Source organism: Hibiscus syriacus, unplaced genomic scaffold (genome assembly GCF_006381635.1).
Source record: "Hibiscus syriacus cultivar Baekdansim isolate YM2019G1 unplaced genomic scaffold, ASM638163v2 tig00110384_pilon, whole genome shotgun sequence".
Classification (NCBI taxonomy): Eukaryota; Viridiplantae; Streptophyta; class Magnoliopsida; order Malvales; family Malvaceae; genus Hibiscus; species Hibiscus syriacus.
Window position 1 is genome coordinate 7,381,618 of NW_024062715.1, and position 70,519 is coordinate 7,452,136.

General features: G+C 33.7%; 2 protein-coding genes and 1 pseudogene across 2 annotated transcripts; 2 read left to right on the forward strand and 1 right to left on the reverse strand.

The window, feature by feature from the left end:
• The first annotated feature begins 26,991 nt into the window (after positions 1-26,991).
• Positions 26,992-28,134, forward strand: LOC120122077 (annotated as a pseudogene).
• Positions 28,135-28,710: 576 nt separating this feature from the next.
• LOC120122265 lies at positions 28,711-32,282 on the forward strand. The gene is made up of 4 exons (XM_039141438.1): positions 28,711-28,797; positions 30,636-30,911; positions 31,400-32,054; positions 32,167-32,282. Exons 1-4 carry the CDS (start codon positions 28,711-28,713, stop codon positions 32,280-32,282), a joined length of 1,134 nt encoding a protein of 377 aa, XP_038997369.1.
• Positions 32,283-34,668: 2,386 nt separating this feature from the next.
• LOC120122133 (flavin-containing monooxygenase FMO GS-OX-like 9) lies at positions 34,669-38,125 on the reverse strand. The gene is given in 8 exon segments (XM_039141364.1): positions 34,669-34,758; positions 34,761-34,892; positions 35,877-36,050; positions 36,279-36,414; positions 36,883-36,965; positions 37,042-37,200; positions 37,347-37,417; positions 37,490-38,125. Coding segments are annotated over 8 exon segments (1,371 nt in total). The 5' UTR covers positions 38,046-38,125; the 3' UTR covers positions 34,669-34,698.
• Between the last annotated feature and the right edge of the window lie 32,394 nt (positions 38,126-70,519).

The following is a 70,519-nucleotide window of genomic DNA, read 5'->3' on the forward strand; positions in this document are numbered from 1 at the left end:
ATTCCTTTGATATTTTTTGAACTCACATTTACAATTTGATTCAATTGCGAACAATATTTTACAACATTTTTATATCATGTCTCTCCTAAAACAAAAAAAGGAGAAAAACATTTTCAAGCAGAACAGTCTCATATATGAAAGGTATGTAAATCCAAAGCTCGGGAAGCAAATGGGGCACGATCCATTCCAAGGACCTGATTGACAGACAAAGCACGAGACTCCATCCAGAAGATAACACATAATTCATCCATATTGCATGCATCTTAAATATACTTAGGTGCATCACATTCATCATTTTAGCATACACGTTTTTGCAGCTTTTAGAGTCAAGTTTTGACTTCAGGATGAAGGATACTCGATTCTCAATTGCCTTCAAAGAAGGATGGTGGTTGATTAACTCGGCAGTAAGAAGCTACACCTCAACCGACTTGACATCTTAGAACCAATTTCATATAGGTTCGAGAACCAGTTCAAAACAAATCCAGTTTGACACAAACTCAACCATGAGCAGTATGTTTCCAGTTAACACTTTCAAGCCAGATTTTAATTCCACGACGAAAGATATCCGGCTCACAAAATTTGGCGAAAGGGGCCATAATTCATTTAAAGGAAATTTACAGCACAACTTAAGTCAAGAAAAGTTGTCTGTCAACAAACAACTTTCCAATTTCATTTAGAGTCTATTTCAACTTCGCAGCGAAGAAAATTGGACTCCAGACAACGCAAGTTCAACTTCACGACGAAGGGACCGCTGGTCGTCAATAAACAATTTTCCACTTCTAGAGCCAATTTCAACTTCACAGCGAAGGATAGTGGACTCCAGACAACACAAGTTCAACTTCACGACGAAGGGACCGCTGGTTGTAACAAACAACTTCTCAATTTCAGAGCCAATTTCAACTTCACAACGAAGGATATTGGACTCCAGACAACGCAAGTTCAACTTCACGAAGAAGGGACCGCTGGTTGTCAATAAATAACTTCCCAATTTTAGAGCCAATTTCAACTTCACAGCGAAGGATATTGGACTCCAGACAACGCATGTTCAACTTCACGACGAAGGGACCGCTGGTTGTCAACAAATAACTTCTCAATTTCAGAGCCAATTTCAACTTCACAGCGAAGGATATTGGACTCCAGACAACGCATGTTCAACTTCACGACGAAGGGACCGCTGGTTGTCAACAAACAACTTCTCAATTTCAGAGCCAATTTCAACTTCACAACGAAAGATATTGGACTCCAGACAACGCAAGTTCAACTTCACGACGAAGGTACCGCTGGTTGTCAACAAACAACTTCTCAATTTCAGAGCCAATTTCAACTTCACAACGAAGGATATTGGACTCCAGACAACACAAGTTCAACTTCACGACGAAGGGACCGCTGGTTATCAATAAACAATTTCCCAATTTCAGAGTCAATTTCAACTTCACAGCGAAGGATATTGGACTCAAGACAATGCAAGTTCAACTTCATGACAAAGGGACCACTGGTTGTCAATAAACAACTTTCAACTTCACGACGGAGGATATTGGACTCAGAACAATGCTACTTACTTGGATTTCAACTTCACGACGAAAGATATCCAATTTTAGGCTCAAATTCACGACGAAGGGGCCACCCGCTGTTTCAACTTCACGACGAAGGGAATCGTGCACACAAGCATCATCCATCTTTAGATTGGATTTCAACTTCACGACGAAGGATATCCAACTCGAGAAGGCTATCTGCCAAAGACCCCCGAGTTCGATTACACTCAGCTTCGAGGGCACATCATTTACAACATAACTCAAGGCTAGAAGGGTTATCTGTCACCAAAAGACCTTCGATTTCGACTATGCTCAGCTCCAAGGCACATCATTTGCAGTATAGCTTAAGTCAAGAAGGGCTATCTGCCAAAGACCCCCGAGTTCGATTACACTCAGCTTCGAGGGCACATCATTTACAGCATAGCTCAAGGCTAGAAGGGTTATCTGCCAACCAAAGACCTTTGAGTTCGACTACGCTCAGCTCCAAGGTACATCATTTGCAACATAGCTCAAGGAAAGAAGGGTTATTTGCCAACCAAAGACCTTCGAGTTTGACCACGCTCAGCTCCGAGGCACATCATTTGCAGCATAGCTTAAGTCGAGAAGGGCTATCTGCCAACAAAAGACCTGACGAGTTCGATTTCATTCAGCTCGATGACAGCGATAAATTGCTTTCTGGAAGAATTTTCAAGCCGAAATCTTTAAACCGAGAAGAAGACAAAGGCCCAATTCCAGGAAGCTCAATCACATTTGAGAAAACCAGATAAAAACTAGTTGTCTTTTTTTTGTCTTTGCCCTATTCTTGTTAACACAAGAATGTGCAAAGAGGGGCAGTTGTAGACACCCGTTTTTGACCGGGTTTTATATTTATATTTTTATTATTATAATTTATTTATTATTATTATTAATATTTTTTATTTTTTTTGCAGGTCCATATTCAACCCCAACTATCCCAACAACACCACATCACCTGGTGGTTAACTTCCCACGTTCCAAAGGCTCTCTTCCACGTACAACAAATGCCGAAAAAGCAGTGCGCATTTCCCATATTTTTTTCATTTAAAATGGGGATTTGGCTACTGCACAGGGGGGAGGCAGAAACAGAGCAGGGGGACCTGCGCAAAGAAAAGGGAGGGAGAGATACCAAGTGCAGTTTCGTTGAGTGGGGGATGTGAGAGTTTTCCAAACAACCAAAAACAAAAACCCAGATAGATCTTCCTTCTTTCCCTTTACCAACAAAATCCTCAAAATTTGCCAAATTTTAACATTTACCCCCGCACTTTCTCTCCCCCTGCTTTTCACAGCTATAAAGCAATCTGCAAAGCAAAAGGAGTGGTGCGAGTGAGTATTTTCAGAGCAGAAGCCGCATCTCTCTGCTAATATCCCTTCCATGGTCGTCTCGGTTAAAATGAGACCTTCCTAAGCTCAAACTCGATAACTTTTCTGGCGTTGGGTTTGCATCAAAAAACAAGTATTTGTCCGGGAAAGTTTCCATGCAGATTAAGCTTGTAGAAGGTGACTCTGCCGGAAGAATTGATTTGACTCACTCGTGAATCGAAAACCAGAGTAAGAAATGGCGAGGAGGCGAGAACGCCGGGGGTAGTCGAGTCAGGACCGGCGCAGTGAGCGAGTTGAATCGTAATCTCAGAAAAAGAGACGCTTCGGAGCGTAAGCTCGAACGAAACCTTTGGAACCGGTCGTAACCGAACGAGGACTCATCAAGACATATATTAGTTTCCAGGATATCCTCACCGAGAATTCGAAGGTAGTTAGAAATGAATCACTAAGGAGTTATGATTATCCAATATTGGCTTACGTTACTGCATGGTAAGATCATTTCACTAAGGTAGCTGGAATTATGATAATCCAATATTTGTTTCAAGCAAAATTGTTTGCAGGAATTCGAAGGGTAAAATGAAAAACAAAAAATATATACATGGGACCCATGTTTTAATAGTCAAATCCATTTGCATGTAACCTACGTGCATTTATGTTTTTTTAATTTAATTTTATTGCTTTATTATTTTATTATTTTTTCCTTTTTTTTACTAACTTTTATTTATCTTTGTTATCTATTGTATTTATTTTGTTGTTATTATTATATAAATATTTTTTTCTTTTTTTCATATTTATTTTTTATAATCTAACATTTTTACTTTCTAGGGATGTCTTCAATCAATCAAAGGTAATTAATTAGAATCAAATTTTTAAATTTTAATTTTATTTTTTGTAATTAAAGACAACCGACAAATTAATTGGTACCGAAAGGGCGGTTCAAGGGTGCTAATCCTTCCTTGACCGTAATTGACTCCCGAATCCGACACGTTTATGGCACAACGCAGATCAGATAAGATGGTGTCCGACCCACCTAAATATTTTTAAAATGGTCGGTGGCGACTCTAACCCAATTATTCAAGTCGAAACCCAATTTCGGGGCCCAATCGAAAGACGGTTCCGACAGTAATTATTTAAAATAATATTTAATTTTGGGTTATTAAAAAATATATCTTATACATTAAAAATTAATATATTTGTCCACACTCGAGATCATAATACTATTTTTCATATTATATTATATTTTATATAAGTAAATTTGATACTTATAAAAATTATTTAAAAGTATAAGTTTGATATACTAATTATATTAATTGTATGTTAAATATAATTTTTTTCTTTAAACTTAGACAATGTAATAATTAAATATTTTTTATATTTTTTCATTGAAATATTTATAATTTAATATTAAATTTTACTTGTTAAAAAATACATATCACAATAATAATTTGGTAAAGTATGCATCCAAGTAATCTTATTTTCCTCCAACCAAACATTGTAATCTTACATTCCTGTTAAGCAAATTAAACAGGGTAATACAAAATTCCCAGAGTAATATTAAATTCCGGTAATCTTATTCCCAAAGGTAATCTTAAGGGTGCGTTTGATTCATGGAAAAAATCATTCCCCTTAGTAATGATCTTTTCCGGAATTGTATTCTCATGTTTGGTTCATGGAAAAGATCATTATCATGTAATAATTTATTATCAATAATAGCATTTTAGGGTTAAAATGGTGGAAATGTCATTACCTCTAAATTCTTAGAAAATGAATAATTCCCACCACTTATGACATAAATACCCTTGAAATAATGATTTTTTTCATATAGATCATTCTCAATTCTTATTCTTCGTGTTTTACTCAAAATTATAAACTTAATAATAATATACAAAGAGTTTAGTTTAATAAAGTATTAATAAATTTGAGTAGTTAAAATTATTTTATATTTTTAATATTTAATACATTAATTATTTTATAATTTTATGAGGTGAAAATATTATTATTGAAAAATTTTAATTATTTAAAATAATATTTAATTTTGAGTTACTAAAATAGATCTTATTCATTAAAAAATAATATATTTATCCAATTGAGATCACAATATTTTTTTTTATATTATATTATATTTTATATAAATAAATATTATACTTATGAAAATCATTTAAAATTATAAGTTTGATATATTAATTATATGTTAAATTTATTTTTTTTCTTTATACTTAGATAGTGTAATAATTAAAATATTTTTATGAGTTTTCATTCAAATATTTATAATTTAATATTAAAGTTTTACTTATATATATATATATATATGAGAATGATAATTTGGTAAAATATGCATCCAAGTAATCTTATATTTCTCCAACCAAACAATATAATCTTACATTCCTGTTAACAAAACCAAATAGGATTATATATATATATATATATGAAAATGAACATTTGGTAAAATATGCATCAAAGTTTGATATGAGTTAATTGTGCCAAACACCCCCACACTTCAGATCGTTCTAATTAGGTCCTCAAAGCATCGATATGATATCAATCAGGTCTTTCTATCAACCAAGTTCTCAACTTGGTTGTTGATCGGATATGACGTACATAGATCAAATTCACACATCTTCTTCATGGGCAGTTTGGATATGATGGTGTTAAATTTAGAAATACAAAATGTTAAAGTTCAAATTTTGATCAATATTTTTTCATTTTCTTTAACATTTAGACCCAAACTGCCCATATGGTATATGTGCAATGCACATATTTGAAAAAAAAATGATCCACTTGTTTTAAATATGCTTCACGTAAAATTCAAGCTAGCATTGATTGTTGAAACCGATAGTTAGGCCTACGGATGGACTTCATCGGTACATATTGATATTTTGAGGACTCAATTAGACATTTTGAAGTTGAAGAATTTTGAAATTGAGTCTTAGTTTGGGGACCTTCAGTGCAATTAACCCATTTAATATCAAGCCAGTATTTTTCTTTTTATTACCATTTAGAGAAAGCGTTTTCCATTTACAAGACAAAAATATAACGACTCTTTAAGTTGGGTGTGTTTTTGTAAAACACTATTCTTTTCTTTTTTTTCTTTATTGTCAGTTTCAAGATTTCGTTCTGATTAATTTAGACTATTCATGTCGCACATTTAGTGGGTAAGTATTTCAGTGAAAATTTTTTACATACATAAATATTTAAAATTAAAATCTTACTCATTAAAATATTGAATTGTTTACCCCTCTTCGTATCCCATTGATAACACTCTTCCTATCCTATCACTAGAAAACTCTCCCTATAAAATGTATCTTTACTGCATGATAAAAATAGATGTCAGATCAAAAATTAATTAGCAATGATTGTTATTTTGATAATAAATTATTTTTTGTCTGATATTTAGGTAAAGAAAGCTGGACTCTATCCTTATTCCTTACAGTCATTTTAGTTATTTCAAGAAACTTAGCAAGAATCAGGGCAATGGGGTCATATAAAAATATCCTGATGTGCCATCCAGATTCAAAAACCCAAGATTTTCAACAGCTGTATATCTTTGTGTTATTATTGCTGATGATAAAGAGATATAATAAATAGATATTATTTTATAATAATTTTTAAATATAAAAAGAATGTAGGGGTTTAAATATATTTTAAATTTTATTTTTTTAATAATTTAAAATAATTAAAAGTTAATATTTATTTAAAGTTTTTTAATCATTGAAACATTTTGATATTAAAAGTTTTGAAAAAATAATTACAAAAAAATTATTTTTTAAGATACATTGTTTTTTTATATAGAATATTAGAATTGTCAAGTACTTGTTTGTGTTTTTTTTAATAAAAAATTTTAGGTTAAGGGTGACTCCTCTAGTTCAAGATCAATGCATATGTAAGACACAATTCTGATTTATATAAGGATTTACAAATTGTCCACCAAAAGCGAAGGTGGTAGGATTCGAACTTGGCCTTAAAAGTTCAAATTCCCGAGTCTCAACTATTTATACCAACACTCGTTGGATGTCAATTACTTGTGTGATATAATAATAAAAGTATAATTTTATTCTTAACTAGATTCGAGATGAACAATTTAGGCATTATTATATTTAAAATCTCCATTAATTATTTTTTTTTGAGAAATAACCCAATGTTAGATTTGTTAGAAAAAAAAACCTCTAAACTGTCCACGTAGGATACCTTGTGTTTTGTAAAAAGAGAGGTCATATTTCTCGTTTTACGAAAAACAAATTTCATGCATTTATTATTATCTTTATCCAATATTAAATGACTTTATTTGAAAAAGTTGATGGGTCTACATAGACTGTTTAGAGTTATTTTTCTAATTAATCTGACATGAGAATTATTTCTCAAAAAGATAATTAATGAGAGTTTTTAATCAACAAATTATTTTACAATTATGTTATGAATTGATATTAAAATATAAATTTTACTTTACTTTAATTATAAGTACATAAATATAAATATAAAATGAATTAGTGGTTAAAAAAAAGTGGAAGAGAAATGTGTCAAACGTTGTGTTTTGTGGGGGCAAACAAAGAAACATTGGCACCTGATACCGATGGAACCCTATACGGCACCGTGTGATCGAGTCAAAATTTGAATGTCATCAGTTATTTACCTAATCTTATAGAACATTCAACGTTCTCTTCCATTGCCTTGAAGCAAAAGAAACCCCTAATTTACTTGGAACATCTATTCTATAAGCTTATTTGATTGAGTAAATAAGCTTCATATGCTTCTTAATTTCATCCCCTTTTCTTTTTCAAATATAGATATATAAAGTAACTAACAACCAGTTAATATAGTAAGATAAAACACTAAATCTCTTGAGCAAAGTCAGAGGTTTAAATCCCGACGTTTGTGAGTAGAGTAAATTGGGTTGGGAGGGTCACCTTTATATCTGCAGTACTCGATCTGGATTAGTCAATCAATAAATGGTTCACAATAATTTGAGAATTTGGACTTTGTCACACATTTTAATATTTAATAAGGGCAGAGTTAGAAATTTTAGGGAGGAGTTAAGGTGGAATTATAAAAACAATCAAAGTAAAAAATAATTTAGAAGGACTTTAGTTAAGTAATTAATTTTTATGTGGGCTAAAATTGTAATTTTTCATTTAAACAAATAGATTAATGGTGTTAAATTATATTTTATGTAGGTGTGTGAAGAAAATAAAATAATATTGCACGAGTAAATAAATTTATTAAAAATGGGTTTTTTAATCCAAAAATCACATTTTGTTTATAATTTTTCTATTCAGGCACCTATTCTCAAAATTTTATCGTTCTAGCACCTTTTCTGACGGAGAGAATGAGGCGCATTGCAAGGGGCGTGCCTTCCATGGGTTTTCGCTGAGCTGGCGCCACGGTGGGAAGGCGCGTTCCCGAGGATGCGCATTTGTGGGATTATTGTTGAGTTAATCGATCGATGGAAATGGTCAAGAGGGGGGTGAATTGGTAATAAAAATTTTGGTGGAAGTTTTTGCAGAAAATTGAAAATATTTGCACATCGATTTAGAGTGGTTCGACTTTCTCAACCAAAGTCTACGTCCACTACCTTAGCTATCCACACTAAGGATTTTCCAACAAATTCACTAATTTGTTCTTTCTTTTAAGGACAAAGAGTAACCTTACAACTCCCTCAAGAATTATACCCCAAATTCTTGAGCACACTCTTTTTCAAAGAGAAATACACAAATTTGCAAACTTACAAGGAAAACCTCACAAGGTAGATTGTTTGCACAATTCTAGAACAAAGAAAGAACACTCAAGGATAAATACAATAGAGAACACATGGTGTTCTTGAAAGCACAATGAATATTGAATGAAAAATAAGCTTGAAGTGCTCAAACAATGAGTTTGATGCTTTCTCTTTGATTCTCTCTCAACTCTTGATGATTGTTGTTTCTTGTTATTGATCAATGACTTCTAAGCATGTTTAAATACACCTTGAAACACTTCTGAACGTTGGAGATCATTAATGAAGTTATTGGAGCCGTTTAAGTGTAAAAACAATTAATATTTCTGCTTGGAGCGTGGGGGGAATCGGTACCCCCTCATGGGGAATCGGTTCCCTAAGTGTAAAATTCAAATATTTCGACCGTTGAACAGTGGGGGGGAATCGATACCCCCTGGGGGGAATCGGTTCCCTCCGAGCACACTGTTATTTCTCGGAGCAAAACAATTCAGAGGGAATCGGTACCCCCTTGGGGAGGAATCGGTTCCCTCCGAGCATACTGGAATTTCTCGGAGCCAAACCATTCAGGGGGAATCGGTACCCCCTTGGGGGGGAATCGGTTCCCTTTGGACAAACTGTAATTTTTGGCTTTTAAACGGTTTGAAATACTTTGTAAAATTATTTTGAAATTATTTTAAGATTAAAACTTAATTTTACACTTTAGTAAGGATTTAAAATGAACTTTGAAATACTTTGAGTAATATTTTGATATTCGATTTAATGTATCGAATATGCTTAGAAAAATCATTTTCAAAATTAAAATTCTTTTAATTTAATTTGTTATATCGAAACATCAAAATGTTTTTTATTGTGATCTTAGCAACTTAAGCTTTATATTAATAAATCAATTGACTTACGTTTTTCAAAATTCTTGTTTAAAATGTTTTTATAGGGTCTTTTTGATTTAACAAAAAGGGGGAGAAAGTGTTAAAGTAAGGGGGAGTAGTATTTTTCAAAATCAAAATTCATTTTGAAAATAGAAAATCTTAAAATGTTTTCAACATTCTCCCCCTTTTTGATATTACAAAACATTTTAAGATTTTCTATTTTCAAATTGAATTTTGATTTTGAAAAATACTACTCCCCCTTACTTTAACACTTTCTCCCCCTTTTTGTTAAATCAAAAAGGCCCTATAAAAACGTTTTAAACAAGAATTTTCAAAAACGTAAGCCAATTGATTTATTAATACAAAGCTTAAGCTGCTAAGATCACAATCAAAAGAGAGGTTAGCCATTAATTTCATAAATCAATATTCATAAATAAATATGCAATTGAAATTGGTCATATATATATAATGATTTAAAATTGATAAACATTAAACTGAAACATAAAATTCAAATCAAGTATAGGTTCAAACATTCATAAACAACCAAAGTAAAAACAATCCAAAAACATTCAAAATGTTTTAACAATAATGCAAATATCCAAGTTCAATCCAAACAAGAAAAGCAAAGATCAAAGTTCAAGCATCCGTAGGAGGATCGAGATGAGGGAAATTAGCTCGCATAGCTGCCATTTCATGAGTGATTGCATTAATACGAGCGTTGGTTGCTTCATTGTTTGCACGCATCTCCCGGAGAATTTCCAATTGTTGAGCTTCCATAGTCGAGAAATGAGATTCTATGGAAGTGAAGCGAGAATCCAAGGATGCATAACAGAAATCATATGTCTCCATAAATGATTGAAAATATGGAGGCACTTGATCTTCTTGATGAGCTTGTTCATCGTGCTGCTCGTCGGCTTCGTCAATATCTTGCATTAATTGTTCAAGCTCGGGATCGTCGTCAGCTTCTGGTGGAGCTTGTGAAGAACTAGCTCCCGGAGTATTCTCAGAAGATCGAACCCATTCACCGGTTTCTTTATTCTTTATACATCCCGCTCTCGTTAAGGAAAGAAGATTAATTTGTTTTTTGAGAGGAAAGACGACATCTAGACCAACTCTAAGCCCGACTTTAGAAAATAGATTACTCAGAATGCATCCGTAAACTAGAGATGAACAGAGTTTCTTATTAGGAACAAGATTTACGGTTTCAACAATTTCAGCAAAAATAATCTGAGGTAGGTTTATTTTAATATTGTTTTGGAAACAATGTAACCACCAAAGATCCAAGGCTCTAAGAGTTGAGTAACGACCTTCGGATGGTCGAAACCACCAAGAAATCAATAGATGAAGAAAACGATTATTAAGATCTAAGACACTCGCACTATCCCTTCTTTTATAACGAGAACCTAAAAACTATTTTTCATTTGATATACCATCATTATCTAATCCTAATTTATTGGCTATGTAAGCCGAGTCAAGATGGAAGAATTGTCCTAGGAGATAGGAACGAACTCCTATGGTTTTGGTTTGAGCTCGGTTTTTAATACAAACGACATTAGAATAGAAGATGCGAACAAGTTGATGGTAAACTATAGATTCAAGGTCCCAAAGTCTATCAACTTTCCACTCTTGTAAAAGAGGAAGATATCTAAAATTGATATCTATCATAGCTTGAAGAGATGGGATACGTTCTTCTCTAATTTTGTAAAAGTCAAAATACTGATAATACCAAAAACGATGATTTCTAGGACCAGGATGATTGAAGCACGAGTTTTGGATAGTCATATTAGGATCAACAGGATTAGGAATAGGAATTTCAGGAATAGGAGGAGGATTTGGAGGTGGATTTGGTTGTTGGTTTGAACGACTAGATGAAGACCTAGCGCGTTTAGGATTTGACATGGTTTAAGAAAATCGGAATAGAATGAATAACCTGCAATTATAAAACACATGTATGTAATGTAATCAATCCCAAAACTCAATTGAGTCCTCAATATTTCAAGGTTCTCTAAACCAATCCTAATTGGCAAAGTTTTTTGAAAAACTTATTGAAAAATAAGGTTTTGAAAATCAATATATGTATAGTTTTCATAACAACAACATAATTCAATCAAAACACAATAATTTGAAAAACAATTTTTTTTGTTTATTTCAAAGAATTTTGGAAATTTCTTGTGTTTTTGATGAAATTAGTTGTAAAATCTAGTTTCTAATCACTAAACAATCAATGCCCGATCACTATTTCAGTCTAGAACTAATTAAAACTAGTTCTATGTTCAATATTTGATAACATATAAGTTTTAGAAAAATACCTTGAAGATTTTCAAATTTTGTGAGAATGTCATGATTTTTGCACTAATTTGATGATTCCAACAGGTTTAGGAGATGATATTTGAAGTAATTCCGATAAGAAACGTTGTTTTTGAATCAAAGTGATGATTTGGGGAGAGAGAAGAGGAGAACGACGAAGAGAAGAGAGGGTTTGAGAGTAAAGAGAAAAAAAAGGTTTTCTGGTGTTTAAAACCAAAACCCGTTGGGGGTATCGATTCCCCTAAGTGGAATCGGTTCCGCTTCAAAGGGGGAATCGGTTCCCCTTCAAGGGGGTATTGATTCCCTTTGCACCAAAACTGATAAAATCTGATTTTAAACACTCAAAATGCTAAATTAATTTTCTCTAGTGGTATTGGCAACTCATATATTGAAAATTAATCATGTTCAATCAATCAAATTTATCATTAAAATTTATTTGAACATAAAGTTAATTTTCACCAAGAATCATAAACTCCCCCTAACTAAAAGTAATGAATGTAATCAAAAATGCTATTATATGCATTTTTCATTTATTCTTAAAAGTGCTAAAATTATTTTAAACACTTAGTGAAGATAGGTCAGTTAAACCTAATTCTCTCCTAAGTGTCCAAAAACGTTCCTTGTCTAAAGGTTTTGTAAAGATATCCGCTAATTGATGTAAAGTATCAACAAATTCTAGAACTACATCTTCCTTAGTGACATGGTCTCTAATGAAGTGATGTCTTATTTCAATGTGCTTAGTTCTAAAGTGTTGGATGAGATTTTTAGTGAGACAAATAACACTAGTATTGTCACACTTGATAGGAATGATACCTACTTCAATTCCATAATAAAAAAGTTGTTGTTTCATCCATAAAACTTGTGCACAACAACTACCAGCTGAAATGTATTCGGCTTCAGTGGTAGATAATACAACACAATTTTGTTTCTTTGAAAACCAAGAAATCAGCATATTTCCAAGGAATTGGCAAGTACCGGAGGTGCTTTTCCTATATAATTTGCATCCTCCATAATCCGCATCAGAAAAGGCATGCAAGCTAAAGCTAGAGTCTCTGGGATACCAAAGTCCTAAACTAGGAGTGTCCTTAAGGTATCTAAAGATTCTCTTAACAACTAGTAAATGTGATTCCTTAGGGCATGATTGAAATCTAGCACATAAGCAAACACTAAACATAATGTCTGGTCGTAGTTAGATAAAGTAAAGATCCAATCATTGACCTATATAATTTAACATCTACACATTTACCTCTTTCATCTAAGTCAAGCTTTGTTGAAGAGCTCATTGGAGTGTCATGAGGCTTGCCATTTTCCAGTCCAAATTTCTTGAGCATATCTTTGACGTACTTAGCTTGATTGATGAAGATGCCATCTTTTCTTTGCTTGATTTGGAGTCCCAAGAAAAATGAGAGCTCCCACATCATGCTCATTTCGAATTCGCTTTGCATTAGCTTAGAAAATTCTTGGCAAAGAACATCATTAGTAGAACCAAATATTATATCATCAACATAAATTTGAACTACTAATAAATCTTTACCTTTATGCTTTAAAAACAATGTAGTGTCAACATTTTAATTGCTTCCATCCTAGCTACGGGAGCGTATGTTTCATCATAGTTTATGCCCTCTTCTAGAGTATATCCTTGAGCAACAAGTCTAGCCTTGTTTCTCACTATATTACCACTCTCATCAAGCTTATTCCTAAATACCCATCTAGTACCTACAGTAGATTTATTACTAGGCCTTTCAACTAATGTCCATACTTTACTTCTCTCAAATTGATTTAACTCTTCTTGCATAGCCATAATCCAATGTTCATCATTTAATGCTTCTTTAATATTCTTAGGCTCTATGCATGAGATAAATGCAACATAATTACAAATATTTCTAAGAGAAGATCGAGTTGTTACCCCTTTGGATGGATCACCTGTAATCTCACCATCCTTGACATAGTTGTACTCTCTTGGATAAGATACTTCCCTTTCTTCAATGGTTGGATTTTCGAGAGGATCACGAGTTTCCTCATATTTCGTTTCTTTCTTTGATGATGATTCTCCAACGTCATGTCTAACGTCATTTGCTTGTACAATACTTACATCATCATTAACACAAGAATCCTTCCTCGGAAGGAGATTATCATCGAAAACAACATGTATAGACTCTTCTACAACTAAAGTTCTTTTATTAAATACTCAATAAGGTTTAGAATTTAAGGAATAACCCAGAAAAATTCCTTCATCACTTAATTTGCCAAGATTGTCTTTAGCATTGTTTAAAACAAAACATTTACATCCAAAAGGATGAAAATAACTAATGTTAGGGTTTTTTTTTAAAAAGTTCATATGGAGTTTTCTTCAAAATAGGCCTAATCATTACTTGATTAATAACATAACAAGCGATATTTGTGGCTTCCGCCCAAAAATATTTTGGCAAATTGTTTTCACAAAGCATGGTTCTAGCCATTTCTTCTAAAGTTCGATTTTTCCTATCAACAACTCCATTTTGTTGAGGGGTTCTAGGAGCTAAAAAATTATGGCTAATACTATTAGAATTACAAAACTCAGTAAATCCAAGATTTTCAAATTCAGTTCCATGATCACTCCTAACACTAGTTATAGAGTAACCTTTTTCGTTTTGAATTACTTTTGAAAAACGTGATGAATTTTTCTAATGCTTCATCTTTAGTACTTAAGAATAGAACCCAAGTATATCTAGAATAGTTATCTACCAAAACAAATGCATATTGTTTTCCACCCAAGCTAGTAGATCTAGATGGCCCAAAAAGATCTAAATGGATCAATTGTAATACTCTACTAGATGATACGCCATTAATGGATTTAAAAGAAATTCGCCTTTGTTTTCCTTTAGCACAAGCATCACAAATTTTATCATTATCAAATTTTAGCTTTGGCAACCCTCTAACTAAATCTCCTTGAATCAATCGTTGTAAAACACTCATACTAGCATGTCCTAGTCTCCTATGCCATAACCAACTATCATGCTCATCCTTAGCAACTAGGCATAAATTAGTCATATTGATAGAATCTAAATGCACCATGTAAATGTTTCCTATTCTATGACTAATAAGCATAATCAAAGTAGATGCAATGTCAATCAATTTTGCAAACACTTAATTTAAAAATAAGACATTGTATCTTTTGTCAAATTCATCTAATCGGATTATGCTTTAATCCATTCACATACAAAACATTATGCAATGTTGATTATCGAGATTAAGAGCACATGCATAAATTTTTTGAAAAATGTTATGCATTAAAACTTTATAATATTTAAAAAAAATATGCATAATCATTAAGAAAAATTTAAGGTCAAAATTTTGCAAAACCAAAGTTCCTGAAAAAATCGATATCAATTGTTAAAGAGATATCAATTACATTTTAAAAACAATTTTGACCAAAAATTAATATGATGAACTAGAGTTTATAAAACATTACCAAAAATTATTATGTTCATCATACAATATTTTTCAACATACATGAGATAAAACATAATCATTTAGAATTAAAAACCTCATGCATGCATAAACTAAATGAGCAACCAAATAAAATAAAAACATTAAGTTTAGAGGTTACCCATTCCTTTTTCATTTGTGGCTAGAGCATCTTGAATATCATCATCTTCATCACCATTGCTCCCACACACCTACAAGAGACATTTAAGTAGATTTTGGTATCCAAATTGCTTTGGATCCTTGAACATTAGTTTCAATGCCTCTTGTTCTTTTTGGAACCCATACTTGTCTAATTTTAAATTTTTTTCCTTTCTTTAAAGGACAAGTATGTTCCTTATGACCATGATAATAACAATGTGAACATATTGTCATTATTGAACTAGATGCATTATTTAAAATGATCTCTTTTTCTTTTGTTAAACATTCAAGCTTAACTTTCAAATCAAAATTTTATTTTTCAATACTTTTAAATTTCATTTTTGAAAGCTCTAAATCCTTCTTCAAGATTTCATTTTGATTTTCAAAATTCATTTTTCATTTCTAGAAGAAGTTTGTTTAATTTGACAATTTCTTTTTCAAAGTTTTCAGATTTTATTTTTGAAAGTTCTAACTCCTTTCTCAACAGTTCATTTTGATTTTCCAAGTCTGTTTTAGCTTTCAAAAGAAGATTATTTTTAGCAATAAATTTAGAAATCAATTTATTGTATTTGGAGTTCATGGTCTCAAACTCCGAAAATAATTCATCATAAGAATCTTGTAACTCATTAAAAGATTTTGAATTTAATTTATTTGAGTTAGAAGGTATCTTTGGCTCTGTGAGAGCTAATAGAGACATCACATTTATTGGTTCTTCTTCTTCCTTGTCTCCATAGATCTCCTCAAGCTTATCCCACATCTCCTTGGCACTTGAACAAGAAGAAACTCTTTTATATTCATTAGGATCAATTGCACAATATAACATGTGCATAACCTTTGTGTTTTGTTGAGCTTTCTTCCGTTCTTGATCACTCCACTTATTTGCCTTCTTCGTAGGAAAAGAATATACTTTCTCGATCATCATCCAAGATTCCATATCAAATGCTTGGATAAATATCATCATGAACTTCTTCTAACGACGATAATTTGTTCCATTGAAGTGAGGAGGCAAGTCAATTGGTCTGGATTCTTCCATGGAGAATGAACCAGAAGTGGACGCCATCTTTATCGATTTAACTCTTCCCGGATCTACTCAAGAGGTGGTTAAACCTTCAAATGAGTCAAGCTCTGATGCCAATTGTTGAGTTAATCGATCGATGGAAATAGCCAAGAGGGGGCTGAATTGTCAATAAAAATTTTGGTGGAAGCTTTTGCAGAAAATTGAAAATATTTGCACAATGATTTAGAGTGGTTCGACTTTCTCAACCAAAGTCTACGTCCACTACCTTAGTTGTCCACACTAAGGATTTTCCAACAAATTCACTAATTTGTTTTTTCTTTTAAGGACAAAGAGTAACCTTACAACTCCCTCAAGAATTATACCCAAACTTTTTGAGCACAATCTTTTTCAAAGAGAAATACACAAATTTACAAACTTACAAGGAAAACCTAACAAGGTAGATTGTTTGCACAATTCTAGAACAAAGAAAGAACACTCAAGGATAAATACAATAGAGCACAAATGGTGTTCTTGAAAGCACAATGAATATTGAATGAAAAATAGGCTTGAAGTGCTCAAACAATGAGTTTGATGCTTTCTCTTTGATTCTCTCTCAACTCTTGATGATTGTTGTTTCTTGTTATTGATCAATGGCTTCTAAGCTTGTTTAAATACACATTGAATCACTTCTGAACGTTGGGGATCATTAATGAAGTTATTGGAGCCGTTTAAGTGTGAAAACAATTAATATTTCTGCTTGGAGCGTGGGGGGAATTGGTACCCCCTCATGGGGAATCGGTTCCCTAAGTGTAAAATTCAAATATTTCGACCGTTGAACAGTGGGAGGAATCGATACCCCCTGGGGGGAATCGGTTCCCTCCAAGCACACTTTTATTTCTCGAAGCAAAACCATTCAGGGGGAATCGGTTCCCTCCGAGCATACTGGAATTTCTCGGAGCCAAACCATTCAGGGGGAATCGGTTCCCTCTGGACAAACTGTAATTTTTTGCTTTGAAACGGTTCGAAATACTTTGTAAAATTGTTTTGAAATTATTTTAAGATTAAAACTTAATTTTACACTTTAGTAAGGATTTAAAATGAACTTTGAAATACTTTGAGTAATATTTTGATATTCGATTTAATATATCGAATATGCTTAGAAAAATCATTTTCAAAATTAAAATTCTTTTAATTTAATTTGTTATATCGAAACATCAAAATGTTTTCAACAGTTATGCTGCCACGTAGGAAGGTGCGTTGCAGGGGCCGTGCCTTTCGTTTAATTTTCAAAATCCCGCACAAAAATCCTGTCTAAACCTCGTCCCCCTCCACCTATAAATACCCCCTTATCAAAGACTCAAACAACACCTAAAATCCTATCACTCTCTCAATCTTCCTATTAAATCTAGCTTTAAGTAGGTTTTGTTAGAGTTTTTTTAAGGTAAAAATCTTATTTTTTATTTTTATTTAATATTTTTTTATTTTATAATATTTTATTGTACTAATTATTTTTTATTATTTTTTACTTGTAAAATAAAAGGCGGGATGTTGTGATTGGATGTGAATTATATCTTGAGTCATTTTGTCGATACGATAACGATATTAAATTGTGTTATTTTAATTATTGTGAATATTTTATTAATTTATTTTTTTATTATCATGTTATATTTTAATTCGTAGACTATTTAATAATTAGGGGAATGATTGTATATTAGAACCGTTTATTCGTAACGTTAAATAGACATATCACTTCCTATCTGGCCGTATTTAGCTGAGACTGGATTTGGTTATATAGCGAAATATTAATGAGGTTGTAAACTTGAACCCACCCTCATTTCTGCACTAATTGAAATGTGGATACCAGAGACACACATTTCATCTTTCGTGTAGGGAGTACACTATTACGCTGAAGGATGTTCCCATGCATCTGGGGCTTCCGGTAGATGAAGATACTATTTGTGGTGTGGCATATGATAATTGACATTCGTTGTGCGAGGACTATCTTGGAGATGTCCCGCCTGGATTCAACGGTGATCGAATACCGTTATCACGGCTACAATCAAGTTTTCAACAGTTGAGTGAAAAATGTTCCGAGGATGAGGCTAAAGCATTTGCTTGGGCATATATATTACGACTCATAAGAGGGATCTTGATGCCTGAAAAATCTTGCAACCAAGTTCATTGTATGTGGTTGTGCACTCACTGATTTTCGAGTAGCCGACACATTGAATTGGGGCTCCGCAATTTTGGCATTTCTTTATAGAGAAATATGTCAGCCAACAGATTATCTGAAAACAACTATTGACAGATGTCTCATTTTTCTCCAATCATAAGCGTGATATCACATGCCCTTTTTATGTCCAATCGTGAATGAATTGTTTGTCTTCCCGTTACTGTTAAGGTAATTTCAATATTAAATTCGTATATAAATAATTTTTAAGTGTATAATGAAATATTTTTTTAACATTGAATAAGTGGTCATCAACAAGGAAAAATCATTGTGTTATACTAGATGAATTGGAAGAAATTTCCTTACTTATTGATTAAAAGGTTGCTACAGAGGTACATTTTTTTGAATAATCTGGGGTACGTACAAGGCAGTATATGTTTGAAGATAACTCTCAACCTTTCAACATTGAACGCTTACACCCTAGCATCTATGGTGATTGAATCTGGGAATAACAACAATTCATTAACCACAGAGGCCACTTGGTTTGTGCTACAGAGGTACATATTTAAATTTTAATATTTACCTTTAATCATCGTTATATAATTAGAATATTATTTTGATAAGAAATATATATATATATATATATATATATTAGTTCTAATAGGCTCCTTATTCGACTGATGAAATAAGGTTTTGCATCTCACTTCACTTGAGTGGGCTATTAGATGTAAGGATGGTGGTTGTGCCTCTTATATATTAAGCTATTTTCGAGTGGCATCCGATTGATCGTGTGCTTTATTAATTTGGTTATATACAATATATTCTTGGAGCACCTAGGGATCTATGTAACACCCTAATCCAGTCCGACCCGAAGATCCATGGATTACGATGCTACACGGAACCACCGAAATGGTCAACCCAAAAATATCTTTTTAAAATATTTGTAATCATCAAAAGAATTCATCATAAATTACAGCGGAAATCAATTCAACTTTTACAAAATATAGGAGTCCTCCAAAATACGTACATCACAACCATATGGTTTAAAATCAAAATAGAGTTATGACTCGATTATACAAGGTCCATATAGAATACATGCATCATAAATTACAGCGGAAATCAATTCAACTTTTACAAAATATAAGAGTCCTCCAAGATACGTACATCACAACCATATGGTTTAAAATCAAAATAGAGTTATGACTCGATTATACAAGGTCTATATAGAATACATGCCCTCTACAAATACTCGAGATATACTTTGCAAATCTTCTGGTCTGGAATGTACGGATGCAATAGGCTCCTCAACGATCCCCTGCTAACCTGCACACAGAAACAAATTCCATACGCTGAGCTCACAAGCTCAGTACCACGAGAATAACTATGCAATACTACATGCATTCATTACATGAACATGCTGGCATACAGAGTCATAATCATGTAAAAGTACATAACAAATATAAGATAGGTCAAGTGGTGAGGTTGAAGGAATATACGTGCATCTCAAACAACACACTAGTATATCTAGAAGTAATAGCTTTAGGGCAAGAATAAAAATTTACATGCATCAGAAGCCCTTAGTCTACCTCATACTCTTGAGAGGTTAGGGTAAAGACTGAAATTTACATGCATCAAAAACCCACACCTCGAACCTAGTCCAGCATAAGACACGATTTCAAAATTTACGTGCATCGAAATTCATACTGATACGATGCGAAATTTACATGCATAATATGCATACCATCAGACATTATCTAGATTATTTACAACAAAGGACGATATTCATAAAGCTAGAATAACTCGGGTGTCCTAGCCGTTTCCCTAGCGTCATACAAAAGCAAATCTTATGTCATCTTATCTTGCTTGATTTCTAGGTGAGAATCAAGTTAACTTATTTTTTTTCACTTGTATCAGAAACTTGTAGCTTATATGGACCTAAAACACCCAAGCCCGAACATCCAAACTGATAGAACGAAATTGCCTAAAAATCACCATAGGTATCAATATTGGGCCAGCAGTAATGATACTCACCCTTGGGTATCGATACCAAAATCATATTCGATTTTTAAAAAAGTACTTGGGTATCCATAATCATATGGGGAGTATCATTACTCACCTGAGTATCGATAACAAATTTGGCTTTGATATTTTCAAAATCACTTCGGTATCGACATTGGCCCTTTTAGTATCGAGATCGGACCTCGAGTATCGATACTCTTATGGGGAGTATCGATACATCTCTTAGAAATCATCTTGGTTTTGGCCTTTCACGAAGAATAATATCAGTATTGTTCTTCCAGTATCGATACTGACAGACCAAAGTGCTCTATTTGAGCATGAAATTCACATTCTAACTCACCCATTCACTCCCATAAAACTAGAAAATGATTTTAAAGTCTTATTTGAGGTCTTAGAGGTCAAAAGTTATAAAATTTCATGCTTACAAATAACAAATACGAATCTTGCCATAGAATTTACTCTAACATGCTTCATGAACCAAACAAACTATAAGTGCACATATAATGACCTACACATGGCATGGTCAAGTTAAAATTATGTTACCTTGAAGCTTAGTGACTGAAAACGTTCACAAATCACCCTAAGTCCAACTTTTCCTTTCCTCTATACTTTGAGCTCTCTCATTTCTCTTGCACTAATCAAACCATGGAAAATGAGTTATTAACTCATGGAAATACTTGGAATGAGGTTAGAAACGTTTCTACAACTTAAAGCTCTCCTAAAGCAGACTGAATCACAAAGTTTCCTAAACCCCACTTAAACTCAAATTTTGCTAACTCAATTAAAACTTGCAAATAGAGGCTTGGATTAAAGCTTGAGAGATGGAGGTTGTAGTTCTTACCTTAAAATTCTATAATGAAGCTTGAGTTTCTTAAAGTTCTTAGCTTTAGCTTGGCTTAGAAGAAAAAATAATGAAGAAGAAGAGATGGAGAAGACAAAGCATGGGGGTGAAAAAGAGATATGAGAAAAACCATATATGAAGTCATCACCCTTAGTGAGGAATCAACTTTGATTCAAATAAATGGTTAAGTCACCTAGTCTTTCCACTTTTGATGTATGATTAAAATATCCCCTTTTAAGCTAGTTAGGCTCATCCCAAGCCCAAATCAAATCCACTTGGGTCCAAAGTTTCATATACTAAGGCAAAGTTATTTATAAGCCCAAACGAAATAACCCGAAACTCCTAACATATATTTCGGGGCGTTACTATCTGGAAAATATGCAGAACATTCATAGACGGGGAAAAAAATATCTGAACTAGGTGATGAAGCACATCGAGTGAATAATGATGTGTGATGATCGGTATCGACACATTCCTCTTTAGGAGTACATGCATGAAACTCATTATTAGGTTACGAAAGACTATTTTCCATGTTTTAACATGAAAGGGAAGACGTTCCTACTTTTCGAGGAAGCATGAGATGGGAAAATTCATCGACGCCAAGAAAAGCGTCAATTGTCACAATATCATCATCCCCCGAATCATAGACGAAGAGCAGGCGCTTCCGACTCGTCCTCAGTTGCAGCACTGAAACCATCACATTAGCCACCATCACCACTAGTTTACATTGCCAGCCATCATTACACATGGCTACACTGCCGGTTCAAATGCCGTCGCATCACCTTCAGATGTAACCACAGTCAGTTTAGATACCGCAACCACCGATTCAGATGACACCACCACATGGTTAAGTACAAACACCTTATATTTTTATGATATCTCATGGCAGATATTATACTCCCATGCTTATAGATCCATTGTGGACTTTATATGTTTTTATCTGGCGGGTGATGCTCCACACAGACACCTCCACTTCAGTAGGGTGAGCATTTGATCGACTCGAGTCGAGTCAAAAAATTTCAAGTTATTCGAGTTGACGAGTCCTATTTTACAACTCGGACTTGATTTGAAATTTTTTCGAGTCGAGATTATAAAATTTGAGTCGAGTTGATTTTTTGAGTTTATGTTTAAATTTAATTCTAAATATTTATAATATTATAATATTTATCTGATTCTAATTTAAGTGAATTTTTATAACCATATATACAATACAAATATATTTCTTCATATTTTTTCATACGTGATATACATATATCAAACAAAGTTCAAGGACTCTACTCAAACTTGAAAATAAATCCACTAATTACTAAAAAATTAAGTTATTCGAGTTGCATTTTACAACTCGATTTGAACTTGAATTTTTTTCGAGCCGATTCGAGTTTATGAAATTGTATCTCGAAGTCAATTCGAGTCGAGTTTTTTTTAGTTGAATCTAGTAAAAAAATTCAGTTTTTTGAGTCGAGTTGAGTTTTGCTCACCCCTACACCTCAGTATAGATTGTAGACATCGATGTCGGTGTTTTCATAATTTTCACAGTTCTCTATGAGCGGTGTGATGGTTAGTCATACACCTCTAGGGTCCTTATTCTATACAGGTCTTACATCGTCATTCGTCCCTTATCAATATAATGTAGTTGGTGTTGCTGCTGCTGATGATGAGAGTGAAGAGGAAGAACAACTTATAAGAAGAAACCATCATCGAAATAGATAATCACCTCCCTGTGGAACACATTCAAAAGGAGACATCGATAGACTAGTTTAATGTGTAATATTTTTATTTAATATTTTTTAGTTTTTCATCAAATAAAATGAATTATTTTTTATATATTTTGCTTATGTAATGTTTTTATTATTTAATGTTCAATAGTTATTGCGGTGATAGAATTGTTTTAGTTGTAATGTTTGTATTTAATGGTTAAGGAAAAAGACAAAACCCAATAATTCTAGAAGACTTCCTGAGGGCCTATTGTAATATCCCAAATTTAGGACTAGTGACTAGAATATAAAAATTTAAAAGTTTGGACTAAAGTATAAAGTTGTAAAAGTTTAGGGACTAAAAATATAAAATTTTAAAAGTTATGTTTTGGGTCTGTAAATAAGTACTTTATCCCAAGACAATTATTTTAGTGGGTTTCATATTTTTGATATAGAGTTTGAATAAAAGTCTATAAAAGGATAAAATTCGATATATTATTCGGATAACCAGAAGCTTACAAAAATGTGAAAGAATGTATATTTGGGTTGGAAAAATTATATGGATATTTTTAATTAGTGAAATTTAAGTTGGATTGGTGGAATTTGGTGAAAATTTGTATTGTAAAGTGGAATAGTGCAATTTAATGACTAAATTAAATTTTTTAAAAATTAGAGTGTCAAAAAGAAAATTTTAGACATGAGATTTTTATGGTTATTTAATAATATTAAATGGAGATGAATGAGTGGCATGGATGTAATTTTGGGAATTCATTAATGTTAATTTAGACTTTTGGCCTAAAATGAATAAAAAATCATTTTTAATTGATTTTAAAAGGCTAAATTAAGAGAGGTTTTGCTTAGAATTTTCAAGAGAATTGTTCCTCTTCACCAGCAAGCTGTCGTGAGTCACCATAGCCAAGGTATGTTTGGTTTTTTTTGTTCATTTTTGGTCCAATTTAGTAAGATTTTGGGCTAAAGCGTAAAATAAGAAAATAATCCTTATTAAATTCTCTACAAATTGGTGTAATTGTTTCTTTGTTTTATGCTTTAATGGTGGAAATGGGTGAATTAGGTGAATGAAGGGGAGACTTGAATTCATTGAACTAAAGTTAGAAATGGATGTTGGTAGTGTTCTAGAATTGAAATCAAGCATGAATATTAATTAAAGACCATCAAATGAGCAATATGAAACTTTCGGCCAATGATGATGTTGTTGTGAATTTGATTTGATTTGATTTGATTTGTTTTGCTTTGAATTTGATTGGAATTGATTGGAAATGGTATGTGGATGACTAAATTGTGATTGAATCAAAATGGAGACCATTAGGAGAAATACTCCAAAGTTTCAGCTTAATGGAGAAAATTAAGGAAAAATTTTGTAAAAGATTCCTATTGGTTTAGAGTGAAGGTAAAAATGATTTGGTGTGCTTGAAAGAATGATTTGGATAAACAAGATATTGGTTAAGTTGTTAGGGGCATTTTACAAAGTTTGGAAAATTTAAAAGATTAATAAATAGGCTTTGGAAAGTTAGGGTACAATGCTGAAATTTTTGTTAGAATGCGAAATTGGGGTTAAATTGAAAAGTGGTGTAAGATTATAATGAGTGCATAGCATAAAATTGGGATGTTTCACTGTGAAGGTACTTTGAAGGTAGTACCGATACTACTTGAGTTGGAAAGGAGAAATTAGTACTTTGATTTGATTGCAATAGTAAGAATCTTTGCAAGCAATTCGAATCCCGGTATTTATTGGATTGTGTATTCGTGTAGATAACGATCGAGAGCAAAGTCCAAATAAATCAACCAAGTAATAGTTCTAGAGGAAGAGATAAGAGACTGACATTGACTAGTGAGGCCAGGTGAGTGCATATTAGTTAGTATACGAGGTTTAAGGGAAGTAAGACTTACAACGAGTATATTTTCTTTATTAGAATGCATGAACTCATGAATGTAAGTATATGTTTGATATGATGTATGTGTTATATGTTATTGCATATGATGTGATTATGATATCAATGATGTGATAATAAACTCTATGAATATATGAAAGGTGAAATAAGTTATATAATATTGACTTATGTGACCATGGGTGAAAAGGTATAAGTTATGTGATTATAAAGTATGTGAACATATGCATATGAGATAAGCCATGTGAATATGAACTAGTATGTGATTATAAGTGATACGATTATATGATCACAAGATATAAGCCACATGATATGATAAGAAGTTATGAGAATATGTGTCTATGTGATATGACTATGTGAAATAAGATAAATGATAATGCCCATGTTATGTGTCATGAGGGCTAGAGGTATAGTTGGCATGCCAAGAGTCGAGGGTCCTACGTGGTCCTTCGGGACATATATATAATCCTTTGGAACATATATGCGGTACTTTGTACACTTATTTGGTCCATTGGAATATGTATATGGTTCTTAAGGAGTGGTCCTTCGGGACATATGTGATATGTGGTCCTTCGGGACAAATCCTACGCGCCCCTAGTGGGAATTATACGAGTTGTGGTGATAGCATATGTGCACAACCTCTATGTACTCACATATTTTTAGTTCTCACATGTGTACATGAGCTAATAAAGAGATAATAACAAATATATTATATGTGATATATATGTTTTGTGATATGAAATGTGTTACAGAAACTATATGATGATGTGTATATTGTTAGGTACAAGAGCATGTGACTAAGAGATATAAATGATAATAATGCTAATAATGATAAGAATAATAATAAGGATAATGAAATGATATGGATACGCATGTATTTATGTTCTGATGCATAATATGCTTTATAATTTAATATGATTACATGAAGTGTGCATAGTAGGAAATAATAATGAGATGTTATATTTAAGTTTAATTATGCCTCACTAAGTCATCGACTTAGCGTGTGAATGTTTCACACATAGGTTTCGAGAAGATTAAGGAGCAGAGAGGAGCAAGACAGGTCAGTTTCTCCTTTCCGAATATCAGATCAAAAAAGAATTTTGAATTATATGTATTTTGTTTTATTGAAAGTAGTTGACATGTACTTAAAGATTTGGATCAAGTGGGCTCTGATAGGTTTTGTAAAATCATATGTTTTATATAATAGAATTTTTCTGTTTTATAATAAATGTCAAATGAAATTTTTAGTCACTTTGTAAAAGTAAATACTTTGAAAAGTCAATGTGACACCTCGGACTCGGATCCGGGTCAGATACGGGTTAGGGGTGTTACATTAGTGGTGCACGAGGTGGAGTGACTCGGTGCAATATGTTCTGGCAGTTTCGATTGCATATGGCACATTCACTCGTTATCTTCTCATGATAATACAATGGGCAAATATCTGAAATGAATAAAAAAATATGGATTTGAAATGATCTGATTTCGAAAAGAAAAGTACAATTTTGCAATGATGTGAATTGAAATAGAAAAGTACAGATCTAAAATGGTACAATATGTCTTAATTATAGATTTCTATAATAATTTTATAACGAGTTAACATATGATTTTATACATATTTTATTTTATTAATGTTTTTATATGATATTGTCTGTTTTATACGTTAAATATTTTATTTATTTTATTTTACTTGGTTGTCTCACTAAGTGAAAACTTAGCGTGTGAGTGTTTCACACGTAGATACAAGCTAGAAGGAAAAGTAGGGAGCACATCAACATCATTTTCGAGGAATCAATTATGCCACCAGAATCAGTAAGGACATATTGTATGTTAATTTATTGATAGTAGCATGTATATTAAAGAAGTTTCTAGCTGTTCTAATTCGAGTCTGTTTAAGATATTTTTTTGTTTAAATTATGAAGGCTTAGTTTTACAAAGGAAATTAATTATGAATATTAGCTTATTAAATCGATTTTTATGATAGAATGATAAACACGAGTCAGTTAGCGCATGTGTTTCAAGGCCATCGTCGTCATCGACGACGGAAATGGACACGTCGGGCTGGGTGTCAAGTGTAGCAAAGAAGTTGCGACGGCTATAAGAGGGGCTATAATATTGGCGAAGTTGTTTGTGATCCCTGTGAGGAGAGGTTACTGGGGTAACAAGATCGGGAAACCTCATACAGTGCCGTGTAAGGTCACCAGGAAATGCGGTTCCGTTACCGTTAGGATTGTTCCGGCTCCGAGGGGTGCGGGGATTGTGGCGGCAAGGGTGCCCAAGAAGGTGTTTCAATTTGCTGGGATTGAAGATGTCTTCACTTCTTCAGGGGTTCTACTAAAACTCTTGGTAACTTTGTCAAGGTATTGAGTTTTATTTATAATTTTAATTTTTTAACATTGTTAATGGATTCATTTAAATTTACTGGGAAATGGGTTGTTATATGTTTTGGTTCCTGGTATTTGATACTAATGCAATGCTTGAGCTATTTAGATATTCTAATGATCTGAATCACATGCTGTGAGGTTTATATTTCTGAATTAACTGGATGGATATTGTGGTTTAGGCTAGTTGGTCATTGACTATGTTGTTCGTCCCCAAAAATTTTATAATTCCGATCCCTAGCATTAAATCATGCTTCTATCTCTTGTGACATGTATAACCAACGCCCGGACTTGAGTCTGGGCACGGGTCGTGATGTATTTTGTTTCTTTTCGTGTTTCCGAAATGAGTAGTTGTTGATTTCAACATCATATTAGCTTTATGCCTGGTTTAATAATGGATCATGTGGTACTAGTTGTTCTGTTTTGATTCTTATGGAGTTGTTGAATATGTGATTCTTCTTGTTGGGTTGTTATCAATTGAATTTTTCAAGGCACCAAGTTGATTCAGTAGGCAATATGTTATTTGCTGAATGGTTATCGAGAGCTGCATGATCGATTACGGGTTGATATCTGTTGATTATTTGCAGGCCACCTTTGAGTGTCTTATGAAGACTTATGGTTTCTTGACACCCGATTTCTGGAAAGAGACTCGCTTCAAAAGGCCGCCTTTCCATGAGTACACTGATCTGTTAGGAAAGCCAGCCAAGACTCTTGTACTCGAAGATGCAGCACCTGTCGATGTATGATGGAAATCTTTCGATTTAGCTGGTAGTAAAATAAAGTTCCTTTTATGTTGAGAGGATTTTATCTTTACCTTTTTGCTTGTTTGGTTTTGTATATGAGATATTTATTAAGTAACTGCACAGCAACTGCATTTTTGTCCTGTTTTTTGGGTTTTCAAATCAAAAGATTTGTGGTTCCTTGAGGTTGAATTTTATTTTTTACTGAAGCACAAGAGAAAACGAATATTTGATGAGAGATCAGAGTCCACAATTTGGGGTTGGAATTTGAACTCTAGTACATGAATTTTGAGTGATTGCACGAACCGAACAAATCCCCCGCAAACGTATCCCACCTAATCATGAGCTCAAAATAACACTGCTAATTTGCCAGGATTTCAGCATTGTTCATAGGACTATAAGGGAGAGGAGATGGTTTATAAGATACTTGGAGTCTGATTTGGTCAAAGGTCGATAAATATATGATTTGAATGGATTCGATTTGAGCTCGAAATAGATTCGAGTTCTTAACGAGTTGAAACGAACTACTTTATATCTATGAAGGGTTAATGAAAGCTTAGAATTTCGGTGTTCGTCGACTAGTGGTCGAAACGGATTGTAAAGAGGCTATGCAGATGCTTCGGCAAGAGTTTTCGATGAATGGCTCATCCCATATGATTCCACATGTTTCATCGCAGCTGCATTGGCACTGCCAGGTGACTCTTACTCATGTTCATCGGGAGGGGAATGGTGTCGCACATCCTAACTGCTTTTCCTTCGTAGGAAAAAAAAATAAGAATGTTTGAGTTTGAATTTCAATTGAATTAAATAACTCATTTGAGAATGTTTCGAGTTTAAATTATTTTAAATTAGTCGAATTTTAATTTTTAATTTTAAATTTAAATCGAACTTAATAATTTTAATCTTTTTTAATTAAATCGAATTCAACTTTAAACTTTTCAGAGTAAAACTCTGGTGCTGGAATTTACTCATTTATAAACCTAATTATCCGTAGTCAAATTTCTTCTTAAAATAAACAAGACCTATTTCAGACTTAAATTCAAAGCATTCTCATCTTCGTCTTAAAAACATGAATATTTGTGTCAAAAAAGCTCAAACTTCTCCACAAAGAAAATCATTCAAAATTTGGAAAAATCAAGGTCGTCCAAGACCTGAGTTGCCTGTAACCGTACTGTTGCCTTTTCCTCTGATTAATTTATTTTTCTTCTTTAATCTGAAAGAAAGAAAAGCATTGTTTTCTCAACAAAATTGTAAATATCACTCTGTGGTGTTAAAACTAAAAAGAGATATGAAAGGGAGAAATAATTATGATAAAAAAATATGTTTTATTACTCTCTTGAAAACTTTGATCTCGCTTCTCTTGTAAGTTATTTCTAATTCGTTTCCGTTTGATTCTTTTTTCATAGAAAAATGGGACCTCGCAGATACCATTGTTTCCAATTTCATCCTCACAAAATACCCACTTCATCTCTTTTCATACTATGCTTTTTATTCATTTCTAAAGATGTTTTTCTTCTACTTTGCAGAAGGCTAAGTCAATGAGCTCAGGGAAAATGTTGATTTTATTTGTTTTTTGAGGTAAGATCATTAATGGCTTTCATGGGTTCTCTTCTTCTTCTTCTTCCTTTTTTTGGGGGATTTTTAATAATGTTTTAGCTGCTTATATTTGGAATTGTGTTAATGCTTTGAAGACGGATAGATTTCTGACTAAACTTTGATTTTTCTTGCACTCTTTATTTAATGTGGAAGATATAAATTAATGTAATTGCTTTCTCCTGAATTCTGGGATTAATGGTTGAGAGCTCTCTTTTATATATATATTTATTAACCATGGGGTTGAATTCACTGCTTGAATTTTGGTGGTTCTGTTGATATATTTCAGTTTTTTATTACTATTATTATTTTTTAAAACCAAGAAAAAAAATATGAATTCATTATTTTCCTGATTCTATTGATGACTGATCATAGATACATTTCACTAAATTTAACAACTTATTCAAAACTTAGTATAATTATTAGTATGAAACCTGATAATTGTTTTCACTCGGTTTTCTTCCTGTTTTGTAGAATTAAACTTGTTTTAGAGAAACATTTTGTGCTCCTGGTTTTTTCCCTGCTAAATTTATTTAGGACACCTAACCATTTGCCATATTTTGAAGATAGATATACATTGACTATACACCCATGGGGTTGTTTGTTATTTTGATTAATGTCACCTTGGGCTTGATTAAATCTTCCTCTCGTGAGGAACTTAAGTTGAATGTGATCTTAGTTTGAATTTATTTTTATTCGGATTCGGGTGTGAATGTTGGATATTAGAATGTGTCCGACACTCCAATGTTTAATTTTTTCAAAATTTTCATTCTGTTTGGGGGGTCATATCCAGATATTATGTCATAATATGTTGAACATGGAAGAGTCGAAGCAACATAGAAATTAGAGACCATTAGTTTTGAAAACATATATACTTTCCCTGACTTATGCAGGTTGCTTTTCTCATGATAAAGAGATTTCTCGGTTTGAACTATTGTAGTATCAGTCGAAATTAGTTCTTCAGCTTTTAATGGCAATGCTGCAGATGCAAGCAAACGTGCAGCACGAGAGTCCCTTCCCAGGGTGGTATACAACTTGGGACCTTAATTCGGATGCTAATGGCACTGTGAGGCACTCGGACAATGTTAATAGAATTTCGAGGATTAGGCAGTACACTGATGCTACTTTGCCACCGTCTTTGGGTTCGAATACGTTTTACAACAAGGGCTTACTAAAGCAGACAATGCTCAAGCATGAAGCAGAATTCAGGGATCAGGTATTTCTCTCAAGATAAACTTCTGATTCATCATGAACCACGTATTCTGATGTACAACCAGAGAAAAATCATGTTTTATGTGCTTAAATCGTTGCTTCGTTTCCTAAGCAATGAGTTTTGTTACTGCCTGCATTATCTATCAGTAATTAGCTGGACCTTTGAATATCTATGGAGAGTTCTGTATCTTTGGATAGATCATTTAATTGTCGTTTATACGGAGATAATTTGCAGATGATTTCATTAGTGTGTTGTTTCCACTTTGCACTCTTTACATAGGCTTAAACCATAGTATTTTATTCTTAGTTCTGGAAACTATTAGTTGTCTCCTGTGTTTTCCGGAGATATATGTCCTAGAATTGTTGTGTGTATATGAAATTTTCGAAAGCGAGAGTCTTAGACCAATGCTTATATAAGAATCATCTTAGTGATCCTTAATCTAAAACCATATTATCACATATTAATGCATCTGCAATGTTCTCTTTTTTTAGATTCGTGAACTCCACCGGCTTTACAGGAGACAGAAGGAATTAATGGATGAAATAAAAACAATTGACTTTTTTAAACAAGGTTGCAATGTCGAGATGTTCCAACTGAATCATGTTGTACGTCCGAAGTCATCTAATCATTTACGAGTGCCACAACAGACAGGCAGTGTTTTTCCTGAAATTTCAGAACCTGAAGGTAGTGTTTTTCCTTCCCATTCATATGATGGAAGTAAAGAGCAGGCAGGCCTTGATCCAACTCATAGAGAAAGTTCTTCAAAGGCCTATGTTCTCACGGAGTTGAATTGCAAAAAGCTCGGCAGAAGGTTCTTGGATCTTGAACTGCCAGCTGATGGGTACTTTGATAGTGAAGAGGATGGATTTCAAGAAGTGAAATTTGATCCCGCAGTGACTAATATACCTAGCAATGCTCTAAAGAAAATCAATGTTGGAGATAGGGGAGATAAAGAACTATCCCATAGCGTCATTGGTTGCGCCTCTGTTTTCCCTGAAGAACACTTTGTTACTAGTTCCGCTTCTTCAAAGTTAAAAGTTATGGCTGACTTAAATGTTCCCATCGAACTTGAGGAAGATATTATTCCAGAGTTCAGTTCTCGTCAAAAATTACTCCACATTGAGCACAACCATGCAGAGAGAATGTGTACCTTCTAATGATAAAGCTGGTAAGGATGCTCTATATTTTTACTAAATTATCATCTTGCATAATTTATTACTGTTGTTGATGATATTATATGGATGGCAACTATTTTCAGGGCAAGATGGAAATGATTTGAATGCTTTGCCTCAAGATCTTTATACTCGAAAACTATCAATCCAGCACACACTAACAATGAGCGAGCTCAAGATTGTGCAATACTTCATGGCTTGAATGAGACTGATGCAAAGCTATGCATCGGAAATTTCTGGCACGTAATGAGAGACGTCTCTTCTAGTTGCTATGAACCCACTTCTGTATCACCCTGGAGATTTACCTTCAAGCGGAGCCCTATTGCAGTTCAAGCACTTCCATATTTTAAGGGGAAAAGTCCTAAACCATTTATCATAAGCCCTGAACTCGATTTTGTCTCACCGAATTTCTCCACAAATGTGACTGGTTCACAAGATGCTTCTCATACACATGGTGAAAATACAGTTCAAAATCCAACCAGTTGTTCTCCTCGGATTGCTGAAATGCCTGTACCCGACAACAGATCTGGCGAAACGAGAGGCCCGTTGGTTCCAGCAGATTCTGCCGTTGGTTCCCTGTGTGTTCATGATGCTGAGTTGGAAAAAATGGAGGCAACCAACACCCTAGAGTTCGAAAGTATGCTTGGAATAGAAGGCAACAAAGTCAAAGATATAAATAGAATACCAAATATCAACATGGAATTCAATCCCATGTCTGAAAGAGAAAAAGAAGCTCAAATCGAGTCGGTGGCAGAAAGTGAAGCTTGCAGCAAGTATCAAGGTTGTAGATTAATCGACCTGAATTCTTGCTTATCAATGGATGAGTCGCTGCTAATGCCTTCACACTGCACAAAAGTAGATTCGGAGCCACCTGCAAGTCTGGAAAACAAGGAGTGTTCGTCACCTAGAGACAAATCCAATGAAAACCAGCTCGAAACAACTTTGTTATTTTCGGGACAAGAAGATAGGGATCTTCTAGCTGAACTAGCCCGAAACGCTGCAGAGGCTTTAGTTTGCATTTCATCATCTAAGATACAGACTTGTTTAGAAAACACCACCTGCCAACTGTTTCGAGCTTCTAATTCACTCTATTGGTTTGCAAGGGTGGCTTCTTCAGTGTCGGATGATCCAGGGAGTGAACTTGGAGTTAACATAGATGTCGAGGATTATGGTGATCAAGAGGAGTATCAATCAGATGGAATAGATTACTTTGAGGCCATGACATTGAACCTACCAGAGATAAACGGCGAAGATACTTGGTGTGCAAGCAATGTCCAAAAAGAACCAGAATTGAGTGCAATTCATTCCACAAACCAGTCAAACAGGGGCCGAACGAGGAGGGGAAGACGTCAGGTGGACTTTCAAAGTGAACTTCCAAGCCTTACTTGTCTCTCAAGGTACAAGAGCACCAAGGATCTTGGAGGGTTAGCGAAAGCCGGCGATGCTCATCATGAAAGTAGTTCTTCGAGAAATGTGGGTCAAAGTGGATGTAGAAAAGGCAGGAGACGGTATAATCTCCGTTCCTCCAATGCAATGGACAATACAACGAATGCATTGCTGAAGCAGCAGCCCAGTAATGGCGAATTAGGTAACCGCATCAAAGATTGATAGAATAAGGCTAGATAACGAGAAGAACTCGGGGTCCAAGATGTCAGTAGAGTAATCGTCGGCTTATATCAAGTCAAGTATAGAAACAGCAACTTCAAAGACTTTCCAGGTTAGCTAACAGTTATATTGTACAAGGAGAATTGAAGTCCATTCTGAACTATCAATGGGGTTTGGTGAATGATGGGGATGTTAATACGCTCTTTTGAACCCAAGGCTTCATTCTAAACTGAATTGAAAATCAAGCATATAGCAATTTATGATATTTTTTTCCATACCATATATTTCATACAACATTTGATAGGGGGCTAACATTATACGGGCCAGTGACGGATCTAGAAATTAAAAAAATGAGGGTCCAAAATTTTAATACCCTATTCTAAAAAGATTTGAGTATGTAAATTTTCTTTTTTTTTTCCTATTCCTATTAACAAATTAAATTTAATTTAATTTAATTTTTTTCTCAAAATAATGGGTGTGCAATGGCTCCCCAGAGAGCCATGTATATCCGCCCCTGATACGGGCTTGCAATTATCTACCCAACTAAGACCCATTTCAAATCAAGGACCAACTTGAAAATTTTCGATTGTTGGTCAAGTTTTGGGGGGAAAAACAACAAAACTTCTGAAATTTTAACGGGTAAACTATATGAATAACCACTTAATTACAGAATAGTTACTGATCCATTAATTTTTTTTTTCAATCATGTTACATAACTATCAAACTGATATCAATCAAGTTACTTACTATTAACATTTAGCAGATAAACTAATATGAGATAAACTATATGATTTACTTTTCAATGGCTCTACAATTCAAAACAAAGAAATACAAATGGATATATATATATATATATATTAAAGCAAATTACTTATTTATTAAACAAGCAAAGCCGTGTAATTAGGTTTAAAATGAAGCAAAATTGAAGGGAAAAAATTCAAACCATAAAAAAATAAAAGAAACTTTTCTTTTTTTATTTTTTATGTAAAATATTATATATATCAAAAATTGATCTAGGGTTGAGGCTGAAGTTGAGTGAAATGGGGGCTTTGAAGAGCTTCTTGAAGCAACTCTTTTCATTATCATCCCACGAATCCCTAAAACTCTCCAAATTTGTGTAGTAATTTAAAAGCGACGACATGCATAATATTTTCCTCCATTCTTCCAAATGTGGGGACTCGCTATAATCTGCATATCTATCACAATACTGCAACAAACAACCACAATTCTTAATTAATTACCTTCAATTGTTTGTTAGAATAATATAAAATAAATAAAAATCACAATCATAAATTTAACGTTCAATATTTATATTTTTTATCAACTTGAACCTTATTCTTTTTCTGACCTAAATTTGACCGTTAGAATGTGTCTTGTCATAGGGGTGTTCAAAGTTCGGTTAAAACCATTTTAACCTACTGAACCAAAGTTTTTCAGTTAATTTTAGGTTCGTCGGTTAACGATTAATGATTTTTTCAAATTTCAGTTACTGATTAACTCGCTTCCAAATCGATCGGTTAATTGAATTAACCGAAATTATTAAAAGTTTAATATATTATATATATTATTTATATATTAGAGTATTTAAACTTCGCTTTTAATCGAATTAACCGACCAAATTAACCGAATTAGACAAAAAAAATATTTAAGATATATATATATATATATATATATATGATTAATTCAGTTAACCGACCGATTAACCGAACTTTGTTCAATTCGGTTAAGGTTTAGAGAAAAAATTTCGATTAATGAAATTTTAGAAGTTCAGCCGGTTAACCGAACGACCAATTGAACACCCCTATCTGGTCATTAGAATGTAATTACATAAAAACATAATTACTATACGTGAATATAATTATAAGAATTTTAAAGTTCTGAACATGTTTGACTAATATAGTATAATTATATTATAACTCTTTATATCTTATTTGATAGCACAATTAAAGATTGTAATCACACTTGTAATTATGTTAATTCTCAGCCCTACCAAAAATTGAAGTGTGTAATTGAGATATCCAATTACATTCAATTTTATGAGGCCTATAAATTAAGATGGTTGTCAGTTGTCACAACTGAGTAGTTACACTCGAATTCAATTACATAAAAACATTTTAAACTTATTATTAATCTTTAAAAAATAAATCACCTATTTTAAATAAAAAAGTATTTAAAAAAAAAAGATGTATACCTCGAAGTCACAAATATCGTGAGTATCTGATTTGCGAATGCCGGCGAGTTCCTTCGAGCGATAAAACTCTTTGATGGAAAGGATCATGTCGTCGTATGATGGCAGCCTTCGTTTCCCACTCAGCACCTGTGCTATCCATTTTGCTTGGGATTCAAAGAATGGGAACCCTATCAACTGCACCACCCCCATATCCTTTTTTAATCTAATTAGGAGACAAATTTTAAATGGAAGTAGGGATATAATAATGGGGTTCCCCCCTCCCCAATAAATTATTTAGTAGTTTGGTAAAAGAACACAATACTTGTAGAAAACCAATGCTTAAAGGAATACCAAAATCCCATAAAAAAACAATAATAATGATGAGGGGGGGGGGGGGAAGGGTAAATAAATGAAATGAAATACCTTTCTTGGAATGCCGATAAAAGAGAGGGAAGGAGGCAGTGATGGAGGAAAAGTATGCTCAAACAGAGGCCCCACCCTATTGTCTTCTACGCCTATCTTCCCTTTGGTGTCAAGGAATGGAAATGAGTATGAATACCTACACATCATTGTACACTCCTCATATAAACCAACATATTCAATACCAAAATTATTAAAATAATATTCTTTAAAACCAATATTAAATTAAACAATAGGGGATGATTAATGGGATACACATGTGTTATGTTTATAATATCAGCTTTGATTCTTGAACAAGATCATGTGAAAGTGAAAGTAGGGTATGTCCATATATGATTTTCTTTTAACTTATCATCAATAATTATAACCCAATCAGACAAATAGGTTAACTAAAAAAAAATAGAAAATGTTTTCATTGCTTGGGTCATTTTCCTTGTTCTACTCTTTTTATGTTCTTTAATTTGGAAACTTAAAGTCACTTTGTCTGCTTCATTATTGGTCAGTTGGTACACAAAAGCTTAAGCATTCATTATACCAAATAAAATCTTGATTCAACCTCACACTATATTAAACTTTGGTCCAAATCTATTATTATTATTATCATTACCCTGTGCAATATATGATGGTGTCTGCTATGACACATGACCCATCTTCGAATCGAACCCTTCCATCTTCATGGAGAGACTCTATCTGCAAACCAATGAACTTATTCCATTAACAAACATCTCGTATCGAATATTTTATGAATTAAATTCGACGAGTATACTTGTAGGCGAAGATGCAACTTGCTATTTTTGGAAATGACTTTAGATAAACCCTCCGTAATATCCAGGGATCTGGCACTCAGGTACACTTCCTTTGCTACTTTCACGATTTCCATCGATAAATCTTGCCCGCTTTGCGAATTTCCGACGATCACCACCACCTGTCAAAATTAAGTCCAATATGTTTTAAAAATTTATTGAGCGGTTTCAATAGTAAAAGAAAGAAAGAAAAAGGATGTTGTTCTTTCATTTTAAGTTCGAACAATTAAATATGTAGATACAAAAAAAACTAAGCGTTTGAGTTTACCTCATTTGTAAACGGCTCCGGAACTCTATAAACATGGCTATGAATTTGCTTCCGTTTCCATGCATCCATTCCTACTCGTCAAATTTTAGGGTGACACGATCAATAAAATAGATAACTCGAGCCATTAAAAAGAGAGAATTTACCTTTGATGGAAGGCAACCTGGGGTGAGAGTAATGACCAGTGGCAACAACAACAGCATCAAACACTTCTTCCACAGTTTTTTCACCATTCTTCTCTTTACTTTTAACAACCCATTTTAGATCTTTCCCAAAATCACCATAATCCAACATCCCCACGTATTCAACCCTAGTGTTAAACCTTATCATCTCTTTCAACCCGAAAAATTCACAAAAATCTTTAAGGTACAACCAAAGCTCCTTGTGACCTGGAAATCTCCTGGTGTCCCTGTTCTGCTTGACCGAGAATGGGAAATCGGTGAACCCCATTATCTCCCTGGGGGAAGCAAGCCTCAGCGAATCGTACATGCTGCTATGTACATTCAGGTATTTGGTTCTCCCCAAGTGATCTTCCGCCTCCACGTCCGGCTGGTACAACCACTGGCCCCCGATGTCGTGGTTTTGTTCCAAGACGATAGCGGTGTGACCCTCTTTCCTTAGCTCCCTTGCCGCCACCAGCCCCGACGGTCCGGCACCGATCACGCACACGTCCTTCTTCGATAGCTCTCGCTCCAGAACCATGGTTTTGATAGATTATAGGGGCTTGCTTTTGGTGGGAAAGGGGAGATTGAGGCAAAGAGGTTGGAACGGGAAGAAATGTTTTTTTGTATGTGAAATGATATGGTTTCTGGTGAGTTATGTGTGAGATTTATAGTAAAAAACATGTCAAGCAAACTTACGAATAAGGACGGTAATTTCATATTCCTAGAAATAATTAATATTTTTTTAACTAAATCTTTATTTTACCTAATAAAAATGATTTATATACTTAAGTTGGGCCAGATTGAGTATAGATTTTAATCTAAAATATTAGATCGAGCTTTGAATTAGATGGACCCCTTTTAAACTTAGGTCGGGTCACGTGCGAGTAGAAAATTTAAAATTTTAAATCCTATTCAAATAGACTAAAAACTCGATCTATTATCGTCCCTACTTAGAAAACTATTTGTTAGAAATATAACTTTTTTCCAACACTATTTTCAATTTACATTAGTATAATAGTATACAAAAATATTGAGAAAAATGCGCATATATATTATGGTGAAATAGGGATGGTTTGGTATCAAGGAGACACACGTGATACGTAAAAATCATGATTTTTGGCTTTCCCTAGCTTTGAACTGAGATTTATTTTCTCTTTTATTTATTTTTTTACTATTTTTTAAAAGGCCCTATTGATGAAATTACGATTTTCGTAATTAAATAATATAAATATTTTTTAATTCATGGTTTGAGTTTTTTTTTCTTCCATTAGAAAAACAAATTTGATAAATCCATCAAGCCTGTTCAATTAAGAATAAATAATTAATTCCACTTTGAAAGGGTCTCGTTTACTGGAGGACCTTTTGGTAATTTTCTTAATTCTCAAAAGGATTTGCCACGTAGATCAACCAAGTAGGTCGGTCCAACTAACGATGTAATGGTCTACACATCAGAGTATTTATTGAATGCTATATTTTTAAACAAAATTGGGTGAAATATTTAAGCTGGCAATTTATTTTTAGTATCTAAACCAGTTTATTCATTTAAAATCTTTTATTTTATTTCTGGCTTTAAACATTAATCGTTAAAATTTTGCTCTCATAAAAATTAAAATTATTCTTAAAATAAATTTATAAAGTTTTATCTTAATTTTTTATTCAAAGTTTTGAATTAATAAATATTCGAATATGAATATAAAATATAAATACTCTCCTTTCAGAAAAAAATCAAAATATAATAATTTCATCAATAACAGAGTACTTGAATAATTGGACGGTGAAATGCCGAGTGAATAACAAGCAATGAGCTGTCACATTGATCTTCATGCATGCAAGTGGACGGTCATAAACGAACCAGATCTGAGATCCTGGATGGATCCAAATAAACATTTTTCTCATTGTTTAATTTCGAGTTATACCCTTTTTTTAATAAAAAATCTATATTTAGCTAATTTATTGCAAACTATCGTTTACAGTAACAATAAAAATTCACGGAAGAGTGCTTTCATTAAAATGAGAAGGGAAAATGGAAAAAAGGCTGTGGGATCCGTCCACCGAAAGTAGAATGACAACATTAGGCCATTAAATAAGGGATTAATACACTTTTTAGTACCTAAATTATACCTCAAAATATAATTTAATGTCTTTTTTTTTTTTGCTAACAATAAGTGTCTAATGTTTGTAATGTTACACTTTTAGGTGTCTAAACCGTAACAACTGTTAAATTTAACCGTTATCTGACACGTGTCATGCATATAAATTTTTAAAAAATTATTTTATTTAAAAGAACTTAAAATTATAATAAAAAAATAACCAAAAAACCTTAAATTTTACATCTTCCGTCGCAGATCGACCATTGTCGATCCGTGATCGTCACCTTTGACACCATCAGAATCGTCTCGTTATCGCGACTAAAACTCAATCCCCCACCAACCGTGAAACTACGTTGTTCATCGTGAAAAATGCAATGAAGGGTCACCGGATTTCTATGTTTTTTGTTGTTGGTTTTTTTCAGTGATTTCGATGGCTTCAACCTTTTGTATGTTACGAGGTCATCACTGTTGAGTTCCTTGTCTTGCTTCGAACAAAATGCGATCAGTGGCGACCCTTCGTCGTTGGTGGTGGGGGATGAGAGGGAGAGAGACGTTATGGGGCGGGGTCTATTTTTTTTAAGAAATAATATTTTTATTATTAAAAAATTAAAAAATTTAAAAATATAATGGGAGATACCTAAAAGTATAATGAATAAAATGTTAGGGACCTATTGTTAGTAAAAAAATTCTTTATGTACCAAATCGTATTTTTGACGTATGGTTTAGGCACTAAATAGTGTAATAAGCCTTACCTCAAAATACAATTTGGTGCCTAAAGGATTTTTTTTGCTATTAATAGGTGCCTAATGTTTTCAATGTTACACTTTTAGGTGCCTGAACCGTAACCGTCATTAAATTTGACCGTTATCTGACACAGGTCACACATAAAATTTCAAAATTTATTTTATTTAAAAACTAAATATTATAATTAAAAAACAAAAAACCCTTTACATCTTCCATCGTCGATCGACCACCGTCAGCCCCTGGTCGTCACCATTAAAACCAATAAAATTGTCTCGCCGCACTGACCAAAATCCAGTCCCCCATCCATCGTGAACTTGCACCGATCTCGTGAAAAATTGCCAAGAATGATCGTCAGATTTATAGGGTTTTTGTTGTTATTTTTTTTAGAGATTTTGACGGCTACAACCATTCGTATGTTTCATGGCCACCACCATTGAGTTCATCGTCCTACTCCAAACAAAACCCGACCCTTATTGACCCTTCGCTGTCGAAAGTGGGGGAAGGGAGAGAGAGGGATGACACGGGATGGGGTTTATTTTTTTAAAATTTTCTTTTTTTAAAAAAATAAAATTTTTATTATTAGAAAAATTTAAAAAAAAAACATTATGCACCTAAAAGTATAATAGAAAAAATTGTAAGCACCTAAAAGTATAACGAAGAAAACATTAGACACCTATTGTTAGCAAAAAAATTCTTTAGGCACCAATTCATATTTTGAGATATAATTTAGGTACTAAAAAGTGTATTACGCCAAAAAAAGAATTTTCTATCGGTTGGTACAATAAAATAATATATAAGAAATAAATTTTAATATATAATGAAAATTGAATTAAAAATATTATTTTATAAAAAATCATTGAAATATTAAAATTTAGATTAATTAGTTAAAAATAATAAAAAAATTTAACGGCCTATGCATTACGACCCGATCTAGCAGATTATAATAAAAATTTCCAAAACATTCTTCGATAACTTAAATTCATATTATAAATAAACATCTTTTAAAAACATAGTTAATGATAAGTTCTAATTCGAGTAATATATATAAAACTATAAATGATTGAGTAAAACCAAATCTTCCACAAGTCAGTATCAAAGCAAATCTAACATCGGTAGCAGAAGCAATGTATGTCGTAAAACGAGTATTTTCAAAATATAGGCACATGTCACCTAAAATAAATGAACCTCAGAAGATAAATACATTACAACAAAATAATATTGTACGAAATTTTCTAAAAGGGGAAAGTTTGGGGGAGTGAGCTAGGGAGTTCAATGTGTTCCAGCAGTGCAAAATAAAAACATACAGTTAAGTTTTAAAATCAATTAATTATCAAAGTTATGAAAATGATAGTATAGTTGTAGTTTAAAATACTGAACAACCCTTCAATCGTACACCATATGCATCTCCCTAGAACTGCATCCATAAGGACTTACCCTAAGCCCAAAGGGCTTAGGTGACAACCTAAGGGAGCACCTTGGGTTCACAAGGTCTTATCCTAGCCGAAGTGTATGGGCCCACTGAGGGATGTGCCCTCAGGCCCATAATGACTTACCCGAGGACACACCTTAAAGGAGTACCTTAGGGTCCATAATGTCTTACCACTGGGCTCATTGGGGCCAAGAGCCCACCCAAGGGTCGCCTTAGGTCCATAAGGAATTACTAGCTTGATCGGTGTTGAACCTATATAAGGAATTACCAACTTGATCGAAGTTGAACTTGTAGAGACTTCATATCAGATCCCATAGTACCCCAAAGAAAAATATTTTTCAAACAGTAACAAGTGGTAGCACGAAATAAGAGTTCAAACGTATATTTATTTATCAATAAAAACTGTAATCAGAGAACATGTGTCAAGCAAGCATGATTTAAAATATAGTAAGTCAAGAATCATACTTAAATAAGATAAATCATACGATAGTCAAATCAGAGAAAATAATCATGTTCACATGGTATTTCAAACAGATATTTAAAAAAATTATATGGTACACAAGAACACACCTCATAAAACAAATCAATCTGATAGATCTATCGAGCACCAGCTTCACTATGCTCTTCGATTGTACGAGGACGAGTAATCATGGGCTCGTACTGATGAGCAGATCTGGAGGAATCTAGTCGAGCATATTAAGGGTCAAGATATCAAAAAATATCTTAAATATACAATAACATAAATTAGTCCTTAACCCTTTAATTAAATTAGATACACTTAAATAAATACTTAAATTACATATGCATATTCAACTTTATGGGTCACTTCGAAGTCTTTTGGGTTTGAATTTGGCAATACATACTTCGGATTCGAACTCAGGACGTCGAAAAACATAAAATATAACTTTTCAAAAAAATTGACTTTTTGGTCAAAGTCAACGTCAAATCAAAGTCAAAGTCAACGTCAACTGGTTTGGGTTTGGGTTGACTCAATTCGATTCGAATTAACTTGGTCAAGTCAAACATACTCGGTTCGGACCGAGTTGGGCCAGTTTGGTCCACCTGGACCATTTCTAGAAGGGCCATGGTTAGAGAATGAGCCCCACATGCATGCGATAGCACGTGGCGACAACGACGAGGTCGGGAGTAGTAATCGATTACTCCAAAATCACCCAATCAACATTACCAAGCCAAATTAACGCTCAAAACAACTAAAATCGTTATAATAAAAAGTAAAAAGGTTGAAATGCTTACCCCGACGGTGGACAGACGAAACCGACAATCTCAACACGACCTACTAGTTGGGTTTTTAGCGTACAGAGGTGGAGAATTCAGTGGCGGCAACGGTGAGGCAAGAAGATGGCTAGATCAGTAACAATCAAGTGAAAATCGAGCATTTAGAGGGTTTTGGCAGTGATTCAAACATCAATTCATGCAGATTGATGATAAATTATACTACGATGGTGCTTGGGTTTTGGTCGCCGATCGACGATTGTAATCACCAATTTTCACCATATATATGTATAACAACAGTGATCAATCCCCAAATATACGGGGCATTCAATACCCCGGTCACTATACCTTCATCTCCCTACAATGAGCAAGATCTCCATGCTGCCACCAGATCCCATCTCAGCCAACAAAACCACAACAGTAAGCAAAGACAAATATCAGTAGCATTTATTTTATTTTATTTTGGAAATATGTAAAGATGGGTATAAAACCCAAAGTAAACAACAATATAAAGGGATTTCTTTTCTCTGAAAATTATCGAACAATAATAAAAAACATTTTTAATTTGTTTCTATTCTTTTTTTTAAAGCAAATATTGCATAAAGAAAAGAAAAAGAGATAGTACGAATATTTTACCTCTCTGCAGAATCACTCGCAGACCGAGGCTTCATTCGGTAAATCGTAACGGTGAGAAGAAGTACGAGGTGAAGAGAAATAACATATCTCGAAATTGGCCCAATCTAACGGTGGACGGCGGAGATCAGGGCGATGGAAGCTGAGAGGTTCTCGGCCTATCTCGTGACATTGGGGTCGTTCTCCTCGAAACCGAGCCTAGATCTAGGAACACCGCGTCGAAGGCGAGCAAACCTAAAATTTTGGGCTTGAACAGCCATCGAAGATGAAAGTGGTGCAACGACCGATGGTAGCATACGCGACGACAATGTAGCAGTCGGTGGTGGACAAGATAACCGACGGGCGACCGTAAGTTACAGAGAACGGAGAGTTTCTCTCTAAAAAAGAAGAAAAATTAGAGATAATAAAAATGATAAAGGGTCTTTATACCTAAAGTAAACGACACCGATTTGGTCCCCATGCCCGTGTGTTTTGGCTTCGATGGTCTAATCACGCGAGCAGTCCTCGCTATTTCCTCCCGTGTTCAATTTGGTCCCCAATTTCAAAATATTTCATTTATTTTTCTTTAATTTAGTGTCCTTACCTTGATACTTTCCACTTTTGTGTCTTAATAATATTTTTTAGTTTATTTGCTTTCAGGTTCTTATACTTTTGCCGTATTTTTGCATTTTAGTCCATGTTTATATACAACATTGCATGTTTAATTTTGCCTTTATTTTAATTTAGTAACTTGTTTAGTTTATTAAATTAATCATTATTTAGCCCCTAAACATTCTATAAATTTGTAACTTAATCCTTAATTTTAATTATTTTATTGCAATTTAATCCCTAAATTATTCTTTCCAATCTTAGTCCCTAAATTAATTGTATTTTCAGTTATAACCTATAGGATTAGATTTCTTACATATTAATCGCTAGACTTTATTTTACACTTTAGTCACTGATTTTTTTATTTTTATTTTATTTTGACATGCTAATTTTTATTACTTTATTTTAGTCACCTACTTGTTATGTTATTCCTTTGAAATTAGTCACTGATTTTTGTTTTGTTTCATTTTAGCCACTAATTGATTTTGTCCCTTTATTTTATTTTTGAATCTGATGTCGCAGTTTCAATTTATACATTTTGATCACTAATTATTTTTAATTTGGTACTATTTTTATTTTGTTACATTTTAGTCCTTTACTTAATATTTTAATTTCAACTTTGCATTTTTATTCACTTCAATTTAGCCCTTTGTAATCATTAATTGTTTTTTATTTTTCCTTCAATTTTAAATTCCTTTTAACTTAGTCCTTGTTAGATCATTTGTCTGTTTAAATTAAACCCGTTTTGATTTACATTTTTAATATTTTAGTCTCAATCTAGATTACTTTTATTTTAGGTTTAGTCTTAAATAGATGAATTCTTAATTTGTTCCTCACTTTTTCTTTGAGGTTCCAAATTAATTATTTCATCGCATAATTGATTAAAATTAATTAGGATTAATATTAAAGCCTCCATCTTAGGCCTAATTTCGTATTTAGTCCTTAAATTAAGAGAATTCTTAATTTGGTATTCGCTTTTGCTCGAGGTTCCACTTCAATTATTCGAATTGCAACATTGATTAAAATTAATTGAAGTTAATATTAGAGCCCAAGATTTCAATTTAGTCCCTTTTACTTAGGGAGTAATCTGAGTTGGCCCTCGCCTAAATGCTAAAGGGACCATATCGATTAACCGATTCAATAACTAGTTAAAAATCAAGTAGGATTAATATTAGAGCCTTAATAAGGGTCATTAGTATATCTCCCGCAAGTATGCTCACGGGGTGACTACTGGTGATTCCCGAAATAGGTATTTATCATTTTCAAGATCGCATCATGATTTCTAAATATCGAGCATGTCCGTTATTAGGCAAATAATTGATCTCCCACATTCATGCTAGGGGCGAATGCTATTGGCTTTAATAAACGTATATCTTTTTCAACTTTGTATCAGTAATAATTTTTAAATTAGATAAAGTTCAAACTCAAAATTTTCAATTATAAATATAGGTTAATCAACTAGGTACCAATTTTTGGGCGTTGTGGGGGTGCTAATCCTTCCCCACACGTAACTGAATCATGAACCTATTTTTTGGTTTTCGTAGACCTTAAACTTGGTATTTTGATAAAATAAAATATTTTATTAAAATCACCCCATTTTTATGGTCACGATCGCACCTTAAAATGATTGGTGATGACTCTCACATTTCAAAACCTCTTCAAAAAAACCCTAAGTCTACAAAGTTTTTTTCTCACCCGGTCGAAAAAAAGTGTCGATAACGCAGACAAATAGGGGTGGCGGCGTGCTCCAAAGTTGGTCGGACGACGAGGAATCGGTGGTGGAAGGTGATGACACTTAGGTATATAGGGGGTTTTATTGGGATTTTGGGTTTTGGGTAATAACTCAGGCCTTAAATGTTAAAATATTAAATTAAAAAGTATCATGGACAGTGCCTAGCCTGAACGACTAAGACATGGGCGACCATGTTGCTGAACAGGGGTTTAAAACCCCTTACCCACTTTCTATATTATATTTTTTTCTCTATCGACCAAAAATGTAAATTTAGGGTTAAGTCCCTAAACTTTATACATATTCTAAACTAGACTACAAGTTTCAAAACATGCAACTTGGTCCCTAAATTAATTAAATTAATTTATAATTTTTATTTTTATTTTAAAATAGGATTGTGACAATTCTCCTCCCTTTAAAAGAATTTCGTCCTCAAAATTCATTCGAGTTGAATAGAAATGAAAACTTGGTCTCTAAAGTTCATTCATAGGACAATGACTAATTACTATATTGATGATAACAAAAAACTCGTATATTCGTAATGAAACGGTGATCTCGATACCTTAAATAGAAAATCTGAGGGTCTCAAGATACGAAACTTGAGTATATAAAGGCATTTTTAGAAATGAATGGTAAGTAACAAAATAATAACAACTATACTTGCAAAAGTCTCAGGCTCAACTCGATCACCAGAACGTTCAGTAGTATAGACAAGGGTAGGTTGTCAAGCCTCAGAAGTATCTAGTCCTCTACTATGCGTTTGAGCTCTACTGTAACCCTAGAAATAGATTTGGAAGTCCTACCCTGATTGTGACTCCTAGCAGGAGTCTTAACAGAAGCCTGTGAACGTGCAAGAGTCTGAGTGAGGGTCCGATCGAGAGGCTGGATGCGGACAATTCCTCAAGAAGTGCTCGCTGGAGCCATAACGGTAACATGTACCCTTCTTCTTTATACACTCTACCCCGTGTCGATTCCCACAATGCTCGCAACTCGGTATCAAAGTGAAACCTAATGAATTGCCCTGACTAACATATGGAGGTAGAGGTGAAGCAGTCTTCGAACTGATATTACTCATTGATAGGCAGTTGTATGAGTCCTCTTATCAGGGTGTAGAAGACTCAGATTGACTGGAAGATCTCCTAGATCGCTCTCGTTCTACCATCTCTATAGGAGCAAAAGTCTCGACTTCTTCAACGTCTTTTGCTCTTCTTACTACAACATCGAACACCTCATCCTGATGAGTAAACATCTAACGACGCAGCTCATATCTGAGTCCCTAAGCAAACTTTCGGCATATATCCATCTCGGTAGGTACCAACCATAACCATACTTCATAACTTCAGAAACTCTATTTCATACTCATAAATTTTCATATCTTCCTGAACCAGGTCCTGAAACTGTTGTCACCTCTACGCAGATAACACTCTCCCAAATAATAACTCCTAAAATGCTTTCTGAAGAAATCCCAGGTCAAGTGATCGTCGAATACTACTCACCACAGATTTCTACGGTGTGGGCATTTCATTCAATATAGAGACAACTCAATACGTTGTTGCGAATCTAAACCTAACTATTCCATATGTCGTTAGGTATCACAAAGGCAGTCGGCGTCTGTCGAAGCTCCACCATTAGGGCCTCCAAAGGTCATAACTCCATTAGCAATTAGAGTGAGAGATAAGAACTTCGGGTGTAACGCACTCAACTACTCTTGATCACTAGAGAAACTGTCTACCGATCTCATCTAATACTACCCTAGCAGGTTCATTCTCATAAATGATCGTTTCTCTAATCGGAGTTATCAAACCTATACCAGGGGAAGGAGGTAGATTCATTAGGGTCTTAGGGGTAGAATTATCTACCGGAGGTGGGGGGATATATACGTATCTCGTCTATGGGGTCTGCAAATCTAGTCGCTCGACCTCACCCACGGCCAGGTCAACGACAACGTTTAGCACTCATCTTTGGTGGATCTCGAGGTTTATTATAGAAAAATAAAGCAATATTAGATTGGCACTTAGAGTCTCGCACTCAGCTAAACTCACAAAAACTTGGTGACATGACAATCGTGATTTATTTGGAAAACATTTTAAAACGTATTTTTAGTTTGGACTCATTCATAGTCTGAAGTTTAAAAACCAAAAACTCTGATACCAACTAAATATAGTCCTCTTATCCGACCTATGTATTACGACCCGATCTAGCGGATTACAATAAAAATTTCTGAAACATTCTTAGATAACTTAAATCCATATTATAAATAATCATCTTTTAAAAACATAATTATTAATGATAAGTTTTAATTCGAGTAATATATATATAAAATCATAAATGACTGAGTAAAACCAAATCTTTCACAATTCAGTATCAAAGCAAATCTAACATCGATAGCAGAAGCAACATATGTTGTAAAACGAGTATTTTCAAAATATAGACACATATCACCCAAAATAAATGCAACTCGGAAGATAATACATTACAACAAAATAATATTGTAAGAATGTGTCGATCCTCTAAGTGCCAGGTCTAGGTCACCTATCAAATAGTATTTGAAAGGGAAAAGTTTAAGGGAGTGACTACGGAGCTCATTGTGTTCCAGCAGTGCAAATATAAACTACATTAGTTCAAATCAGTTCATTATGAAAGTTATGAAAACGATAGTAGAGTTGTAGTTTAAAATACATGATACCCTTCACCATATACCATATGCAGCTCCCCAGAACTGCATCCATAAGGACTTAACCTAGGCCAAAAGGGCGTAGGTGCCAACCTAAGGGAACACCTTGGGCCCACAAGGCCTTATCCTAGCCGAAGCATAGGTGCCCACCCGAGGGCTGTGCCCTCAGGCCCATAAGGACTTACCCAATGCACATAGTAGAGGAGCCACCCTAAAAGAGTACCTTAGGGTCCATAAGGTCTTACCACTGGGCGTATTGGGCCTAAGAGCCCACCTAAGGGTCGTCTTAGGTCCATAAGGAATTACCAGCTTGATCGGTGGTGAACCTATATAAGGAATTATTAGCTTGATCAAAGTTGAACCTGCAGAGACTTCATACCAGATCATAGAGTACCCTGAAGAAAAATATTTTTCAAACAGTCTCCAGTGGTAGCATGAAATCAGAGTTAGACATATATTTATTTATCAGTAAAACTGTAACCAGAACATGTGTCAAGCAACATGATTTAAATTATTAGCTTGATCAAAGTTGAACCTGCAGAGACTTCATACCAGATCATAGAGTACCCTGAAGAAAAATATTTTTCAAACAGTATCCAGTGGTAGCATGAAATCAGAGTTTAGACATATATTTATTTATCAGTAAAAACTGTAACCAGAGAACATGTGTCAAGCAAACATGATTTAAAATACAGTAAGTCAGGAATCATACTTAAATCAGATAAATCATACGGTAGTTAATTCAGAGCAAGCAATTGATTTCAAATTAGAGAAAATAATCATGTGCACATGGTATTTCAAATAGATATTTAAAATAATTATATGGCACACAAGGAACACACCTCGTAAAATGAACCAGCTGGTAGATCTATCGAGCACCAACTTCACTATGGGCTCGCACTGACGGACATATCAGGAGGAATCAGGTCGAGCAGATGAAAGGTCAAGAGATCCAAGAATACCTTAAATATACAATAACTTAAATTAGTCCTTAACCCTTCAATTAAATTAGATACATTTAAATAATACTTAAATTACATACATATATCCAGGTTTATGGGTCAATTCGGAGGTTTTCAGGTTTGAATTTGGAAAAATATACTTTGGATTCAGACTCAGGATGTCGAAAAACATAAAATATAACTCAGGTAGATTTGGGTTAACTCAGGCCGGTTCGAGTTGACTCGGTCGGATCAAACAGACCCAGTTTAGACCATGTTGGATCGGTTCGGTCCACCTGGAATGTTTCTAGAAAGGCCATGGCTGGAGGAGAAGCCCCACGCGCACACGACGGCACGTGGCGATGTGGTTGGGGCTGCAGCCGATCACTCCAAAAATCACGCAATCAACATTACCAACCCAAATCAACGCTCAAAACAACTAAAATCATCATAATAAAAAAGGCCAAAACGCTTACCCGACGTGGACGGACGAAACCGGTGACGTTGATGCGACCCACCGATTGGGTTTGAGCGCACGAAGGTGGATAATTTAGTGGCGGCAACGGTGAGGCAAGAAGACGACTAGATCGACTGTAATCAAGTGAAAATTGAGTGGCTAGGGGATTTCGGCGGTGATTCAAACTTTGATTCATATCGATTGAGGATGAATAACGCTACGGTGGTGCTTGGGTTTTGGTCGTTGGTCGACGGCGAGTCAAATGGGGCGTGATGGCGCGTTCCAAAGTTGTTCGAATGACGAGGAATTTATGGTGGAAGGTAACGACACTTAGGGATTTTGGGGTTATTTAGGGATTTTGGGGTTTTGGGTACATAACACGTGCCTTAAATGTTAAAATAATATTAAATTAAAAATTTTCATGTATAGTGCCCTAGCCTAAACGGCTAAGACATGAGCGACCATATTGCTGAACAGGGGTTTTAAACCCCTCAACCACTTTTTCATATTTTTTTCTATATTAACAAAAAATGAGTAAATTCAAGATTAAGTTCCTAAACTTCTTATATATTCTAAACCAGTCTGCAAGTTTTCAAAACTTGCAATTTGGTCCCTAAATTAATTTATAATTTTTATTTTTATTTTAAAATGGGGTTGCGACAACTATAGTTAATATTAATTTTGAAGAGGTAAAATGTTCACAAAATTGAATTAAAGATTACATGAGTTACTCGACATCATATTAAAGTCACCTTCAACGTAATTTTATGAATGCGAGGTTATTATAGCTTGAAGTAACAGTAACATCGATTACACAACAAAATATCTCAAATTTAGTACATTTAAAATTCAAATATTGACGAATAAACTATTAAAAATAGTTTTAATTTATAAATATTTTATAGCTTTCATAATTTTAAACTTATATTTTTAAAATATTATAATACCAATCATAACCTAAAGTCAATTAACTTAAACTAAAAGTTAAAATAACTGTAAAAAGACTCAATCAATGGAAAACCCTTGCGAAAACAGTGCCCCTCCCTTACGGGAGTACTGCAATCCATCGCCGCCTATCTTTGTTCCCCCGGCTCCTCCTTCGATCGGCGGTAACCTCGCTGGAAATCAACATGGGATTGAAGTGCTATTATCTCCACCTTTGGAGAGACTGGGTTCCCCTTTCCCCGACGAGGATCAGCGTGTTACTAAAAAAGTTTGTAATAAAGAGATGAATGTTGATCGAATGGAGGAAGATCAGAGAGGTATGGAGACGCAATCGGTTGTTAATAGCATTGGACAGGGAACTCGACAACAGGAGAAGCGATCTTACGCCAGTGCTGTCACGAGTCAATTGAAGCAGACGATGGACGTGGTTTCACTTCAGGCTATGGATGAGGTAGTGGTTCTGGATGGTGAATGTATCGTGGATATCAATGGTCAGTATCTTGTGATTCAATTCGCTGATCAAGTTCATGACAGAATTTACTATATCATAAGGCGCTCGGTGCTAGTCCGGCTCTTGGGACGTGCCATTGGTTTTAAGACGTTGTTGAATCGAATTGGTTTATTATGGCAGCTCCAAGGACAATACCAAGTCATCGATTTAGAGAATGATTATTTCCTGGTGAAGTTTGAAAGTGAATAGGATTATATTCATGTCTTGATGGAAGGGCCATGGACGATTTTTGGATTCTATCTAACGGTTCAACCATGGAGTCGTACATTCACCACATCAGAAAAACATCCATCGCAGGTAATCGTCTGGGTTAGATTACCGGGGCTTCCTTACAGATATTATTCAAAGGAAATTTTTCGTCGTATTGCTATGGTTATTGGTCAGGTGGTGAAGATCGACTATAGTACAAATTCGGGAGAGAGAGGTCGTTTTGCTCGTTTGGCGGTGTTGGTGAATCTTAATAAACCATTAATTTCATGCCTAAAGATTGACGGGTTCTGGCAAAAGATTGAGTAGGAAGGACTACAGCAAATATGTTTCCAATGTGGAGTATATGGGCATTCGAAAGATGTTTGTGGCTCTATTGAAGCGAATACTAGTAAGGGAGGAGCGGCCAGTGGTTCAAGTTTTGACTTGAAAAATGATTAGGTTGTGAGGAGTCGGGATTTGGACCATGGATGATCGCTGAAATGCGTAGAAGGCGTACGAAGAAAAATCCTGGTCCGAATATGAAAACAAGTGGTGATGATACGAGGGGCTCTCGATTTGCAATTCTAGGTGAGGGAAATGATGGCATTGATGAAGATTTCACGGTAATTCCGGAGGTCGCAGTGGATGTAACCAACATGGAGGAAGGTTTGGCAAACACCTCTCGGATAGACTCACGAGTAAAAGGAAAAGGTACTCGTCCGACGGAAAAAACTAAGGAAATTCGAACATTACAGCAGGTTGATAAGGAAAGACCAAGCAATGGGTCAATGGAGTCTGGTGCTAGTAGGCTGGGTTATCCAGGTCGATCCGAAAAAACTGAAGCAATTCAAACGTTACAACAGATTAATGTGATAGCCATGAAGGACGGGGTTATTCCTCAAGTGGCGGAATATCGTAATGTTAGAGCTGTGGGTAATCAATCGGTGGTCACTATTTTGGAGGATAGTCGGCTTCATGTCGCAAGCAAAAACATTCAGAATAAAGGAAATAAATGTGAGGTTGGGGATAGTTCTAAAGGACTGAAAGTGAAGAAGAAAAATAAAGATTTTAAACTCTCATCGACAAGTTTTACAGATTGGTTGCAGAATGCAAAATTCAACACACATCTTGATAGCAGTATAATGCATGGTGTAATATTCTCTTTTGGAATCGTCAGGACGCTGGTAGCCCATCTTTCAGACGTTATCTTCGGGAACATTGTCGGGAACATCGACCCGGAATTATTGCGTTACTTAAAACTCAGATTAATGGTAATGTTGTCGAGAAGGCTATTCGGACTTTCGGTTTTCAGAATTCTTTTAGATTTGAAGCTCTTGGTTTTAGTGGTGGTATTTGGCTCCTTTGGAAAGCTGAGTTAAATGTTGAAATATTAACTATTTCGCCTCAGTTTATTCACAGTAGATACTGGTCTGATGCTGTTAATAGATGGTTATATTTTATTGTAGTTTACGCGAGTCCTCAGGTGGAGAAACGCAAGTTAGTATGAAAGCATCTTATTAATCTCGATCCAGGCGGGAATGAAGCTTGGGTTTTGGGTGGTGATTTTAACTCCATCATTCGCCTCGATGAAAGGGATGAAGGATCATGACGTGGATTAGGAGTTAGCAACTTATTTGCAGCGTTTGTGTTTGAGCTGGGGTTATTCGAAGTAGACTATCAAGGGCCGAAGTTTACGTGGAGAAGAGGCAATCTTTGTAAACGTTTGGATTTCTGCCTTATGAATATTTGTTGGGCGGATGTTTTCTCAGGTACTATGGTGTTGCATCTTGATAGGGTGGGTTCGGATCATTGTCCTCTACTCCTTAAAGCACAAAACACAACAAGAGTTCAGGGTAATCGACCTTTCCGTTTTATTGCTGCATGGCAAGACCATCCTCAGTTTAAGAGTTTTCTGTCAGAGGTTTGAAATAATGAATTGGATGTTTTAAACAACATTAATTCTTTTCAAATCAAAACTACTGATTGAAACTTGAAGGTTTTTGGCCACATAGGGAGGAACAAAATAGAGTTGTTGGCCCGTTTACGAGGTATTAAAAGAGCGCTTATTTCTCGATATTCTCGAAGATTGGTTGATCTACAACATATGTTGAAAAATGAACTTGAAAATGTACTGCAACAAGATGAGAGTTTGTGGCTTAAAAAATTAAGAAACCAATGGATCCTCCATGGGGATAAAAATACAAAATATTTTCATGCATGTACGATGCTTAGGCGTCGTCATAATTACGTAGGAGCTCTCAAGGCAATGAATGGAGGTTGGATTTCTGATCAAGAAGTTCTTTGTTCGATGGCTGTAAATTATTATAGGGACTTATTCACCAGCAGCATGGTTGACGGAAATGTGTTTTTGATTAAGGGTTGTTTTCCTACAACTCTTGAGTCGGATTTGTGTGGGCTTATGAGACCGTTATTTATGGAAGAAATTCGGGATGTGTTATTTAGCATGAGTCCACTAAAGGCACCTGGAGTGGATGGACTTCATGCTTTTTTCTATAAAAAAAAAAATTGGTCTACAGTACAATATGGTGTGTGTCGGGTGATTTAGAACATATTTGCAGGAGGTGATTTTGATAATCAACTCAATCGAACTCTCTTGGTGCTTATCCCAAAAATTAAATCTCTGGAGTCGTTTAGTCACTTTCGACCTATTAGTTTGTGCTCAGTCCTTTATAAGCTAATCACAAAGATTATTGTGAATCGGCTAAAACCTTTGCTGAGTCATTGGTTCTCTGAAACTCAAACAAGTTTTGTTCCTGACAGATCGATAACGGATAATATTATTATTGCGCAGGAGGTAGTCCACTCCATGAGATTGAAGAAAGGTAAGATTGATTATATGGCTATCAAAATTGATCTTGAGAAATCATATGATAGTCTTGAATGGCCTTTCATTGATGATACGTTAAAAGAGCTTCGCATCCCGGACAAGCTTAGGATGCTTATCATGCGCTGTATATCTTCAGTCTCGACCCAGGTACTTTGGAACGGTGCTATGTCTGCATCTTTTAATCCATCACGTGGGCTTCGTCAAGGTGATCCTTTATCAGTTTACTTGTTTGTAATGTGCATGGAACGGTTGGGGCATGCAATAACTGGAGTGGTAAACAATGGTAGGTGGAAACCTATTCGCTTGTGCCGTAACGGACCTGCTCTCTCCCATCTTTTCTTCGCTGATGACTTGGTACTCCTTGATGAGGCTTCTATCGAGCAATGTGATGTTATACGGGGTATTTTGGAGCTATTTTGCAAATCCTCGGGTCAAAAAATAAATATGCAGAAAACTACTATTTATTACTCAAAGAATGTGGATTTGGATTTAAAGAATTCCATTAGTGCTTCTTTTGGCTTTCAAGAAGTTCAAAATTTGGGTAAGTATCTGGGAGTCCCTCTGTTACATTCTCGGATTACGAAAGCTTCATATAGTTATATTGTTTCAAGAGTTCGTGATAAGCTCACGAGGTGGAAGGAAAAATCGTTGTCCTTGGCTGGGAGAATTACTTTGGCAAAAATAGTACTTTCGGTAATTCCTTCTTATTCAATGCAATCAACGATGCTTCCCAAAGGGATATGTGAAGAGATTGAACGGTTAATTCAGGGATTTATTTGGGGTCGTACCGAGAATAGAGGTGGAGTACCTCTTGTGCATTGGGAAAACATTTGTAAACCAACTGTTAACGGTGGCCTGGGTCTGCGGAAATTAAGTGTTCAGAATGAAGCTTTACTCATGAAACTAGCTTACAAACTAGTGGTTAACTCCGATCAGCTGTGGGCTAGAGTGCTACGTTCTAAATATAAATGGGTGAAATTGATCCCCGAATCCATTAATCACATGAGGAGCTCGCATGTTTGGAAGGGTATTTCACAAGTATGGAATAAGGTACGACAAAGCTTTGTTTGGAATATTGGTAATGGTTGTAATGTAGATTTTTGGAGGGAAGATTGGCTTTGTGATTTGGGACCTTGTTGTTAATATAGCAGAGCGAAATAACCTTCTAAGGCAGTCGGTGTCTTCTATAGTGGATCATAATGGTCAATGGCATTGGGAATTCATCATTGATAAACTGCCGAACACCATCGTTCAACGCCTGGCAGCAACAATGCCCCCACGACAAAGCTGTCGAATGGATGCTCTGGGTTGGAAATGGAGCGTTGATCAAAATTTCTCTGTTAAATCAGCTTATGAGTTGAGGCGGGGAATTTAAAATGACGTTACGCATAAAGTGTGGGAGGTGATTTCAAAGTATCGTGGACTACAGCGTATTAAAATTTTTTTATGGTTGCTAGCGAATGATCGGCTTTTTACTAATACAGAGCGAGTACGACAACATATGGCCACAACTAGCAATTGTGGAATTTGTGGACAGACGGGCGAATCATCAGATCATCTTTTTTGCCAATGTTACATGGCTATGGCTATTTGGTCAACATTAGTTAAAACTGAAAAGTTAGAGGATTTTTGTACAAGGGATATCAGAAGTTGGATGCAAATCAATATCGCTTCCCCGGGGTTTTATGCACATGAGGAGAATGATTGGGACTTACGGTTTGGTTCAATCCTTTGGTTAATCTGAAAGAATCAGAATAGCATAATTTTTGATCCGGATTATTTTGAGCATGAGTCTGTATTGGAGATGAGCAGGCGCCTCACTCTCGAAGCGAACCGTGCAATGGAATCATCTTTATCAACGATTCAGCTTTCTCACCGTTCATGTACTATGCCTGATGTTTGGCAACCGCCTCCTCACAATTGGTGTAAGATTAATACGATGGGTGTGACATAGGAAGCGGATTTGCATCATGTGGAGGTGTTCTTCGATCTTTGAATGGTGGTTGGATGTTTGGTTTCTCAAAAGCGATCGAAATTTGTTCTATAGTTGAAGCGGAGTTATGGGGTATCCACGAAGGTCTTTCTCATTCTTGGAATCTGGGAGAGCGGCTAATCACGATGGAAATAGATAGTTTGGAGGTTATTCGAATGTTAAAGAAGAACACAAAGAGAGGATCGATTCTCACTCTTATTGACTGCGTGAATGAGTTGATTAACAGGAATTTGAATGTTGATTTAAAGCACATAAGCAGGAATGCAAACAAGGTGGCGGATAGATTAGCGAAGATTGCCGTGACTAGAGGAGAAGTTCATATTGTTTTTTCCACCCCACCATGGGAAGTCATTGATATTGTCCAACGGGAAGCTGAAGATTACACGTTGTCAGTAGAAGCTTAATCCTCTATTTTTTTAATCTTTTTGTTCACCAAAAAAAGTTAAAATAACTCGATAAATAAACTCAATTATAGTTCATGTACTGAACTTAGCATAATTAAGCTAATATTGTAATGTTATTTAACATGAGATCGATCATTTTTTTATAACTTTAGTGCGATATTTTAATTAAACATTATTATTTGATATATATGTTATATAAAACTTATTTTTACATGATTTATATTTTAATCTTAAAATTTAAAATCCTAAAATTCTACCCTGAAACTATATATTCTAAACTCTAAAACTTAAAATTATAATCCTAAATTCTAAATAATATATATAATATTAAAATAAATAAATTATGTAAAATAAATTTCAATCAAACTATGTATCAACTCTTACCTTTAATTAATTATCCAAAAATAATTATTACACTCAAGGATGAGTTTAGAGCCACGTCGCACATTAAAGGCAGAGCTATAATTTGGTGAGGGTGAACACGTGTCCACCTTGAAATTTAAATTTTTTTCGATTAGTTATTTTTTTAATGATAGTATCCAACTTTAAATATTAGTTTTCTTCGATTAGTTACTTATTTTACATACGGTGTCCACCCTGAAATTTTATTTGCACCCATCCCATTTAAAAATTTTATATTGTTAATATATGTGTGTCTACCCTTAAAAATATTATATTGTTAACATATGTGTGCCTACCCTTAAAAATATTTTTGGATCCGTCACTTTTAAAACATATCATTAATGTCACCTATACACACCACTAGTTAAATTGTCTTTATTAAATAAATATGAAAAAATATAATGGCATATCTATAATTAATCATTTATTATTATTTTTTTTAATTTTAATAAGAACACATAATTTTTAATTTTAATAAAGGATTAATTGTGGATATATCATTATATTTTTATATTTATTTAATATAAAAAATTTAATTAATAGTGTGCATCGATAATTCGGTATATCACATTAATAATGTGTTTCGATATACACTTGCACTCTAGAATTTTTATACGCTCACATTATATAACGTGAATATTCACGTGTGTGTAAATAAAGGACAAGGTTTGATAGTGTTAAGTTAGTGTTGCATTTTAATTAGTTATCCGAAAAATAATAATTACACTCTAATTATTTTTAAAGTTGAATCAATGATGCTAGGTTCTAATTATTTTAAATAAAAATACCCTCCTAACCTCTTAATTATATATGCAATCATTTTCAATTAAATGTGGGCAACATATGTTATTTATTATATTATGTTTTAATTTTTTTAGTTATCATAAAAAAAAGTATTTTCTTAAAACTGCATGATAAGATCAACAATATAGCATTTTAAATTACTATCGGGAATTATTTGCCCTTTTAAATATACGTGATTTTATAATTAATACAAAAATATGTGTTCAAAATATACATCAAATTAATTTTTGGTGTCTAAAGAATTTTTCGTTAAAAATAGGCACTTAACATTTTCTATTACACTTTTAGGTGTTTACTGTTATTTTTTTTTATATTATTTTAATAATAAAAAATATTATTTTAAAAAGAAAAAACAAATTAAAAAAAATCAAACCCCCACGTCGTTTCTCTCCCTCTCATCCTCCACCTCCAACGACGACGAATGGTCACCATCAATTGACTTTTGTTCGGAGCAGAGGGAGGAACTCAATGGTGGTGGTCATGTAACGTACAATTAGTTGTAAGCGTCGAAATCGCTAGAAAACAACGAAGTAAAACTTAGAAAATCAGCGACCCTGATGGTGTCAATGGTAACGACCACGGATCGACGATGACATATCGGTGGAGAAATTTTAGGATTTTTTAATTATAATATTAATTTTTTAAAATAATTTCTTTTTTGAAATTTTATATGCGTGGCACATGTCAAATAATTGCCAAATTTAACGGTCGTTACGGTTCGGAGATCTAAAAGTGTAACATTGGAAATGTTAAGCATTTGTTTTTAGCGAAAAATTCTTTAAATGCTAAAAATCAATTTGAGGTATAATTTAGCCACCTAAAAGTGTATTAAGCCTTTGAATTATTACAAAGCAGTACATGCTTAGAACTTTCTTAATCTATTGTCAATGTACATATATTCTATAGATACAATTATTCGAACTCGAAATCTCTAGATCATCAAATAAGTTTTCTAGTGAATATAAAAGTGATAAAAAATTATTTACCTCATAGAAATTATTCAAAATTCCTCAATTCACGGTTCTGATGCCCCTCTAATTGTAGAGTCCCCACAATTCTGATGTCCCTACTTGAAGCCAAAGAGACGTGAACAAATCATGGAATAGTTTTATAATAACATGTTGTCAACATTTTTTTAGAAAAATTAATAATTACTTAAGTCGATTTTTTATTTTTTTAATAGTATGGATTTTTAGAAATTAGTATATTTTTAAAATTTTCTTAACATATTAACAACACCTATGCACTCTACATACACCGTCGTTTAAATCCATAACATCAAAAAAGATTAACATTTTTTTTATCATTAAGGTAGTTTAATTTGTTAAGTAAAATTTTTATATACTAAACATAGCTTCCGTACATATTGGTAAATTTAATTATGAATATGAAATATATATTAGTGTATGGTAGATGTAAATTCGGATAAATGATTTTGAAGTTCAATCGAAACTCAATATATGAAATGTAAGATGAATTGAGACATGGCTCAATATAATATGAAAAATAATTAAAATACAAACGAATAATAACAGGGGATAAATGTTTAGAAAATGTACACAACAAATTGTTAATGTAAAAAAGCTATATATGTTTATTCAAACGTATGAAAGAATAAATACAAAAACATGAAAAATAATTATATAGTAAAGGCAAACTACATATTTAGTTGTCATTTTTCATAGTTTTATTTTTGTTATCTAATTTTTTTTTCTTTTCAAAATCATAATTTTAATTACATTTTCATTATATTTTTGTTATCTGCCGTTAAAAAAACTTATTGACATGATAACCATTTTATTTCTTTAAATGATGATGTGATATTATTTTATGTTTATATGTTGATTTTACTAATTTGATTAAGTACATCTATATCTCCATCTAAGAGTCAACATTTTCCGATGGCTAAGACAAGTTATCTCCTCTTCAAAGGCCACGTAATAGTCCTAACATGAATTCATTATTTGAAATAATTTCATGAATACAAATTTATTTTAATTATCGATTAATAGAAATTGTCTTTCTCGTTATAAACAATCTTATAACACAAACTTATATTTAATTAAACCATTTGGCAATCACTAAGATGGTATTTGTTTTTTTAAATTAATCACTGATATTCGATCTATTGACCGACTAATCGGTTATTGCAGAGACGAGGGTGACCCTCCCAACCCAGTTTGCTCAATTCGCAAACGTCAAGATTCGAACCACTGACCTTACTTAAATGACTAACGCTCATCCCACTAGACCAACTGGTTGTTGATAAGATGGTATTTGTTTTAATTATTGTTTTTCATGTAATTTCATAGATGAGAATAAAATGTGCACGAGATATAAATAAATTAAACATATATAAGATTTATTGAATAAACCGATTAGATGAATACAATCACCAAGTGTAATTACTACACTAAAAGCAATAGAATTCTAACAATTATGATACAATACAGAATAAAAGTCAATTGAGATTATTATGACATAATTAAAAGAATAAAATGAGTATGACATAAATATAAGTACAAAAAAATTAAATAATATAATAAAAAAATACGATTGAAATATATTAACGTGAGTAGCATGAAATATTTATCGAAACTATCCAAAAACATTATTACTTTTTAAATGGTTAGTTTCCTAGTCAATTTTTTCAAATTACAAAGGGAGGAATCCAACGTAATTGTATAGTTTTAATTGAAATTATAGATATGGAAATGATTTTGCCTTAACTAATTCGGATCGACCTGCGTCACACACCTGGTTTTTGGTGGGTGAGTCTCCCAGCAAAGATTTTCAACATATACAATGACTCGAACTCGAAACATTACTTAAGCGATATCAAGTTGTTTACAACTTGAAAACCCTTATTGGTAGAATTCAAATATAAAATATTGCTTACAAAAAAGGAAAATCATGTCGGGAAAGCTTAAAAAACAGCAAAAACATAATTTAGATTGCTTTACTTCCATGGGTTTTCACGTAAAGTATGGTTAAACAATATTTCATGATGTCTAAACTATGTTTTCATAATTATACCAATAATAATGATGATGATGATTAAATATATAGCCTTAAGCATATTAAATTTAAGATATCTTCCAATTAAACGATGAATGTTTATGCCCTAATACTTACGGTGCTCGAATCCTGGATCTAAGAGAGAACACGAATCTCTTAATTATTGAGGTTTGTGGTTCATGCTAGAGATTCGAATAGCTTATTATTGACATTAAACTTCAGGGTAAACTATGTATTTAGTCATTCAACTATTTATACAATTTTATTTTGATCACTCAATGATTTGTTTCTTTCAAAGTCATACCTAAACATACGCTTTTATTCTGTTTTGATTATCTCTAGTTAGAAAATAACAGAACCAATGGCATTACAATTTTGTTTTTCAATGATGATGTGTCATTATCTTATGTGACACATCACCATCATTGTTAATTTTTAACAACAGGCGATCGAAATGGAACAAAAAAATAAGTTTAGAAATGATTTTGAAAAAAAAAACAATGGATGACCAAATGGAATTACTAGACTAATTGAATGACTAAATATGTAGTTTACCCTAAATCTTAATATTTTATGCGCATTTAAATTTATTTTAAATATTGTTTGTCAAGATCAGTCAAAAGTACAGCAAAAATACATTTTTAAAGAAAAGTTATTTGTATTATATGTCTTTAAATTATGATTTTCATTTTAAATGACCTTTAAATTTTTAATATTTAGCTTCATCCCTGATTATAACTCTCAATCTTAAATTAATCTCTAAACTTTTGAATATTATAATAACATCCCCAAAATCATTCAAAAGTTGTAATTGGAACGTTCAAAAGTTTGAGGACAATTTAAAATGAGGGTCATAGTTTGAAGTGTTCAAAGTTTAGGAATTAATATAGAATAAGAGTTATAGTCTAAAGATGACATTGAAATATTTAAAAGTTTGATGAAAAATTTAAAATAAAGTTCGAAGTTTAAGGTTACTCTTAAAGCAATTTAGAGTTAAGTGTATTTCAATTAAAATACTATTTAATATAAAATATTTATTTTAAATACTATTTTAAAAAAAATAAAATATTGATTATATGAAGGAAGATAAAAAATTTTTATTCAGCATTTTTATATTTTTTCAAATAGATAAATGCTGATTTTAAATATTATTTTTAAAATATAAAAATATGATACAAACCAAGATAAACAAATAATTTTTTTTAATTTTTTTTTTAAAAATTAAAATAAAAAACTTTTAAAAATTGATTTAAATTAAAAAAAGTTTGTAATTTAAAAATTACATATTTTATATTACTTTGAACCCAAAGATAATTTTAAACTTTAAACTATTTTTGAAAACGATACGGAAACGTAATCTTCATCATATCGATTGCAGTTATAAGCCCAAGTAATGGATCCACTAACCCAACAGCATTTTCAATCGACTGACAATTTTGTCTAATTTCATCCCTTTTGGGTCTAAGGTAGGCCTCCAGTAACTAGACAACTTCTATATTATGTAACACCCAATTTGATTAAGATGGAATCACGATGAAATTTTATGGTTCAAATGTAAATAATAAAATGTCGGGGGCGGTTATATGAATTAATTATTTAGATCATGTTTATGATAACATTGTATTGTGACGGTTATAGATAATTTATTATTTATGATTTAGACTATAAATTACATCAAAGATTCATGATGGCGTTGCAAATGATTTCTTGCCATCTAATTTTCTAGAAGTACAAGTAGAGAGAAAAATAGATGAAGTTTTAGCCTCTCTCTTAAATTTAGGGTAACTACACAAGATACATCCTACTTTAGATATTTTATCGTTATATCATTGAACTTTTAATTTTGTCAATTATAGCTGAAGATACTAAATTTTTTATCCATATTATATTATTATTAATATTATTATTATTATTATATTTATTATTATTATATTATTATCATTATTATTATATATTATTATTATTATTTATTATTATTATATTATTTAGTATTATTATTATTATTATTATTATTAATTATATTAAATATATTAAATACATATAATATTTACCGTTTATATCATTGAACTTTTAATTTTGTCAATTATAGCTGAAGATACTAAATTTTTTATCCATATTTATTATTATTATTATTATTTATTATATTATTATTATTATTATTATTATATTATTATCATTATTAATATTATTATTATTATTATTATTATTATTATTATTTCATATATTATTATATTATATTATTATTATTATTTATATTAAATATATTAAATACATAATAATATTTACAGGCCCAATTACAACTGGACGGTCCATTACAAACCAACCAGAACCGGTCCAAACTACTAGAAACCCTAAATGTGTAGGTTTCCAGTTAGGGTTTCCTAACCCTAATCCCAGCCGCCTCATCATCACAGCCGTTGGATCTGAGAGATCCAACGGCCCACACTCATCAGCACAAACCCTAGGGTATGATACCCTAGGGCCACGTGGCCGCCGCTGCTGCTGCTTCCAGAAGCCCTCACCGCCTCCGCCGCTGCCACGTCCGAATGATGCTTCCAGAAGATCAACGCCAACCGTCCATGCAAGGCTACGGGGTGAGTCACCACTGGTAGTCCGGTGACTCACCGAGGCCCCCCTCTTCGGACCGGTCCGAGACGAACACGGTGGTGGCTATAAAAGCCACCACCCACCTGAAAACAGAGACAGAGACGGGGAGACAGAAAGAAGAGACAGAAAAAAAAATACAGAGAAAAAAAAAAACAAACTATACCAACGATCAGCAGCAAGAACCAGAGAAAAAAAAGAAAGAAAAAGGAAGAAGAGACTTACCGAGGAAGCGTCGACCACGGATCTCGTCAGAACCTTCGAAAACATCGAAGGTATTATTTTAGATTTGCTCCGATTGGGAGCAGTTTAACGGGAAAAAAACGTCGGAACCGTCATTAGGACGGTCCGATCTACGTTTAGATGAAAGAAAAAATTTTCCGGCCACCAAAGACGGTGGCCGGCGCGGTGTGTTGACGGCGGATGAACGCCGGTTAACGACCGGCCGAGAGCTTCTCCTTCTCTCAGAAAAGAGAGAGAGAGGGAAGAGAGGAGAAATGAAACTGGCCCTTCGGGCCAGCTGATTTTGGGCTTAAATAGCCCTTCCCGAACGACGCCGTTTGGGAAGGCTATTCGCGTAAATAAATAGTTAAATCCCTTCCGCAGTCCTTCATATTTGTAAACTTTACATTTTGGTCACTAAACTGAATTTATAATAATTTTAATTCAGTCTTGAGTTTTTAAATTTATTCATTTTAGTCCTTTTTATTAAAATAATATATTTAGGATAAATAACAGATTAATCCCTTAATTTTAATAAATAAAGTTTCATCCCTAGTTCATATTTTAATTAATTTATTATAAAATTTGAATTTTAAATAAATTCATTTTAGTCACTAAGTTATAAAATTAGAAAATAAATATTTAATCCCTATAATTTCAATAATTAGGAATTAGATTTAATTTTATTTTATTCATAATTTAGTTATTTATTTACATGTTTCATTTTATTGTTTAAAATATATTATTTTAGTTTATTTTTATTTTATTATACTGTTAATATTTTATATATAATAAATATTTTTGATATCGAAGAAAAGGACAGTCTTAATACAACTGGATGTCCTATTCTGATATTTTATAATTAAAAAGTAAACAATATTATTTAAATCAAAATTTATCAATATCAAAGAAAAGAGTTGTCTTAAGGTACCTAGAAGTTCTTTTTAGATATTTTTAAATAAATATTTTTTTTAAATAATAGAATTATAAATTAAATATATTTTGTATTTTAATAGAGACAATTTATAATTAAAAAGTACAATTTTGGGCGTTGTAGGGGTGCTATCCTTCCCTAAACGTAACCGACCACGAATCCCTTTTATTATAAACAGAACGAATTTTTGGTTATAAAACGCAGATCAGTTCATCTTTTAAATATGGTTTTCTTAAAAACTATTTTAAAGAAAATTTTAGTATTTGACCTACCTAATCCAAAGGTCGATGGCGACTCACAATTATTCTCAAATTATTTATTAACATCAATTTCCCTGCCAAATTATAATATTTCGTACCCGGCGAAAAACCGGTTACGACAGCTTGGCGACTCTGCTGGGGACTGGTCAAACTTTAAAAACTCAATTATAAATGTCTCTATTAATTAAAAATTTATATTTATTTTTAATTCTTCTTTTCAAATTTTTTTATTTATTATTTTTATAATATTTATATGTTTTATTTTATTTGCAAGTATTTATTCAGTATTTATTTTATGTCAAAGGTTTGAACATTTCTCCTCACACACAACACTTGCATTGCATTACATAAAGCTCTATAATTGAGTTGTCCCTTTTAAGTGGAATGAAAGCGACGTCTTCGTGAGAATTATTCTCCTGTCAGACCTAGCAAGTAACTTTCGGGGTTATATGCTCTATCTTCGTGAGAATTTATTCTCCGTGTCAGGCATAGAGAAATGTATCCCCTCGAATTGAACTCGATCCAATTTAGTCTGTAATGGACTAGGATTGAGGGTTAGCAACCCAAGGGGGCACTAACAGGACAATTCGGGTACCTTTTTACTCCTAGATCTGAAACCTTACATATAAAAAAACCTTAGAAACTCTTCCAATCCGAAGTCATGCCGAATTTGTCCAAATAGGTGTACACAGGAGAAATGAATTTTGTCTTTTCTGTTAATTTATTATTGTTAAATTACATGTTTATTTAAATTATTTAAATTCAGAAAAGCATGTTTAAATAAAGAATATTTATGTAAATGTTATTACTAAATTTCTTTATTATGTAAACTAATTTATTTTCTTTTTGTGTGTCTTTATTTTTCTGTTTGCATTGCTCATACAGGATAAAAGACATTGATCCTTGTGTTAATTGTCTCATTGGAAAGCCTTCATCTATGGATAAAAAGTGTTCAAGTCATGTAATTCTAAACTCAGAAGTAAGACAGTGGGCTGAAGATTTACAAAGACAAGAAGGAGACAGTCTGCAGGATGATTATGTATCTGACTTGGCCAGTTATGCTCCAGTTTCATTAAAAAGAAATGATATGCAAGATTTGCGGAGCATTGGGAAAGTTGGGATTCAAACAAAAAATTGCAGTTTTATCAGACTTACGGACATCCCATATTGCTCTATGTTGAAGTGATGATGAATTACTCAGAGCCCTAGTTCAATTCTGGAATCCAGGGTACAATTGCTTCACTTTCAATAAGGAGGACTTGGTCCCTACTATTGAAGAATATACAACTTTGTTACATCTTGAAGGTGCTTTGGAGAATCGAATATATTCAAAGTCAATTAAAACTCAACCCTTTCGAGTTAAATTAGCAAAGATTGCGGGGTACGAGAAGAATGGGTAGCATCCCGTACAAAACAAAAAGGCGGAAAGCGAAGGCATTGCTTGGACCAACACAGAGAACTTATTCAGAGCCATCCATCATATAAAGTACGATTCGATTTATTTGCTCTGGGTATATATGGTATGGTCATCTTCCCAAAATTGGGATATATGAAGCTGCAGTGGTAGACTTGTTTGAACAACTACCGAAGAAGATTAATCCTGTTTCTGCCATCCTAGCAGACCTTCAGATCATTAAATGCTTGCAGAAGGTTAGGAGGTGGACGATTCTCAGGGTGTACTCAGTTGTTATATGTTTGGATCCGTAGTCATTTCTGGAGAACAGAAAAGGTTTCATACCGACGCTTTAATACGGATTATTCACCATTAAAGGAATTTCTGGAGCAGGAATGGCCGAAAGAAATTAAGAAAGATATGTGGATTAATGCCTTTCGAAATCTGCAAAGCAATGACGTTGTTTGGCGAGCCCGTGGCAAATACAAAGGGAGTCTTTTACAGATGTGGTGATTACAACTGGATAATGCTGCTCGGATTATGGGGAGGAATTGGATATGCACCACTTTGGTTATAAGACAGTATGAAGGTCGTCAATTGTACCTGTCACTGCTGGAATACAATCATCTGAGTTTGCATTTCACAGCAAAATATAAAAGAAATCATGGAAGCGTTACCGCTTGGAAAACAACTTTTTGTATTCGAGCTAAAGCAGCAAAGGAAATGCTAACTCCTGATTATGAAGAATGGAGATCTGTCAGAAAAAACGAAATATTCCTCTACCAGATCAAAATGAGGATATTCCTATGGAAGATACATTAAGGTGGTTCATCAGAGATGAAATCCTGAGAGCTGAGTTTGAAGCAGAAAGAGAGGTTGGTCGAAAGAGTTAGATCAAATGAGACAAGATAAAGCTATGTTGGGGGTTGACATTGACTTTCATTCATCAAATGTGCAATGTTGAGAAAAGATAAAGAAAAAGGTGAGGATGAGTACAGAGCCTTACAGAAAGATTACCAAGAGTTATACAAATCCGAAAAGCATCAGGACCCAGCCAATCGACGGTACAGATGACCAGAGAATTGAACATTGAGAAAAGACGAGTTGAAGATCTGAAAGGAAAGAATAATCGTCTACTCAAAAGCCTGGAAAAAGGAAGCAAAAAATGGAAGATTTCGAGGTTGACAGAAGGAGCGAATTATAAAATACAAGGCTGAACACCGTGAGATCATGAATGAAATGCAAAGAGAAAGAGATCGAGCCAAAGATTTAGAAAAGATGAAGAATGACATTTTAATTGAAAGTGAGAAAAGTATCATGTTCAAGGGATTGAATCTGAAATGAACCAGTTGATTGCTGAGCTTGAAGTCAGAGGCCAAAAGATGGAAGAATCCTATGTTGAAAGGAAAGATGGGAGCTGGAAAGGAAAAATTTCAACACCAGACTTGAGGTAGAGCAGGAGGGGCTAGCAATTGGATGCAAAGATGCAGAAACAAAGTTCAAATCCAGAAGCTTAATCAAAGAACGCAAGAAGCACGAACAAAACTTGAAGAGGATCTGGGATCAGTCTAGAAACAAAAACTCAAGTTAATGCTACATCTTGCAACTTGAAGAATCATTTTCAAGAAAGGTTCGTAGGACGGGGAACTAGCTGTTGAAGCCAAATAATTGAGCATCAAGTTGATCCAGTTTCTAAGTATGGAAAGAAGGTGTCATGGTTATGAAGGAAATTATAGAGCTTAATAGGAAAGCTATGCCTTATCTGTAGTTATGAAATATTATAAGAAACTTTTGTATGCCGATGAAAGTTGTTCTATGACAGTTAACTTTTTGGGATCAATGTTTTTTGCATACATGCATTTTGCATACATTCATCATTCATTTCATAATTTTCGCTATGAATTATTATTTTATTTATTAAGTTAAAGTTCATTAATTAAAATTTGAAAAAATAATATTAAGATTTTTCAATCGCAGTTACTCTGGCCAAAAGAGAAATACTACATCACTACGTACTAGACAAGCTACTAGAGAATTATGGAAGATAAAATACAGCGTATTGAGGAACAGCATCATAAAGAACAAGAAGAAATGAGAATGAAGTTGGAAAAAATTGAAGCCAGCATTGCAATTCACAGACAGTATGATGAAGAAGATAGAGGACATTTAAAAGGCAGGCTATCAGTGGAAAAATGCAAAAATCCTGTATCTTTTGATCAGATCCTATGTATCCTCTAGGTTTTCCACCAGAATCAATTTATCACTCTGGTACTACCCCTATACAAATCAATGCTCTACATCTGCATTACAAGAAGTCAAATCACATGAAGATCAACAAGTGGATCCTGCATCTTCAAGCAAAAATCCGCTTATATCAGATGTAAAGTAGGGGATCTTAATACTGATCAGTTGATCCCAGATTTAAATGAGCTGAATGAGAACAAAAGCAAATGAAAACTGACCAGACAGATCAAGAGCTTAGAAGAACGAATGAAATCCGTGGAAATAACTGAATCATTCTATGGGTTTGATGCTAGTGAGTTGAGTTTGGTTCCAGATCTAATCCTCCCTATCAAGTTCAAAGCTCCCGAATTTGATAAATACAATGGTACTACATGCCCTTCATCCCACATCATGTTTTGTCGAGAATGGCAGGATATGTAAAGGACGAGAAATTGTTAATTCACTGCTTCAGGATAGTTTGACAGGACCGGCTTTAAATGGTATACTCAATTGACCAAAGCCAATATTAGGTCTTGGAAAGATTTGCTAAAGCATTTTTAGAGCATACCGCCATGTGACAGACATGGTCCCTGATAGATGGACTCTCCAAATGGAGAAAAAGAATATGAAACATTCAGACAGTATGCCCAGAGATGGCGTGACACTGCGCCCAAGTTCAACCACCTTTGTCAGAAAAAGAGGCCACAGTGATGTTTGTACATACATTGAAGGCCCCTTATTTAAATCACTAATGGGGAATGCAACCAGAAATTTTGCAGATTTGGTCATTTCTGGAGAATTAATTGAAAATGTTTGAAAAGTGGCAAGATTGAATCGAATGATGGGTCTAGTTCCAAAAGACCTACATACCGGAAAAGGAGAATGAGGTCAACAATGCCAATTCTTACAGCAAAGATTCATCGAAAAGTGTTACAATAACACAGCCAAGGGTTAAGAAAGAGGAAACAACACTAATCGAGCAGAGTCCAGAGGATCTCGAAAGAAATGAAAGGTTATCTTTTACACCTTTACCAGTACATCGAGCAGAGTCCAGAGGATCTCGAAAGAAAATGAAAGGTTATTTTACACTTTACAGTACATATGCAGAGATCTATGATCGCTGTTAAAAGCAGATGTTATACGGCTACCCTTTGGTTCCCATGCAACCACATTCCCCTGGTATGATACAAAGGCACTGTATTACCATGAAGGAATTACAGGACATTCTATTGAAAACTGTCTAGCTTCAAAAGGGTGGTTCAAAATTTGATCAACACTGGGAAGTTGGAATTCAATACACCATCCGCATCAAGTCATCCATTGCCAAAATCATGGAGATAAAAACGTGAATGCAATTCAGGAAGAGACAGAAAGAAGCAAAGACTGACATTTCTGAAATTAAATCTCCGTTCGTTTGGATATTCCACAACTTTCTTTAGCCGGTATAATTCCACAACAATTCATGCCAAAGCAGAATGAAGGCAAGAATTATTGTGAATATCATCAGGAAAAAGGGCATAAAATTCAACTATGTCCTGAGTTTAGAAATTGGTGCAAAAATTGATGAAAAAGAGAAATAGAATTCTTTGAAGAAGAACCAGGAAAAAAGAAAATGAGGTTTGCTCATCAGAGGATTCTAAGCCGAGTCAAAGAATAAATGATCCTGTGATCATTAATGTGAATCATCTACGATGATTCCTGCACCATAAAGCCAAAAGTAGTTATCACCACTCCTCTACCATTT

What these genes read in the sequence shown, in the direction of transcription:
- LOC120122265 (XM_039141438.1), top strand. Translation starts at nt 28,711, where the DNA reads ATGCAGATGCTTCGGCAAGAGTTTTCGATGAATGGCTCATCCCATATG. An exon ending in AAGCAGAATTCAGGGATCAG is followed by an intron (nt 30,912 to 31,399) that starts GTATTTCTCTCA and finishes CTCTTTTTTTAG; the next exon opens with ATTCGTGAACTCCACCGGCT. An exon ending in CAACCATGCAGAGAGAATGT is followed by an intron (nt 32,055 to 32,166) that starts GTACCTTCTAAT and finishes AACTATTTTCAG; the next exon opens with GGCAAGATGGAAATGATTTG.